At 36.9% G+C, this 72,089-nt stretch overlaps 2 pseudogenes; both read left to right on the top strand.

Annotated features, from left to right (window-relative positions):
* Positions 1–13,205: 13,205 nt before the first annotated feature.
* On the top strand, positions 13,206–68,692 carry LOC149168999 (uncharacterized; annotated as a pseudogene).
* Positions 68,693–70,874: 2,182 nt separating this feature from the next.
* On the top strand, positions 70,875–71,542 carry LOC149168998 (mitochondrial outer membrane protein porin of 36 kDa pseudogene; annotated as a pseudogene).
* The last annotated feature ends 547 nt before the right edge of the window (positions 71,543–72,089 follow it).

Below are 72,089 nucleotides of genomic sequence, written 5' to 3'. Positions count from 1 at the left end.
ATCAAGCCTAGTAATAGGAAACAGGGTTTGTAGCATCCCTTACGTGTGCCTACTCATCCTTGGGAAAACATTCCCATGGACTTTACGGGAGGTTTACCGACAACCAAGAAGGGACATGACTACATGTTGGTGGTAGTTGATGTTGAGGTATAGAAGGTGTCTTTTTAACTCATATTTATCCTACATTAATTATCAATCCAGGTATGATTTTCCATTTCAAGGGTGTACTCAGTCTGAGGCAGTTAATTCAATCCAAGAGTAATGTTTTCCAATTTGCAATACAGTGCTTCAAATGATGCTTGAAATAAAAGCTACTTGCAATTTAAAAGAAACTCAATGCTCTGAAACTAAATCATTCACTTAAGAAATTAACAACAATTATCAGTCAAGGATACAATAGCAATAACTCTTTCCTTTGTCAACTAATGTAAATGAAATCAAACATAAACAAGATCCTCAATATGAGAACTCTGATAGTGATAGCCAATGTTCTTTATAGTTGTTGATCTTACACTCCACTCTAAAACAACTAATTGGAAATAGAAAGAAATTAAATCAACAATGCTGCCAATAGAAATGGAATAAATATGCTGACTGTAATAATGCTAAAAGGCAAAACCAAATACTTGCAGAAAGGAAATGAACAACAATGCTATTTAGTAGAAATGAACAACAATATGTAATGAACAACAAAGTCAGTTTACTGGAATGAACAACGAAGCTTTGTAATTGAAATGAACAACATAAAAATATAGTTTGCAGAAAGTAATAATCTTATTATGATGAAAAGGAACGACAACGCAATTCAGTTACAGTTACAGCAATTCATAAACTCTGGAAACAAACAACAATAAATTAATGCGATTTAAATGAATGAAAATTAAACCAAACCATCACACGACTACGATTGTAAAGTAATGGTACAGATAGCAAGTGGATCCACCAGGGCCAAGCCCTTAGCTACTAGTGAAGCACTGCTGAACTGCTCCAGTATAAATGAATGGAACAACAACCGACTTATGTATTAATCATATGAAAATGTTACAGGTAATCGTACTCTGTTTTAATCAACGAGAGTCAATGATCATAGAAATAAAATAGTGAATTATGAATAATGATAAGTGATCCTCCTAAATATTTACAAGCATTGTCCCTTTTATACTGGATAGGCGGATAAAACAAGGAATAACAAATAGACTGTAAAACAACAATCCCTCAGGATCAAGAGATCCTGAGGGATACGCTCCATCCTCTAACTCCAGTTGATCCCTTTGTCTTCTTGTGCTGATGCTGCGATTTTCCATCCTTATCCTTAACTGTGTGCTCCGATCCTGATCTGCTTGTCTGGATACGACTTCTTGGTGAAGGAACAACAGTTACTCTATTTTGTCTTTTCCTTCAAAATGGTAGTTTTCCATTTCTTCTATTTTCTGCATGGAAAAAGACAATAATTAACTAATTCACAATAATCAATAACTCCCTAGTTTTTGCTATAATTATTTGATATATTATCATCTTAGGAATAAAAGGAGTTATGATAAAAGGAAAGATAAGGAAATAAATGGAAAATTCATACCTTTTCCATAGCTCAACACACCCCCCTGCTTACCCTTTTTCATGGCCTCATGAAAACCATGTAATTGGCATGCAAATTAGTCAAAGAATAGGCTGGAGAGGGATTGTCATGCAATGGTCGAAAACCATGATTTGTAGCTAAAAATTAAAAAATGGGCCCTGTTTTCCCTTCAGGAAACTCATATATGGCCTTGTACCCTTTTGCAGGATACCAGATAATAGGGCTTCAAAACCTACAACCAAGCCAATACGGGCCTTCCCTCAAAATGAGGTTACTATAGGTAACCAGACAGTCTACAGCTAACTTGAAGTTCTTGTAATTGAATGGCTCTCTGTCTTGTATATTCCAATTGGAAGTCTTCCATCTGAATTTAGTTGCTGCCAAGGAATTTTCTTTGATAGAGAGGAAATATTCTACCCCTTGCTGGACAATTTCGTTGTGGATGGGTCCCACTGCTGGTAGTCCAGATACCTCTGCAATCACTATATCTGTCACTGTTATTCACCTTCCTCTTACTATGGAATGATCGTCCAGCAAATTCTGCAAAAATTCGATAGCCATGGCTTCATGGGGCTGCTGTAGTCGTGTAAAGTAGGCGATCCATCCTACTCTTACCAAAATTTCTCATGCAACATTGGAAACTGTTAGTACCTGTGGCTCACTGCGTATTGATCGACCTCCCATTTCATCTAAGTTCTGTACACTGTTAATTTTACACAGCAATACACAGAGATAACAATGGAACAACAAACTGTGCATATCGGATAATATCCCAATACCATTAAAACTTTGCTATTAAGGGATCTAATGCAGTCTAGTACCTCCGAATAGGAAACTGACATGTATGCAGGAGTATTTTGGAAGTCACCTGTGCCCCCCTAAAATGTGATAGGTCGTCCTTGACTGATTTAAATGGAGGAGCAGCGTACTGGATGGTAGTTGTACAGGATAAAAAAGGAAAGGTGTACATATCCATGACAAAATCACAAAAAGTATCGAGTTGCTGAAATCGAGGCTTATGATGAAAATCATGAATAGATATGGAGGTGCTATGGAGTTATGTGAAAAAGGGAAAAGGACAGCTGACGTAGGTAAGATGCTTATGTGATCCTCATCCCACTTAAACTGTTTATGATTGATTTTAAACGATATTCATGCATAAAAGGTTTAAAAAAAGGAATTTGGGAACATAACCTCTTTTGAAATAAATATAAAGAAATAAGAAAAGGGTCTATACTTACTATTGGTGTTGAAAAATATGACTCCAATACCATCAGCAGAGCTCTGTTGCCCACAAGTGTTTATAACCTTGACAAAGTTGCCTGTTCACCCTTGGAACCATAATCCTTTATATATGCCTAGGAAAGTGCTTTGTGATGTCAGAATGGAGGCCATTGTGCTGGCTTGGTAACCAGTTGGATCATAATGCCATTCACCAGGAAGAAGTGAAAGGTGGGTAGGCTGGCTCGTAATGAGACCTCTTGTTCCAAGGACTTTTATATTTTTTCTGTTGTGCCCATTGGATCATATCCCTGGTGTGGTGGCCATAGTGGGAATGTCACTTCATTGCTTTCTTATGATCATGGTAGGTTGGCTCTTGATGAGACCCCCTATCCTCCATCTGACAAATCATAAAATTGTTAGTAATCATATAGATATATATTTTTTCTTTTTCTTTTCTTTTATCTAGAACTTCCTATTTATACATAGAGGATGGCTCAACACTCCTTAAGAGTAGGGATGGTGGAAGGAGTCTGAACATCTCAATAGGGAAAATATGCCCTTATTCTTATTCAATAATAATAATCAAAGAGAATTATGAGAGTTAGGGAAGAACCAACATGATAAAAATAATCAATCAATTTAAGTTTTAGTGAAGATAAAGATAGTTGTGTCCTTTCCTTTTTCTTATTAATACAAAGCAATCTCTTGAGAGATGACAATTTTTCTTTGATTTTCTTATTTCAGTAACTGCTAATTTTTGTGTTCTTGCATGTATTTGTATCTTTGCCTTGAAAGGATCATGAAGAGTGAAGCATTATTCACAAAAAATCTCAATAAAATTTGTTGTTCTTTAAGAGAAACAACGAAAAATGCACTCAAAAAGTGTTGTTCCTTAGATGGAACAACTGCTGTTCCTTAAGAGGAACAACAAAAATAACATCTTCACCCAAAACTACAGTTCCTTTAAGAGGAATGGAAAAAAAAGAAACAAATCACACGCGAAATTGTTATTCCTTAAGCAGATCAGCGAGTAAAACAAGCACAAAATAAAGTGTTGATCCTTCGGCGGAATAGCCAAAAAACACTCCAAACCGAAACTGCGATTCCTTAGAAGGAATGACGCAAATGTAAGTAGGTAGTCTTGCTATTTTTTTAAATGGAACGATTGAAAAAATACACGCGGGTTGTTGTTCCTTAAGAGGAATGGCTTCTGTTCTTTACGAGGAACAACAACCATTCCTTAAATGGGACAACAGAAATACAATCATGCGAAAGCGCTGTTCCTTAAGAGGAATGACTGTTGTTCCTTAAGAAGAACAACATTTGTTCCTTTAAAAGTAACAACAAAAATAAACACGGGGAAGTGTTGTTCCTTTAAGCGGAAGGACTGTTGTTCTTAGGAGGAACAACAGTTGTTCCTTTAAAAGGAACAGCAAAAAATAAACACGCGGAAAAACACGGAAGTGATGTTCCTTAAGAGGAACGGTTGCTGTTCTTTAGGAGGAACAACAACTATTCCTTTAAAGGAACAACAAAAAATAAACACGCAGAAGTGTTGTTCCTTAAGAGGAACGACTGTTGTTCCTTAGGAGGAACAATAGCTGTTCCTTTTAAAAGGAACAATAAAAATGAAAAAAACACGGAAGTGTTGTTCCTTAAGAGGAACGACTGTTGTTCCTTAGGAGGAATAACAACTATTCCTTTAAAATGAACAACAAAAAATAAACACGCGGAAGCGTTGTTCCTTAGGAGGAAAAACAATTGTTTCTTAAGAGGGACAACACGAAAATAAAACCACATGGAAATGTTGTTCCTTAAGAGGAACGACTATTGTTCCTTTGGAGGAACGACTGTTGTTCCTTTGGAGGAACAAAAACTATTCCTTAAAAGGAACATTACGAAAATAAAATAAAAAAATCATATGCTGCTCCCTAAATGGAACAACAGTAAAAATTTGTGCAAAATAAACAATTTATACAAGAAAAATTTGAAAAAAGAAAAGTTTATATACAAAATTTAGAATCAACAGAATTGTTTAGTGAATTTATGCTGAGGATGGGTTATCTTCCTCAGCAAGAATTTGCATAGTTGAATCTTCTCGTAATTGTTGGTAAAAGGATTCTCGACTAAGCAGTTTCTGATACAGTTGCACTCGATGACCTTTTGCTTTGAAAGAGTTTCTAGATCCGTCAATGGTAGTCAATGTAATGGTGCCATTGTCATGCACTTTCTGTATCTCATAAAATCCAAGCCATCGTGTGTGGAGTTTTCCAGGAAAATCTTGAAACCTAGAATCCTATAGGAGTGCCCAATCTCCTTCATTGAATATTTTCTTTTTAATCAGGGCGTCATGCCACTTTTCTCTCTGCTGTTGAATTAATGCAGTGTGTTGAAGAGCTGAGAGCTTGATTTCATCTAACTCATTTATTTGTTGTAGTTTATTATTTTGGGCCTCATTTAAATTCAAACCCACCTCCTGCGCTATTTTTAATGTTTGAATTTCAAATTCGATTGGAAAGATGGGTTCTTTCCCAAATACTAATTGATATGGTGAATACCCGGTGGTGTTTCTCCATGTTGTTCGGTATGCCCACAAGGCTTCCGGCAATCTTGAAGCCCAGTCACATTTGTGTGATGCAATTGTTTTTTTCAATATTGCCTCAATTACCTTATTAGTGCTTTCTACTTGGCCATTCGCCTGTGGGTGGTATGGGGTTGTAATTTTGTGCAAAATGTGGTAATTTTTTAATGTTGCAGCGATTTTATTACCTACAAATTTCCGTCCTCCATCTGTAATTATCTCCCTCGGGAGGCCATATCGTACAAATAATTGAAAAAGAAAATGTATTACAGAATCCTCTGTAGCACTTGGAAATGCCTTTGCTTCAACCCATTTGGTAACATACTCTGTTGCAACTAGTATGTATGTTTTTTGATTTGATGATGGGTTAATAGGACAAATAAAATATAGCACCCATCGCTCAAATGGCTCAATTACTAATTGTGGGTTCAGAGGAATTTCGTCAGATTATCCAGGGTGTCCTGCCCTTTGGCAGCTATCACAGGCTTGAACAAACTTTTTAACATCTTTAAAAATAGTGGGCTAGTAATAGCCTATTTGTAGAACCTTGTGACTGGTCTTGTGGTTTGTGAAATGTTCGCCAGACGGCCCATCGTGGCATGCTTTCAGAATGTCAAATATTTCATCTTCTCGGACGCATCTTTTGATGTGCATATCTGCCCGTGTATGAAATAAGTAGCCCCCAATCCAAGAGAATTGGGTATTGCACTGCACCATCTACTTTCGCTCATTAGGCGTTAAATGCTTAGGTAATTTGCCTACTGCTAAGTAATTTGCAACGTTAGCATACCATGGTGTTCTGACAATAATAGAAAACAAATGTTCATCTAGAAATTGATCTTCGACTGATACTGCGTCTGCTGGCTTTGGCATTCGTGAGAGAAAATCAGCTACAGGGTTCTCTTTTCTAGGTCGATCCTTAATTGTGATTTCAAATTCCTGCAAGAGAATCAACCATCATGTTACTCTACCATTTTTAACTAGTTTATTTGCTAAATATTTTATGGCAGAGTGATCTGTATATAAAACTACAGGATACCCAGTTATATAATGTCTAAACTTATTTATAGCATGTATTATAGCGAAAAATTCTTTTTTAGTCACACTATAGTTTAATTCAGCAGGAGATAGATTCTTGCTAATATAACAAATTTCATATGGCTTTTTATCTTCTTCCCGCCCAAGAACTACTCCAATTGCCGTGTTTGAAGCATCAGATGAAATTTGGAATGGCAAATCCCAATTGGGGCCCCTAAGCACCGAGGCTATCGATATGAGCTTTTTCAGATCCTCAAAAGCACAGTCACACTTGTATGTCAAAATGAAATCAACATTCCTTGTTAGTGCATATAAAGGTGCAGCAATTTGAGAAAAATGTTCTATAAATATTCTATAATAACCAGAAAATCCCAAAAAACTGTGTACCTCTGTTTGTGTGGTAGGAGTAGGTATTAACAAAATTATCTGAATTTTAGCCAAATCTACCTGTATTCCAGCTGCTGAGATATAATGACCTAAGATTAATCCTTCGGTCATCATCATATGACACTTTTCATGGCTCAGGCAAAGCCTGGTGGCAATGCATCTTTGCAGCACTTTTTCCAGTGTTTGTAATGTTGGCTCAAAATCATCCGCATAAGGTGTGAAATCATCCATATATACTTTGAGCCCTTCATTTATTAGATCTGAAAAAATACTGAGGATGGCCCTTTGAAATGTGGCAGGAGCATTGCATAACCCAAATGGTAAGACTCTGTAAGCAAATGTTCCCCAAGGGCAAGTAAAAGTGGTTTTATCTTGATCTTCAGGGGCAATATGAATCTTTCCTGCTAATGTGTTTAATACCTGATCAATGAATGGAAGGGGGAAGTGGTCTTTCTGGGTTGATTTGTTCAACTCTCTGTAGTCTACACATATCCACCACTTTCCATTCTTCTTTGGCCTCACTACTAGTGGAGAGACCCACTTGCTATCAGATATTGGGTAGATAAAGTTTACATCTAAAAGTTTTTGTAATTCAGCTTTCACAATATCATTAAGATGAGGGTTTAATCTTCGTTGGGGTTGACGAACGGGTCTAGCATCCTTTTCTATATAAATTTGGTGCGTACACAACTAGGGATCAATTCCTTTCATGTCTAGGTAATCCCATGCAAAAGCTTCCTTATATTTTCTCAGTAGTTGGACCAACTTTTCTTCTTGTTCAACAGTCAGATTTTTGTTAATGTTCAAAGTTTTTCCTGGTTCAATTTCTATAGTTTTGCTATTGTAAACAAAGGTGGTGGGTATTGATTGATCATGAGTGTCTTTCAGGGGATCTTCTTCTACATCATTATCAAATGCTGCCTCAATCATGTGACATTGTAAATGGGATCTGGTTTCTGGTTGGTTAATGAAGCTGTTAATAATGTCATCCTCTGTTTGGTCTTTAAATTCGAGGGAATCTTCAATGGTTAATGGTGATCTAATATTTTTTGTCAGGTATGATACAGGTTGTTTCTTTGTTTTAATTATTGTGAGGCTTGGTTGGGCTGGAGGGTATAAGGCTAAATTCTTGACATTACTCCCTCTTGCTATAGTCATGTTGCCTTGTCGACAGTCAATGTAAGCATCAACAGTTGCTAGCCAGGGTCTACCTAAAATTAAAGAATTTCCATCTAGTCGGTTTTTGGGATTAATAATCAGAAATTATACAGGGTATTCCCAGGAATATACAGATACCATTACATCATGTAGTGTACCTTCTGGTTTGACTACCGATCGGTCAGCCAACTCCAATAAGGTTGTGGTTGGGTCTAATGATGTAATGCCAAGCTTTTGACAAGTGGTGGTTGTTAAAATGTTGATTGCAGCTCATAAATCAACCAAGGCATTTGGGAAGGAGCATCCATTGATTTGCATCGTGACTATAGGATTCCCTGGGTCCTCATATTTTACAGGTGCTTCTCTTCTTGATAGTAAGTCAGATAGGGTGCCAACTACTTGGATAGTTGGGTTAGTTGTTATTCTCATCTTGGGCTTTTTTATATATAATTCTTTAATGGTTTTTGCGTAAATTGAAAAATCTTGGATAGCTTGGAGGAGTGGAATTTTTATACACAAATTTCTTAGTTCTCCCAGAAGATCAAAAGCAGGATGTTCTATTTGACGCGGTATGATTAATCATTCTGGGAATGGAGGAGAAGAGGTGGTTGCTTGTTGATGTGTTTGTTGTCTAACCACATTCTCTTCTTGTCGTGTTTGTTCTAAAGGTAATGAGTTTTCAACTTGATCATTTTTGTCTCCCTCTGTTTCTATAATGCACCCAGATCTTAATTGAATGTCGTTGCACTCCCTTAACTCGGTTTCTAGTTCTGGTCCTTCAATTATTTGAACAGATTGAATTGGTCTATTGTTGGGGTTTGGGTTGGGATTTACGGTCTTAAGTTGGTCTGGGGATTTTGTTGCAATGTATAAGGTGCTGGAAGTGTAGGTTGAGGGAGAGGAATTGTTCTAGCTCGCTGATTTATCGGTCTTTGCCAATTCGACTGCCAGGTTTGACTTTGCGAGGTGGAGGGTGACCATTGTGTTGGATGTGCATTGTTTTGCCAAAATGGTGGATAGTAAGGAAAGTTCAGCCAGTTGGTTTGATTTGGCCATGATGATATGGGAAATGGATGTTGTGACTAGCTAGGGAAAGGTGACTGATTTTGCCACATTCCATTATATTACTGAGCATTATATTGAGGAGGCTGAAAAGAAGAGGATGGATCAACGGGCATACCTGTTTGTTGTGGTTGCCACTGGCAGCGCTGATTGAGTAATTAAAGTGGTTCTGTTTCTTCTTTTGCTTCCTTGTAAACTGCTTTCAATCCCGAGAGTGAGGGGTAGCTTTCTGTGGAGTGATCTTTCATGTAGATGGTGCAGACTTGGACTGTATCCAACGGGCACTCTTTGTGGCTATGTTTCTTTTTGCATCTGGGGTAGAATATTGCCAAATTTTTCTCTGCTTCTGCTTGCTTTTGTTTAGCTTGCATGATGTCGAACTACATTGACAGAGTCCCTAGAATATCAATTTTGAAATATTCTAGTAGATTGCCGATTTCTTCACGGGTTATACCTCCACTGGGGACCTTACTATCCCTTTTGATCATGTCATGTTCTGTTGGCTTTATTCTTGTGCTACCTCTCGAACTCTTGATACACAAATTAATGATGTCAGCAAAATTTTCCTGATATATGTCACCTTTGCCCATAATGTTTAATGTTTCAACCCATTGTTCTTTCATCCCTTTAATTAATGTAGTTTTTAACACATTGTCAGGTAAGGGTAAAGATGCATAAGGAGATCTCTGGAGATTGTATTGAAAGAGTTCTACATATTCTTCCAGTGTTTCATTAGGTATCGCTATCATTTGAAATATTTCATCCTTTAATTCTCTGGACCTATAGTAATCCTGATATTTCTTTAGAAAAGCATCTTTCATCTGATCCTAGTCATTTATAACACCTCCACCTAACCCCATAAACCATCATAAAGCTGCTCATTTTAATGTGGAGGGAAATAGTTTTAGTTTTTAGGGATCGGTGGTATAGTCATACCCCCAGCATAATACATTGAATTCAAACAAAAATGCATCTAGATCTTCTGATGTTAGGCCATGGAATGTAGGAATATGCTATAGAGGAATGGCCTTCATAGGTGCATTAACTGCAGTGTCCAAAATGGGATATTGCAGTGTGGAGGTTTGAGGTGGTTGCTGGTTTTGGGCCATTTGATCAAATATGTGCTAATATCTTTCTGGGATTTCTAGGGATTTATTCCTAGGCTGACTAGAAGGAGTAGGAATGGCCTTGACAACACTTCCTTGGTCAGGGATAATGAGTGGTCCTTGTTGAACTATTATCTGGGGGGATTTTGACTTTTCAGGTTCTTCTGTTTTGTTTTGGATGACCTTAACAACACTTCCCTTATCTGGGTTGTTAGGTGTTAGAACTATTTCGAGAGGGGATTTTGGCTCTTCTATTCCCCCTGTTTCTCCTCCTCCTTTGTGGAGATTGCTAGAGTTCCCTTCCTGAAAAGAAATTGGGCAAGAATTCTCAATTTCTTGAAAATATTGCTTAGTCTCTTCTGTTTGGTTGTGCACCTTAGCAAATGCTACAGATGGTGAAACTGTGGCCCACAGGGAACCAGTAGGTTGTCTAGAAGCAAATTTTCTGGGGCCCACTGATGGTTGAGATTCAGCTTGCTTAATGATTTCGTCTATGGAGGTTGATCGACCAAGGGTCACCGATCCCTTAGCTTTATCAGGCTTGGGTAGTGGTTTAGGAGTATTTTCAAGTTTTTTTTCTTAGTCATACACACAACTCAAATGTTTATTTCTACCCAAAAAAAAGTTAACAAATCTAATAGAAAGAGGGTGAGGGAGCAAGGCCGTTACATGCTCCGTACGCAGGTTCTTACCTTCCATTTTTAATACCCAATTCTCTCCTAGCAGGCACTCACCAGATGCACACTACTCTCTGAAAAAAAGAAATGGCTACACTCTCCCCGGAAACGGTGCCAAAATGTTGAGGTATAAAAGGTGTCTTTTTAACTCCTATTTATCCTACATTAATTATCAATCTAGCTGCAATTTTCTATTTCAAGAGTGTACTAAGTCTGAGGCGGTCAATTCAATCCAAGAGTAATGTTTTCCAATTTGCAGTACAGTGCTTCAAATACAAGAGTAAATGGATGCTTGAAATAAAACCTACTTGCAATTTAAAAGAAACTCAATGCTTTGAAACTAAATCATTCACTTAAGAAATTAACAACAACTATTAGTCAAGGATGCAGAAGCAACAAACTTGTTCTTTGGACAGGTCTAGATGCACTTTGGGATACCGAGGAGCATAACTTCAGACATGGACACAAGATTTCTCAGTCAAATTTGGACTACATTGTGGGAGAATATGGACACAAAGTTGAAGAGGTCTACAACATTCAATCCACAAACAGATGGGTAGAGATAAGTAGTCAACAAGATTATGATGTAGCTTCTCAGGGGATACAACTAGAAGCATCTGAAGACTTGGGATGAAAATACGGTATATATACAACATTCGTATAACTGAGAAGTCCACACTTCTACAAGAAATTCCCCATTTGATACTTGTTTTGTATATTTTCCACCTTCACCAATGGATATTGCATATGGGAAATAAGGAGGAGTGAGGGAAGAGCTTACAGGAAATGCTTTGAGGGCTGAAAAATTTATAGAAAAGATCAGGAAGATATATCTACAGGTACAGGAAAAATTGTAGAAGTCACAGGAGAAGTATAAGGTCAAGCATGATCAACATAGAACATAGAAACCATTCAAGGTGTTAGTCAAAGTATGACTACAGTTGAACAAGGAGAGGCTGCAGGGACCTAGTATGAAAATCAAGGATCTAAGGTATGGTCCCTTTTGAGATACTGGAAAAGGTGGGTGATATTGTTGATTGACTTAATCTACCACCATATATGCATATTTATTCAATTGTGAATGTAGAGAATTTGAAACTCTATGAGCCTTCCATGCTAGATCCGGAAGAGGAACATGTCCTACCTTTTGCAGAGGATTTCGTACCAAATGCTCAGGAAAAGTTGAGAGAAGATACAATTTTGTAAAATAGGTCTAGAACTACAAGTCAGGGGAAGAATGACCTTAGGTAGATTGGGTTGAAGGGATAACTTCCAAGTAAAGCTAAATGGTACATCAGAGAGAAGGTGGAGGAAAAATTACGTCACCTCATTTAGTAAAAGATTTTGGGGACCAAAAGCCTCCTAAAATGGGGAGGTGTGATCTGAATTGGATCATTATATTTCGTTTCATCCATATTGATGCATTTGGAGGGGGGAAAGTGGAGGAATAAGCTCATGAGACCATCTTTATCGGTGGGACCCAGTTTCACGAAATGGGATTTGAAACCTTTTGGGAGCATTTTGAGGCATCAACGAAATTTTTTTGGGGTAAAAATTTGTCGCTTTGGTGTGGTATCTTTTAATTCTATTCTACAAATAGAGACCTTTCCAACAATGTAAGAAGCGTGTCAATCAGAGTCCGTATTTAAAATTTATGCCACTCAGAATTTGACCTTCGTGTTTTGACACTTATAGTTTTGGAGGATGTCATGTTAGCCCCCGTTATTTATGGAAAAGGGACTAGCCATGTGTTTTTGATGTAAAAGAATCTAGAAGATTCTACTTTGTAACTCTAGTTAAGAGTTGATGTAGTCAAAATTAACCACTAGTAGGCTATCGAGTTGTGTTATAACCAAGCCACTAGGAGGAAGAGGAATTCCATTCTCTCAAGAGAATTTTGTTCCATAGCTGAACAAAGATAGCCATGAGAGATTGGAGGTAGAGCACTTAGAGAGGATTTGTGCACTATAGTATTGCATGGGCCACAAACATTATTTTTTTGTACCTGCAACCATATTTCCAGACAGAGAAAGAGAGCGAAGCGACCTCACCTTCCAATTGGGTTTTCTCCCAAAAGGGTTTCCCAGAGATAATATCTTGTGTCTCGTGTTTATGTGTGTGCTTATTTTGTCGGTCTCTACTTTTCTGCATAATTTCCATTCGCATGCATGCACTAATTACAATTAGATCCATAGATCTTAAAGTTTAATAAACTGTAATAGTGAAAAATTTCTATAGTTTTAATATAATATTATTAGATTTTTTGTGATGAAATGTCTGGTGGAATATCCATAACAGTTTACAGATCATTTGGTATCATAGTAGGTTTATTTTGTTTTTGTGGAGATTGCCAGGATCTAGATTGGTGGGGCAAAAAATCTCGTAAAAGCCTAATCATGGGCGACGAATCTGTAAATGAACCTCGTGATCTTGCAGAGGTGAGGTTTTCACAGCTTGAACAAAAAGTTGCGGATATAAACTGCAATGTAAACTTCCTCATAGTGGCCCTAATAAATAAGATGGGGATATGTGGAGAAGATGGGGGTTCAAATGCAGAGGAAAAATCACAAGGGGTATTGGGAGATTGGGAAGACACAGAGAACTAGACAAAGAAAGAGCCCAGAAAATATCAACCCAATACAAGTGTCATGAATCAATCCTTGTTCAAAAGGGAAGAAAAAGTCAATATCAAGCCTTAGTATGGCAAGATCAATGCTCTGAATTTGAACCATTAGTTACAACAACTAGAAATTTATTTCATTGTTCATCCGATCGAGGAAGGGCAAAAGATCTCATTAGAGGGCCATGTAATGACTTGGTGGGAGAGCCACATGAAAACCCTGAGGTTGGAGGGAGAACCTCCAGTGACTAAGTGGGAGTATTTCAAAACCCTCATTAAGTTAAACTTTTATCCCATTGGATATGAGGAGGACCAGTGGATTCGATGGCATTACTTCAGGAAAAGGTTGGGAAAAATTGTGTAGGAGTACACCACAGAATTCATAAATATGGCTATAATGTTGGGTATCTCTCCAAAGAACCTAGATGTACTCCTCAAGTATTTAGGTGGTTTGCGTTGTCATCTACGTGAGAAAGTAATTTTTTTCAAGTCCAAATCAATGGATGAGACTTGTGTACAGGCATAGTACCTAGAGAAAATAGGTCTAAAAAGAGCGCAATCAAGTGGATCGAAGCAAAAGGAGCAACAAGAAGATTCTAAGGAGGAGAAGAAAAAGAAAAAAGGGGGAAAAGATAACACAACCAAAACACACCAGTGAAAACATCCTAGCAACCATTGTAATATTGATGGCCATTGTTATGAAACCAGCTCACAAATAGATAGAAAAGATAGATCAACAACTTCAAAATCAACCTCTTCAAGGGGTTCACCTCCTTTACATTACACAAATGAACAATTCTTGGATGATACAAATGACAAGACCTCATTTATTTATATAGGAGTCTAAGGGGTCCTAATATAATTAGAGTCGACATAACAATAATATTGTAGGGGCACAACAATAAAAATAGTGGGCTTACACTAGTAGTATAGGGACCTAACATGCCCCTCTCCTTCAAAAAGTGTTGTTCTCAATGCTTGAGTAGTTCTGGATGCTTCTGGATAAAATTCTCATCCTCCCATGTGGAATATTCAACGGGTAAGTTCTTCCACTTGATGAGATACTCTGAAATTGATCGATTTTGTCGCTATCGATTTCTTGTTTTTTTTATTTCTTTGGGTTCCAATATGATTTTTCATTCCTCGTCAAGTTCTGGCCATATTGTTTGAATTGGGATCTTCTCACCTATAACCTTATTTAATCATGAAACATGGAAAACTGGGTGCACTCGAGAAGATGCAGGAAGCTCCAATTTGTATGCCATAGTACCAATATTTTGTAGCACCTTGTACGAACCATAATACTTTGGTGATAATTTATTATCCTTCTTAGCTTGCTTGAGGGACATTTATTTGTATGGTTGTAGTCGTAGAAATACCCAGTCACCTACATCAAAACTTCTTTCGCTGCGATATTGATTTGCATGTTGTTTCATTCTATTTTGCACCAAAGTGAGGTTATCCTTTAAGAGTTTAAGAACTTGTTGTTGATGCTCGATGTGATCCTCCATTTCTTGAACCTTACAATTTTATTTTAAATATGGTGTGATGGACGGTGGATGATATCCATAAAGTGCCATAAATGGGGTCATTTTTTCTATAGTGTGGAAGGAAGTGTTATACCACCATTCAACTAGAGGAAACCACTTGACCCATTGTGTCTATTTATCAGATAAAAAGCAACAAAGATATCCTTCCAAACATTTGTTCACTACCACAGTTTTCCCATCAGATTCAGGATGATAAGATGAGTTATGAGCTAACTGAGTACCCAAATATTCCACCTCTTGTACTCCAAAGAAACAATTGGAGATTTTTGCATATATTTGTTTCTCCTCCAATAGTTTGAGCACCCTGTCAACATGTTGAACATGATCCTTCCAAGACTTGATGTAGATTAGTATATTATCAAAAAATACTAACACAAATTTTCTAAGTAAGGGTTTGAAATTGGAATTCATCAAACCTTGAAATGTAGAAGGTGCATTGGTAAGGCCAAAAGGCATGAACAAAAATTCATAATGACCCTCATGAGTTATAAATATTGTTTTTGGAATTTCTTCAATATTCATTCTAATTTGATGATATCCTGAATGAATATCCAACTTGGTTAAGTAAATTTCTTCATGTAATTCATCCAATAATTCATCATTGACAGGAATGGGAAATTTATATTTAATAGTAAGCTTGTTGAGCTCCCTATAATCTGGACACATGCACCATGATCCATCCTTCTTATGTACCAATACCACTGGAGCAGAGAAAGAACTTTGACTAGGTTGAATTATACCAACCTCTAGCATTTCATCAACCATACATTCAATTTGACTCTTTTGAGCATATGGATATCTATAAGGCCTAATGGTTAGATGAACACTTCATGAAATCAAATGAATAGCATGATCATGATCATGAATAGGTGGGGGGCCTTTGGGAGTCTCAAATACCTTGGAATGATTTTCTAGAACTTTTTGGAGATATGGAGAAATACATGATTTCGATGTGGGTACCTCTAGTGAACATAATTGTGCAATTTCGCCCCATTATTCTTTCTTTAGAGGCCTTTTCATCTGGTTAGATCTAATTATCTTTGCCAGATTCCCTGTGATACCCCTTAATTCAACCTCCTTTCCTTCCCAAAAAAATTCAAGAAAAGTTCTTGAAAATTAAAAGCTATCGTACCCAAAGATTGTAGCCATTGAAATCCTAGTACAACATCCACGCCACCCATTGGAATGGAAATAATTTGACTATTCAAGACATATTATCCCTTGGATAGCTTGATATTATGGCACTTTCAAGAGCAATTTATGGTTCCTCCATTTGCAACCATTACTTGACACTCTGGTGATGGATATAGTAATCAATTCAATTCCTTGGCTATCTTACAATGAATAAAATTATGGGTAGTACCCGAATCAATCAACATTGTTACATTTTTCTTCTTGATATGCCCTTATATCTTGGGAGTTTGAGGAGTGGTAATTCCTATCAATGAATTACAAGATATGTTTAGATTCATTTCTTCTTTCTCTGGAATTTGTTCCTGGTGTATATCCTCTTCTTTTGACGTTTTTTGTTCCTTTTCTTGCTCCTATTCCCCATATATGAAAATTAATTTCTTCTTAGCACACTTATGAGCTTTAGTGTATTTTCTATCACAATTGTAACAAAGCCCTTTTGCTCTTTTTTCTTCCAATTGTTGTGGTCTCAAGCTTGTAGGTGGTGAAAGGCTAGGAGCAACAACACTTCCATCTTTATAGTTATGAGTGGTAGGCATCTTGTTTCCATAACTTTTCTTTCAATCTTTCTTGCCAACCTGTATGCCTTCTCCAATGAATCATGTTCCCAAAGGCGAACCTCATGTTGAATGTTATCCTTTAAAGTCCCTATGAAGACATCAATCCTCTGCTTCTCTGGAATATCATTTAACCTTATATTCAATTTTTGGAATTCCTCAATGTGCTCTGCCATTTGGATAAATAAGGTGTTCCTCTTTGTATCCTCATAATGTGATATCATTTCCTCTAGGAAAATTGACCAAGTGACAAATGGTTTATGATAAAAAAGCCCTTTATACCATAAAAATTTATTTGGTTCTAAATATAAATATGCAATATGTACTTTTTGTAACAGTTGCACATCATGTAGATCAAAATATTTCTCCATCTATAGTATCCCTGTTATGGGATCCTTGCCATAAAACTTCCTCATATTTATCTTTGAAAATGGTGGGTCTTCAATCCAATATAAGATTCTATGAAATCATGATTAACATTTATTTTTTTCTCATCATGAGTTTCCTCTACTACCTTTTCGTCATTAGGAGGCCTTTCTTGTAGTAGCTTTGTCCCACCTTCCTTCAAACCTTCCATGTATTTCTTCAAATATTCCATGCTTTTCTTCAAATATGTTTTCCTACCATAGATATTAGCTTCCATGGCACATATAAAACTATTTATCTTAGCTTCAATCGCATTCTTCAAATCCTCCATCTAATTTTGCTTATTAGGTGTTTTTATTTTCTTGATTTGAGTCATTTTTTTTCTTGCTTTTAGCAGCTCGATATTGAATCTGTTGTATCTTTGAAATTTTGGATCTTCAAGATGTGAAATTGTGACCTACAATAGCCCTCTGCGTCCTATTTCCAATGCCACCAATCTAATCAAAATTGGATTTTGCAATAAATAGTTATGCCAATCTCCCACGATGACTTGCTTATATACTTTTTCAGGAGAGAAAACTTATCCGAAGTGCCAAGTGTTACTATTTCGACCGTAGGGCCTGAAAACAATACACAGAAAAGTAAAGTCCATCCTAATTTTGTAAATTCTTACGAAATTTCAATCTGATCCTTAGAGAGAAATTTATGACAATTTTCCCAGGGTCACCTGGTTGGTATGTAATTCGGGAGCCTACAGAAATCCTAAATTTCTTAGATCATATATCCGACAATATAGTGAAACAAGATCTGAAATTAGGGCTCGAGCTTCACCACAATGTTGACTCAAATGATTTTTAATTTCAAAGTTTGAACCTTTGTAAAAAAACAATTATAACGAAAATTCCACGATGACCTGTTTGAGATGGAATTCTAGAGCTTGAAAAAAACCTAACTTCCTCAGATCATTTCTTGGAAACTATAGTGAGACAAGATCTGAAATTTGGACCCGAGGTTCAGAATGATTTCGTCTGACATGGGTTTTTATTTTAGCTTCGAAAACTTCATAGAAAAAAATTATATAAAAAATTCCATGCTAGCATGTTTGGAGCAGTGATACCCTAGAATCCAAATCTTTGATACCAAATGTTATGAAACCAGCTCACAAAAAGATAGAAAAGATAGATCAACGACTTCAAAATCAGCCTCTTCGAGGGGGAAACCTCCTTTACATTACAAAAATGAACAATTCTTGGATGATACAAATGGAAAGACCTCCTTTCTTTATATAAGAGTCTAAGGGATCCCAATATAATTAGAGCCTACATGACAATAATATTGTAGGGGCACAACAATAACAATAGTGGGCTTCTATGTGGGCATAATAATAACATGGGGACTATATGGGCACAATAATACAATAAGGGGGTTGCACTAATAACAATAAGGGGTTACACTAGTAGTATAGGGACCTAACAACCATATAGAGGAGAAGTGTTGGAAGTTGAATCTAGAGCTAAACCCGAAGAAAAATAAGAAAGATAAAAAGAAGAAGAATCTAATGGCCACTGATTCAAGTAACCAAGTTGAAAGCAACGTGAACATGGATGAGAAGATTGACTATACATCAATGCAGAAGGAGGTGAATCAGAGTAGCCTTCAGCAACAGGAAGTGAAATAAATGACCAAACTCTTCCATATAAAGATATAGGTCAAGAGACAAATATTGATGCTTTGTTTGACTCATGATCACAGGAAAATCCATTGTAGCAGAGCTGGTGTAGAATTTGGGGTTGGAAGTTTGTGATCATCCAAACCCATATCCACTAGGATTGGTAACTAAGGATGCAAAGATGAAGGTAACAAAAGAATGAAAAATTAGATTTGCTATTAGTGCTAATTTTATTGATGAAGTAGATATCGATGTTGTTCCCCTTGATGCATGTGGAGTTGTGTTTGGGAGTCCATACATGTACAAGTGTGCTGCAATATTCATGGGGATAGCTAACTTGTACTAGCTGATCAAGGATGGAAAATCATTCATCATCAACATGCACAAAGGCAAGTCGAAAAATTCACTGGTAAGTGCCAACCAAGCCAATAAATTGACCAGTTCTAGAAAGAAGTATGTTTTATTGTTTTTAACAGAAAATAAATTCGAAGAGGAGTCAATAAGAGGCAAAGCATCTCTAGAGGGGTGTACTAAGAAACATAAACAACAATTGGAGGAGTTGCTACAGGTATACAAGGATGTGTTCCGAGAGCCTAAAGGGTTACCACCTTAGAGAGAAGTGGAGCACGAGATACAACTATTGTCAGACTCCCCATTACCAAATATTGGGTTGTATAGGAAGTATGTTATAGAAGCAAGTGAGGTGAAGAGACAGTTGCAACAACTGCTAGAACAGGGTGTTATTCGACCGAGTACATCACCATGTGGGTCACCCATCATGATTGTGCTAAAGAAGGATGAGACTTGGTGGATGTGTATACATTATAGGGTGTTGAATAAAATCAAGCTCAAGAACATATACCACTTACCTAGGATAGATAATATACTAGATCGGTTGCAATAAGAAAAATATTTCACCAAGTTGGACTTGAAGTTTGGATATCACCAGGTTTGAGTCAAAGAAGAAGATACATGGATGACCGCCTTCAAAACCAAGAAAGGTTTGTATGAGTGGTTAGTTATGCCATTTTGCCTATGTAATGCACTAGCTACATTTATGAGATTAATGAATGATATACTACACCTTTTATTGATTCATTAGTTATTGTCTATCTGGATGATATACTAGTATATAGTTCTACCTGGGAGGAGCATATTTCACATTTGATGCAAGTGTTGGAAACATTGACGAAGCACCAACTGCTATCAAATATAAAGAAGTGTGAGTTTGCGTAGTAGTCTTTGGTGTATTCGGAGTATGTGATCAGTGGAGGATAGCTGAAGATAGATCCTTCCAAGAAGGAGGCCATCATGAAATGGTTGATGCCTACTAATGTTGTTGAGGTCATGAGTTTCATTGGGGTGGCACAATACCTGAGGAAATTCATAGCCTCATTTTCTATGATAACAGCATGGCTCCACGCCATAACAACAAGTGGTAAGAGTTTCCAGTGGGGAAAAGGTCAGCAGAAAGCTTTCAAGGATCTAAATAAGAAGATCAGCCAAGTGCCATTTATGGCATTACCAAACTTGGAGTGGCCCTTTGAGGTGGAGACAGATGCAAGTGGGTATGTTATGGGAGTTGTCTTGATGCAAGTAGGAATGCTCGTTTGCTACCATTCTGAAGTATTTCATGGGGAAGTTATTAACTAATGTACCAATGATAAGGAGTCATATGCCATGGTGCAAGCTATGAAGAAGTGGAAGCACTATTTGATAGGAAAGGAGACAATAATTCACACAGATCACCAGTCATTATAATACTTGCAGGCCTAGAGTAAGCTACAATAGACCAAGAATTACAAGTGGATGGGATTTCTTATAGAAGTTTAATTTGGTGATCAAGTATAAGAAAGGAAACACAAACAATTTGGCCAATATTCTTTCAAGGCCACGCACATCAAAGAGTATAGATTTGGGGACTCTTATGCACATGGATCCATTCAGCCATGATGAATATAGAGAGGCATATTCAGAAGATGAGGACTTCAAGGAGTTCTATCAATAGTTGCAGATTTATAGTCATGTGCACGATGGTGACAACACCATTGACTACCATATCCAGGATGGGTTAATCTGTAGGTTGGATAAGCTATGTGTTCCTAAAGGTGAGTGGTTGTAGTTGATTAGAGAGGCTCACACCTCCAAGGTTGCAGGTCACTTTGGTGTAGGGAAGACCGAGGCTAACTTGCAAAGGTATGCGTATTAGTCCAAGATGTAAGAGCAGGTAGCTAGTTTCATAAGAGGATGCATGGTTTGTTGTACCAGCAAGACTAGCAACAGGAAATAGGTTTGTATCATCCCTTTCATGTACCTACTCATCCTCTGGAAATCATTTCCATGGACTTTGTGGGAGGTTTAATGACAATTGGGAAGGGACATGACTACTTGTTTGTGGTAGTTGACAGGTTTAGCAGACGTGTGTTCTAATGCCCTGTAAAAAGACCATTAGTAGACAAGAAGCAACAAAATTGTTCTTTGGATAGGTGTGTGTGCACTTTTGGATACCAAGGAGCATAATTTCAGACAAGGACACAAGATTTCTCAGTGCATTTTGGACTACATTGTTGGAGAATATGGACACAAAGTTGAAGAGATCTACAACATTCCATCCACAAACAGATGGGTAGACAAAAGTAGTCAATATTACTTTGGTGCAACTTCTGAGGGGATACAACTAGAAGTATCTGAAGATCTAGGATGAAAATATGGTATATATACAACATTCTTATAACAGATCAGTCCACACTTCTATAGTAAAGTCCCCATTTGAAACTTGCTTTGGATATTTTCCAACTTCGCCTTTGGATATTGCATATGGGAAAGAAGGAGGAGAGAGGGAAGATATTATAGGAGATGATGAGAACTGAAAAATTTAAAGAGAAGATCAGGAAGATCCATCTACAGGTACAGGAAACACTGCAGAAGTCATAGGAGAAGTATAAGGCCATGCATGATCAACACATAACATAAAAATCATTCAAGGTGGGAGACATAGTATATTGGCTAGGGTTGAACAAGGAGAGGTTGTAAGGGCCTGGTAAGAAAATGAAGGCTCTAAGATATGGTCCCTTTGAGATATTGGAAAAGGTAGGTGATATTTCTGATCGACTCAGTCTACCACCATATATGCGCATTTATTCAGTTGTGAATGTAGAGAATTTGAAACTCTATGAGACTTCCATGCTAGATCTGGAAGAGGAATAAGTCCTACCTTCTATGGAGGATTTGGCACCAGACGGCCAGGTAGAGTTGACAAAAGATACAATTTTCCATAATAGGTCCATAACCACAAGAAAGGGGTAGTATGACCTTTGGTAGATTGGGTTGAAGGGAACACTTCCAAGCAAAGCTAAATGGTACACCAGAGAGAAGGTGGAGGAAAAATTTCCTCATCTCATTTAGTAAAATCTTTTGGCAATCAAAAGCCTCCCAAAATGGGGAGGTGTGATCTGAATTGGATAATTATATTGTTTTTCATCCATCTTCATTCATTTGGAGTGTAAAAAGTGGAGAAATCATCTCATGAGATCGTTTTAACCAGCGGGACCCAGTTTGGCGAAACAAGGTTTGAAACCTTCCGGGAGAATTTTGAGGCATCAAATGATGTATTTTTGGGGTACAATTTCTCTGCCAGTGAGAAACACCTTTTCATTCTATTCTACACACAAATTCCTTTCCAACGATGCAATAAGTGTGTCAATCAGAGTCTATATGCAAAACTTATGCCACTTAGAAGTTGACCTTCCTATTTTCACACCTATAGTTTGGGAGGATGCTGCGTCAGCCCCCATTATTTATGGAAAAGGGGATATCCCCGTGTTTGTGATGCAAAATACTCTAGAAGATTCTATTTTGTAACTCTAGTTAAGAGTTGATGTAGTCAAAATTAAGCACTAGTAGGCTATTGGGTTGTGTTATAATCCGACCACTAGGAGGAAGAGGCATTCCATTATTTTGAGAGAATTTTGTTCCAAAGCTAAGCAAATATAGCCAGGAGAGATAGGAGATAGAGCACACATATAGGATATATGCAGTGTAGTAGCTGAAAGGCCACAAGAATTACTTCTTTGTACCTACAACCATATTTCCTGACAGTGAAAGAGAGCGAAGTGGCCTCACCTTCCAGCTGGGTTTTCTGCTGAAAGGGTTTTCCAGAGAGAATATTTTTTGTCTTGTGTGTGTGTGTGTGTTCTTATTTTGTTCTTCTCTACTTTTCTTCATAATTTCCATTCACATTCATGCACTAATTACAGTTAAATCCACAAATATTAAAGTTTAATAAATTGTAATAATGTATAATTTTCAGAGTGTTAATATAATATTATTAGATCTATTGTGACGAACTGTCTAGTGGAATATCCACAGAAATTTACGGATCAACCATCTCCTTCTTTACGTCTTCCCTCCTCTTCTCTCCCTCTTCTCTCCCTCTCTCTCCCTCTCTCTACCTCTCTCCTTTGTCATTCCCTCTTCTTCATGTCCTTTATCTGCCCCTCCAACTCCAAATCTCTCTCTCTCTCTCTATCCTATTCACTATCTCCATCCCTCTCTCCTTCTCTTCCTCTTACCCCCTCCCTACTCCATCTCTCTCTCTCTCTCCATTGATAAGATGGAGAGTTTTCACTTTATGTAATCCTATATGTAATGTCTAAAGTACTCTACATTTTAATTTTTTATTGTGAAATGAGTTATGGTTTTTTTCATGTGGTATTAATAAGCCATGTTATTGGTCCATTGTATTGTAACAAAACCTATTTACAAGTTGACAACATCCATGGTAAAGTGGGGGTGGATATCCATGGTTGAGAAACTTGTTATATTCTAAGTTTATTGTAAGTGTTAATTTTTTATGCGCTTATTAATTAAATTTAATTATGGTTATGGAATCATTATCCATCCCTACTAAAGCAAGGCTCTAACTTATACTCAAGTAAATAACATATCTACCATCAATTACTTCCCACCATAATTTAAGCAAGTCTTAGCATAAAAAACTGGATTGGAATAAGATGTAAAATATATAATTACAGGGGTTACTTCCCACCATTATTTATGTTTCCATCAACACTTGTGTAGGAGTAATGTTGTAAATGTGTAGACTTACTAGTGGTTACTACCCCCCAAAATTTATGCAAGTTTTTTTGCATGGGAAAGAAATTTACTTACCAATGTAACTTATGATTATTTATGAAATTTTTTCCATAGCATAATTTCTAACTTGGTTTGGAGGGCTAAGTTTCCCTGCAAAACAAAATTACAATCTAATAAATTGATTGTTTTTTGGGTTGAGAGATGCTCTGCAACCAATTAATGAGAGAGATGTTATGTGAGTTAATGAGAGGGATGTTATCACGTAACGTTACATTATTATTTTTTAAATATATGTTAGTCGATTCATGAAAAATAAAGAATATGAGGGAGATATTGTCATGTCACCTTACATAATTTTTTTTATAGATATATGACAGATAATTAATGAAAAATAAAGAATAATATTGAATATGTTTCTCGATTAAACTTTTTAACAAAAAGCACATACAATTCAAGAAAACTTCAATTAAAATTAATAAGGTTTATTTATACCCAAAATTAATAATCGGGTTTTGAAATAATACAAAATATAATATATTTATATGGTAATGTTGATGATAATTAATGTCCATTAAGACTGATATGGTTTATCAGACCTTAAGAGAGTAAGGGATTACTTGGAATTCCTTCGCATTTTATTTCAATGCTAAAAAAACATTAAGAGAAGCATTTGAATATCACAATAGTTTTGCTTACTTAAAACTAGATCTAATGTGAGTATAAGATGAATAATCTGGGAGAAAGTGATTTTCATCATCAACCCTTTTAATGTCACCAAGGTGACAAACTCTTGGGAATTGACTGGTAGTGAATTTCATTGAATTTTTTCTTATACAAAGAGATACTTTTGTTTTTCGATATTGCGGTTGATCAAATCTTTGTAATATCGTAGTTTCATTTTTCCTATTGTAGCGTGAAATTTTTATCATTTAAGGTTTTCTATAGTTTAAAATTTCGGCTTGCACAAGTCAATTTTTTTAATTTACTTTAAATAAAATTCCAAAATTTGACAAATTATGTCATTTTCATAGTATGGTTAAGAAAAAAGAAACTTAAACAAGAACATCACCAAAAATCAAATATCCATGGTCCATAATCGTTTTGGGCGGATGGTGGGGGTAGTTTTGAAATACTTTCAAGTTGGTAAACCACAAGTGATACATGGCATGTGATGAAGGATTCCCCCACCACCACCCCACATCCCCTACTGTTTACCTAAACAAATTGGTGGGGATGATGTGGTACCAATGGACTATATGTGACAGGTGAATCTAAAACCAATTGGTAGGGTGTCTAACAGACAGCTAGTCGTCATGTTTACATGTCACTCACATAAGCATCACATCATTTGATATTTGAAAAATAAGTGATAACATGTTTCTCATGTGGGTTTTCCCAATTGAAAGTTGTAATGTGTCCAACAGAGGTTGGCTTGAGTGTAAAAGGGAAAAAGTGACATTTTTTCTTATTCATGCCCATCAAAGGAAAAAAGAGAACCTGGATTATCAATATATGCGTACCAATGATCATTGTAGAACTGACTAAAAGGTTTCAATCTTTTCCTCCTAGTCCTCTTTCTTTTAAAATGAAAATTAAAAAAGTTAACCTATAACCTACTTAGGGTAACCAACCGGCGAATTTAAACGAATTTCCTAGAATTTACCTAGATGGAGACATACATGACACATAATCTAAATTATACTCATATGAATTAAGAGAGTGGGCATACCAATGATTCACAGTCCAGTAAGATATTTCTTTAGTCTAGTAATTGTATTTGGCCTGGTTTACAGTTCCCCAAAGTTATCCTTTCCCTAAGTTTTTAACTTGGTGTGTTAATAATTAAGTCTCAAGAAAACAAGATATTATTTCCAAAAATGGTGTGATTATTTTCTATATAACCTCCCATTGATTCAAGAAATGCTCAGGCTAGTTATGCTTAATGAAACTCAATCACTACACGAAGATACTCCCAGTGTCACACTAGATGAAATTTCAATAGAAAAGTGCCCACGAAATTTTCATGTAATTTCCATGTCTTAATTTGTAAACCAATAAAAATCCTTCAAATTTAAAAGGATATACATGTAAATATTTTGGAGGAAAAAGAAGAAAACTACTTATTTTAATTGTATTTTTGGCTTATCTCCTTATATTTTTACTCAAATTTCAAGTTTAGACACTCGTTGGATGCATAATTAAATTCCACATCCAAATAGTGTCTATTATGCATACTTATGAGAATACCAACATTGCTAAAAATTGAATATACATTAAAAATTATGTTCCAAAAAAGTGTGTTTCTATAAAAGTGTCAAACACACTTTTTTAATGTATCTTCAATTTTTATAAATGTGTGTATTCTCAGAAGTATACATAATGGGTACCCGTTGTATGTGGAATTTAATTCTACATCCAACGAGTGCCTACACTTGAAATTTGAGTAAACCTATAAGGACATAAAACAAAAATACAATAATAGTAATAATAAAATCTTCTTTTCCCTCCAAAATTTCTAACTATTATTTTATTTTTCCCATAGGAAAGAACTGAGTTGATCAACCCTGAAGGGGATCAAGCCCCGCGGCCTACTGGTTGAGCCTAACCCCAAGGGCGTTGAGGAGAATTGACCCTGTGACCTCTCAATTGGCGAGGTACTTTAACAATGGGGATTCGATCGGTTGAGCTAATCCTTGGGGCTAACTATTATTTTATTATTTAACTATTATTTTATTATTTTTCTTTAGGAGGCCACTTTTAGGTTGAAGTTTCCTCTAATCATTATTGTGAATGAATTTAAAGGACAAAACAACTCTTCTTGATTCATAGGTACCACTGAATTCTTCTTTACCTAAAATTGCAACTCCCATATCCTTCTAGCATTTTCCCTATATTGTCTAGGAAAATTATATCTATGATGTGTTGTTTACTAGGGTATGATCATGATCAATCTGTTGATGAAACTATCCTAGGGTTCTTAGCATCTATCTACCGTGTCAAAAAATCCTTTATTAAGTTCATCTTCAGTCAATATCTTGTAGATGCCATTAATGTTTAGTTGTTTCAATATATTCTCACCAAGTATTTTAGGTATCATTCCTTTTTAATCTATTTGTTTCTGTATTTGCAAGTTTAGAAATTTTCCAGTTTGCATTTAAAGCTTCAAGATGGAGGAGGAAACCTAAGTGTTGTTATCTACTAGACTCCTACAATTAGAAAACAACCTCACAATTTAGGGTTCTCTTATTATATCAATAAATTGATGTTAATTGTCTATTTAGTGACATTTGCAGAATCTTCTCCTAGAGTTTTTCCTAAGATGAAGAAAATTCTCCAGCTCAGTCTAGGAACTAGGTTGGATATTCATATTTATTTAAGGATTTCATAGAAATAAAGGTATATGGTTGTGGTCTTCCACCATACCAACTCCCAACATTTTTAACCATGGGGATTTTTCTCTAGAATACATCAAATAGATTCTAAGTTCAGATCACCTACAATTTATTTCGAGGAAGCATCAAGTCTATGGTTAAATTGAAGAAATAGGTTGGCCCATTCCTGGTTAACAGTAGTGTTTCTCTCTAGGAGGTGGAGGAATTGATAATACAAATGGTTTTTTCTCAAATAGAGGTTTGGCCTTACGATCTATATAAAATTATGTCAAATGTAAGAACTAAACAATGTTCTACACATTATGTACATGTTTCCAAACTAGATATTGAAAGATTGGCCAAGAAGGACACTTGGGTAATGGAACCAACTCAAAGTATAGAGAAAATTGCAAAATTTGAGTAGTCATCTCAATCCTTTATTCTATAAACATCTCAATCAAAGGACAAAAATATGAAAATCTATAGAGAAAGCCTTCAAACAATTTATGAGATAGAGGAAGAAGATCAATTATTTGGAAAAAGGAAAATGATAGAAGAAGAAGGAGAAATAGAAGTATCAGTATAGAATGTAGAGGAAGCAACATCAAGGGAGCCTGATTTCAATTGGGAACTTCTACCAATAGCATCCATCAGTCAAGAACATTAGGCAAGAATGTCACCTTTAGCTTCAAGAAGGCAAGACAATCTACATTCATAGTAACTTCATGGAAACCGAGAATAAGGATGTTAAACTTAACAAGATTCATACTTCGATCTTTGGGGAGAAGGATTAGATTCATCTCAGACCAGGTTACTATTTGCCTCTGATTATGAAAAGGAATATTTATATATGGCTTTATTAGAACAAAAATCTCTAGTAGTCACAATGGTATAAGATTATAAAGAAGCAAAACTTACAATAGCTCTAAAGAAGATACACTTGGTGGATCAAAAGGAGATGTACAAAAACAATGTTAGATGATATTCAGAAGCCTTACAATCACTGCATTGAATGTATGTAAGGTTTATAATATGATATCAAAGGTGACTAATAAATTGATGCAATTAATCATCAAGTCGGTGGTAAAACCAAAATATACAACCTCAATACAAGCCCTAATTAAATAATGAGACAAAGATATTTAAGCCTTGAGGAGGCTGAAAATTTCCAACATAGAGCATGTGCAAACATCTGAGTCAGAGTCACTACTGAAAGAAAAAGAGTAGGTATTTCCAATTATCATTGAGTTAAATAAGAGGGTAGGTAATTATGAGAAAAAAATTGAAAAATTATGAAAGTAAAAATGTTAACATATTTGTCTAACATCCTCTTTAGCACCATCAACCCTTGTAGACTCATTTAAAAAAATAATGAAGCAATTTCTACTTTGAACTTAAAGGATATGGAAATTTAAAATATTAGAATAATATTAGCCTAAAATGAATAAATAGATATTTTGAAGGAACAGATAGTTGATAGGAATGCTACCATAAACATTGATGAAGATTTAAAAGCCTGACTCCAACAAGAAAATAAACAATTGTAGAATCAACTAGTGGGAACAAGAGCCTTGATTGAAGCAAGGTATATTATATGGGTAGAGCTTGTTATTGAAATTTGAGGCGTGTGGCATTCTTTTAGAGTGATGGGGGATGAATCATATTTGGTTTATATTATAGATTAAGCTATCTAGTAGGCCCAAAATGAATTGGGAATAAAACCACAAATAACTAAAAGGATTGTTAAATTTCTCAATTTCAAGACTTGGGAACAAATGCATGTTTTGGAAGTTCAAGACATAACTTAAATTGTAATGTAAAGCAAGAGAGTCTTGACTAAAATCATTTTTCTTTAGAAAACCCAGGATAAATGAAGAATAGTAAAAAAAAATGTAGATGCACTTACTATTAAATTTAGTGCTCTGGTGAAAATGGGTGTTCCATCCTACTAGGATGGCATGTGAATGAGAATATAATATATTTGGATGAAATAGAGAAATGTTGTTGAGGGAAAGGAATAAAGTGGATAAATTTTCACACATGGCAGTAACTTTGAAAGGGAAATGATTTTTAGCTCCTTGTCAAGTGAAAAATATTTTTCCAGTTGTTCCTAATTACTAGAAATATCTGAGCAGAGACATTGCCTATAGGAAATTGTCAATGTTTCATTGTCCAGTTGGAGTAGGGTGGGATAATTTGGCCAATTTTTCTTCACGAGGCTTCAAATATTACAACAATATGATACAATTGAATCGAAGCATCATTAGTAGATAATTAATATGATTTTTTGAAACAATTTCTTATTTTATAAAGTAGCTCCTAAAAATTTTCATCAGAGATGAACATCTTTTGTAATAATTTTGTATAAATGGAAGAAGAAAACTTTGAATGAGGGTTGGATTTTGGAGAGATTGAATTGTATTATATTTTTTTTAAAGTACATGGAGAATATTTTTAATGATCGGTCATAATATATTCTCTTTTAAGCTATTTGCAGTTTGTGCTTTAGATCTATGTTAATTTGTTTTTATGTAAATCACAATCTTTGCATCTATATGGTAGTTCAAATTTATATGAATTACTCTTTGAGGGGATAAAGTTGAATATCAAGTTTCCCTTAGATAAATTGCAACAACTTATTAAGTAAAGGGGTTTATGCTAGACTCAATCTGTTTCTATTATACCTCTTCTTGGTGACCTTGTATGTTGAGCATTTCATGTGTTTATTTTTTATTCAAGTGTATGACTATTGAAATATGTTTTAGTACATCTTCCTAATTGAGATATTGGAGCATTAGTTCAATGTTTAAAAATTTTCAATTTATATCTCTCATTTTACAACTCATCCATTTTATATTCATAATTGTTTGTTGTTGTTGGAAAGCAACATATTGATTGGTCTATTTAATTTTTTGTTTCATATTTTTTGAAGTAAATATGATATCTATTAATTAAATCATCTATAAAAACAAAATTTGGTGCCTTGCCATAGTTCCCTGGCTAGGAATTGTCTTAAGGAGTTACATCATTTCCTTCTAACTCTTTATCACCCCATAATTTCTCCTTAAATTTCGAAGTAATAACATTTTTAATATTATTCTTATTCTACCAAATTACCTCCTCCTTTATCTGAATTGTCTAGCCAAGACCGGGCATCCTTGTGTCATCCCCACTTGACCAAAATGTGGTATTTTGGCTAGAGCTAGAAGCAATTGTAGGAAACCTCCATTTAACTCACTAGTAGAAAATGATGAAAGTAGTGACTAGGTGACTAAAAACGCTAGTCACTGCAATTATTTCAAGTGAATTACTACAACATTTGAGCAATTTTAAGTGACCGAACTAAAAATGACTAAATTAAATGACTAATTTAGTTTAGGGATAAAATATACGACTACATAATAAGTGACCAAACTAAAAGTGACTAACTGAAATGACTAATTTAGTCTAGTACTAAAATATATGACTAGAAAATAAGCGAAAAAAATTAATAATGATTAATGCTGGGTTGTGTTATATTCTTTCCACAACTAACCCACATAGTTAACCGGGGGGTTAGAGGGGGGGGGAGCCCCCCTTTGTTGTGCCAATTGGGTAGTGGGGGTTCACAAGGGGTTTAAGGTGTACCCGTAACCCCACTTTTTGGGGTCTGGGGTAGCACGTCGGAAAATTTTGGTTTTGGACCCTATGTTTGGTTGGGCGGACCCACCTATGGTTGTGTGCATGATTTCCACACATGTTTTTTGGACGTGATGGTTTTCAGTCCATGGTATTGGATGCAATGGTTTTCGGTCCATGGTATTGGATGCTTCGGCATGTATAAATATGTATTATAACATTGAAAGGAACATAATGAAAAATACATATGGTAGTCCTGGTTTTGGGATCGAGGAGAAAATCTCTGTGTATATGTGTTTTATGTGCCATGCTCTCGCATTGTTTATTTTCTGTGTTTTAGAATTTGTATGCAGGTAATTTCTGTACGGGGTTAAAACCTACATTTGGTATCAGAGCTATTTTGGCTTCAAGGGGATGCCTTTGTTGTTGAGGGGTTTCACTCAGGCCTGTGGTAGACCTTCTTCAGTGGGAGATCTGCGAGATCGATTCTGGTGGTGAAAGAAGATGGTGAGAAGTGGAAAGAGAGAGATCGAGAATTTTAATGGTCAGAGTTTTGAGTTGTGGAAACTCAAGATGGAGGATCTATTGGTGGATAAATATCAGTGGATCGCAGTAGATTTGAGTACTAAACCAATGGGAGTGTCCGATGAAGAATGGAAGAAGTTGGATTGGAAGGCAAAGAGCACAATACAATTGTGTGTCTGAGATTCAGTATTGTTGAATGTATCAGGGGAAGCTATGGTGAAGGCCTTGTGGGACAAGTTAGGGACTTTGTACCAATATAAGTCTCTAGTGAATAAATTGTTTCTGTGGAAAAAGTTGTATAACTTGAGGATGAAAGATGGAGACTCAGTGACAGAGCATATGAACGCATTTAATACTGTGGTAAGTCAGTTAGCTTCTGTTGATATTAAAATTTCAGATGAAGATAAGTGCATTAGTTTGTTGTGTTCTCTACCAGATTCGTTGGAAAGTCTGGTTATTGCAATAGGTAGCAATGCAACTACCTTGCAGTTTGATGAAATAGTCTCAACATTGCTGACAGAGGAGATGAGATGGAAAAATATGGAAAGCCAGAATGGTGATTCCTTGTCTGTACAAGGACGGTCCCAGAATAGAAACAAAAATAAGTCATCGAGTGGGAGATCTAAATCTAGAGGGAGATCTAAATCTCCAGGAAAACCTGTAAAGGTGGTGTGCTAGAAATGAAGAAAGGAAGGGCACTACAAAACCGACTATAAATCTAAAGCTCCTGATAAAGGAAAGGGATCTGATGATGCTCCTTCTGCAGAGGTGAAAACTACCTCAGATGAAGGTGGGGATGTGTACTTGGCTTCTTCAAGTACACATGTAGATCATGAGGCATGGTTAATTGACTTAGGTGCATCCTTTCACTTCATTCCCCATAGAGGGTGGTTCTGCGAGTATGAGAAATACGATGGTGGTGATGTCTTCTTAGGGGATGATAGGAAGGCTAGAATCATTGGTCGTAAAAAAGTAAAGTTGAAACTACAAGGTGGAAGGGTTAGAACACTTTCAGGTGTTCTACATATTCCTGAAATCTGATTTCTGCAAGCAAGTTGGATGATACAGGTGTAAAAATAGTGTTCGAGAAGGATACTTGCAAAATGGTTCAGGGAGCACTGGTATTGATGCGGGGAGTTCGAATTGGAACTCTGTACAAGCTGCAAGGTAGCACTGTTATTGATGGGTGCAATAATTCTGTGGTTCCTTAAAGTGGAGCAGAAAAACTAGTGGTCTCTGGAGAGAAGACCATGTTGTGGCATCAAAGGCTTGGACATATTGGAGAGAAGGGCCTTCGATTACTTCATGGTAAAGGTATGGTAGAAGGTATGAGTAATAGCTCTTTGGACTTTGATTTTTGTGAAAATTGTGTATATGGGAAGAAGAATCAGGTGAGTTTCCCCTCTCGTGGTAAGAGGGCAAAACAAATATTAAAGCTTGTGCATAGTGATGTGTTTGGACCTGTGAAGGTTCCATCACTGGGTAAGACTGTGTACTATGTATCATTTATAATGACTTCTCAAGGAATACATGGATATATTTCCTTAAGAAGAAATCCGAAGTCTTTGACAGGTTTAAATAATTTAAGGCTCTGGTGGAAAACCAAACAGAGAATAAGATAAAGGTGTTGAGGACAGATAACGGTGGAGAGTTTTGCAGTAAGGAATTTGAAGAATTCTGTAAGAAGTGTGGTATAGCATAGCAGAAGACTACTCCATATACACCTCAGCAAAATGGAGTTCTAGAAAGAATGAACAAGACATTGATGGAAAGGGCAAGAAGCATGCTCAGTGGTGCCAAGTTAGGACAAGAATTCTAGGTAGAGGCAATGGATACTGCATGTTACCTGGTCAACAGGTCACCTTCATCAGTGTTGGAGGATAAGACTCCACAAGAGGTATGGACTAGTAAGAAACCCTCTCTTTCACATCTAAGGGTATTTGGATGTGATGCATATATACATGTTCCAAAGGAGAAACGAGCTAAGTTGGATAGTAAATCTGAAAAGTGCATATTTATTGGGTATAAGGATGGTTTAAAGGGTTATAAGCTTTGGAACCTAGTAACAAGGAAGGTTGTGTACAGCCGAGATGTGGTGTTCAGAGAGGTGAAGGATGTTATTAAACATGAAGTCCAACCAAAGGAACCTGAGAAGATAGAGTATGAGCTAAAGGAGGAAGAAGCAGATTCTATAGTAGAGGACGAATCAGAAGATGAAGAGCCACAAACTCCAGTTGTGAGAAGATCAGTTCGAGAAAGAAGGCAGCCAGAGAGGTATAGTCCATTTGCTTTCTGTTCAAATCTTGCTTTGTCTGTTACTGATGATGATCCTAGAACTATGAAGGAAGCAGTGGATTCAGAGGATTGAAAACTCTAGAAAGAGGCCATGGTTGATGAAATTGCATCTTTGCACAAAAATGAGGCTTGGGATCTATTGGAGTTGCCAGCTGGAAGGAAACCCATTGGAAGAAAATGGGTGTTCAAGAAGAAGAAAAATGTAGAAGGAAAAGTGGAGAAATACAAAGCTCAGTTGGTAGCAAAAGGTTATTCCCAGGTGCCAGGAATTGATTTTGGTGATATTTTTTCTCTTGTTTCCAAGGTAAATTCTATTAGGTTACTTTCATTTGTTGCTTCTACTTTTGATTTTGAGGTAGAACAGATGGATCTGAAGACAACGTTTCTTCATGGGGATCTAGAAGAGGAAATCTACATGAAGCAACCTGAAGACTTTGCGGTGAAGGGTAAGAAAGAACTGGTATGCAAGCTAAAGAAGTCTCTGTATGGGTTAAAATAGTCACCAGGGATGTGGTATCATAAATTTGATACATTTATACAGGGACTTGGCTTCACCAAAAGCAAAGCAGATCATTGTGTGTATTTTAAATTAATTGGTGACTGTGTTATTTATCTAGTCTTGTATGAATAAGCTGTTTCTGCGGAAAAGGTTGTATAACCTAAGGATGAAAGATGGAGACTCAGTGAAAGAGCATATGAATGCATTTAATACTGTGGTAAGTCAGTTAGCTTCTGTTGATATTAAAATTTCAGATGAAGATAAGTGCATCAGCTTGTTGTGTTCTCTACCAGATTTGTTGGATAGTCTGGATATTACAATAGGTAGCAATGCAACTACCTTGCAGTTTGATGAAATAGTCTCAGCCTTGCTGACATAGGAGATGAGACGGAAAAATATGGAGAGTCAGAATGGTGATTCCTTGTCTGTACAAGGACGGTCCCAGAATAGAAACAAAAATAAGTCATCGAGTGGGAGATCTAAATCTCTAGGAAAACCTGTAAAGGTGGTGTGCTGGAAATGCAGAATGGAAGGGCACTACAAAAGGGACTATGAATCTAAAGCTCCTGATAAAGGAAAGGGATCTGATGATGCTCCTTCTGCAGAGGTGAAAACTACCTCAGATGAAGGTGGGGATGTGTACTTGGTTTCTTCAAGTACACATGTAGATCATGAGGCATGGTTAATTGACTTAGGTTCATCCTTTCACTTCATTCCCCATAGAGGGTTGTTCTGCGAGTATTATAAATACGATGGTGGTGATGTCTTCTTAGGGGATGATAGGAAGGCTAGAATCATTGGTCGCAGAAAAGTAAAGTTGAAGCTACAAGGTGGAAGGGTTAGAACACTTTCAGGTGTTCTGTATATTCCTGCAATGGCCAGAAATCTGATTTCTGCAAGCAAGTTGGATGATGCAGGTGTAAAAATAGTGTTCGAGAAAGATACTTGCAAAATGGTTCAGGGAGCACTACTATTGATGCGGGGAGTTCGAATTGGAACTCTGTACAAGCTGCAAGGTAGCATTGTTATTGATGGGTGCATTAGTTTTGTGGTTCCTTAAAGTGGAGCAGAAAATCTAGTGGTCTCTGAAGAGAAGACCATGTTGTGGCATCAAAGGCTTGGACATATTGGAGAGAAGGGCTTTCAAATACTTCATGGTAAAGGTATGGTAGAAGGTATGAGTAATAACTCTCTGGAATTTGATTTTTGTGAAAATTGTGTATATGGGAAGAAGAATAGGGTGAGTTTACCCTCTGGTGGTAAGAGGGTGAAACAAATATTAGAGCTTGTGCACAGTGATGTGTTTGGACCTATGAAGGTTCCATCACTGGGTAAGACTGTGTACTATGTATCATTTATAGATGGCTTCTCAAGGAATACATGGATATATTTCTTTAAGAAGAAATCTGAAGTCTTTGACAGGTTTAAATAATTTAAGGCTCTGGTGGAAAACCAAACAGAGAAGAAGATAAAGGTGCTGAGGACAGATAACGGTGGAGAGTTTTTCAGTAAAGGAATTTGAAGAATTCTGTAAGAAGTGTGGTATAGCACAGCAGAAGACTACTCCATTTACACCTCAACAAAATGGAGTTGCAGAAAGAATGAATAAGACATTGATGGAAAGGGCAAGAAGCATGCTCAATGGTGCCAAGTTAGGACAAGAATTCTAGGCAGAGGCAATGGATACTACATGTTACCTGGTCAACAGGTCACCTTCATCAGTGTTGGAGGATAAGACTCCACAAGAGGTATGGACTAGTAAGAAATCCTCTCTTTCACATCTAAGGGTATTTGGATGTGATGCATATGTACATGTTCCAAAGGAGAAATGAGCCAAGTTGAATAGTAAATCTGAAAAGTGCATATTTATTTGGTATAAGGATGGTTTAAAGGGTTATAAGCTTTGGAACCCAGTAACAAGGAAGGTTGTGTACAGCCGAGATGTGGTGTTCAAAGAGGTGAAAGATGTTATTAAACATGAAGTCCAACCAAAGGAACCTAAGAAGATAGAGTTTGAGCTAAAGGAGGAAGAAGCAGACTCTATAGTAGAGGACGAATCAGAAGATGAAGAGCCACAAACTCCAGTTGTGAGAAGATCAGTTCGAGAAAGAAGGCAGCCGGAAAGGTATAGTCCATTTGCTTTCTATTCAAATCTTGCTTTGTCTGTTACTGATGATGATCCCAGAACTATGAAGGAAGCAGTGGATTTAGAGGATGGAAAACTCTAGAAAGAGGCCATGGTTGATGAAATGGCATCTTTGCACAAAAATGAGGCTTGGGATCTGGTGGAGTTGCCAGCTGGAAGGAAACCCATTGGAAGCAAATGGGTGTTCAAGAAGAAGAAAAATGTAGAAGGAAAAGTGGAGAAATACAAAGCTCAGTTGGTAGCAAAAGGTTATTCCCAGGTGCCAGGAATCGATTTTGGTGATATTTTTTCTCCTGTTTCCAAGGTAAATTGTATTAGGTTACTTTTATTTGTTGCTTCTACTTTTGATTTTGAGGTAGAACAGATGGATGTGAAGACAACATTTCTTCATGGGGATCTGGAAGAGGAAATCTACATGAAGCAACCTGAAGACTTTGCGGTGAAGGGTAAGAAAGAACTGGTATGCAAGCTAAAGAAGTCTCTGTATGGGTTAAAATAGTCACCAAGGATGTGGTATCATAAATTTGATACATTTATACGGGGACTTGGCTTCACCAAAAGCAAAGCAGATCATTGTGTGTATTTTAAATTAATTGGTGACCGTGTTATTTATCTAGTCTTGTATGAATAAGCTGTTTCTGCGGAAAAGGTTGTATAACCTGAGGATGAAAGATGGAGACTCGGTGACAGATCATATGAACACATTTAATACTGTGGTAAATCAATTAGCTTCTGTTGATGTTAAAATTTGAGATGAAGATAAGTGCATTAGCTTGTTGTGTTCTCTACCAGATTCGTTGGATAGTCTGGTTATTGCAATAGGTAGCAATGCAACTACCTTGTAGTTTGATGAAATAGTCTCAGCCTTGCTGACATAGGAGATGAGACGGAAAAATATGGAGAGCCAGAATGGTGATTCCTTGTCTGTACAAGGACGGTCCCAGAATAGAAACAAAAATAAGTCATCAAGTGGGAGATATAAATCTAGAGGGATATCTAAATCTCCAGGAAAACCTGTAAAGGTGGTGTGTTGGAAATGCGGAAAGGAAGGGCACTACAAAAGGGACTATAAATCTAAAGCTCCTGATAAAGGAAAGGGATCTGATGATGCTCCTTCTGCATAGGTGAAAACTACCTCAGATGAAGGTGGGGATGTGTACTTGGCTTCTTCAAGTACACATGTAGATCATGAGGCATGGTTAATTGACTTAGGTGCATCCTTTCACTTCGTTCCCCATAGAGGGTGGTTCTGCGAGTATGAGAAATACGATGGTGGTGATGTTTTCTTAGGGGATGATAGGAAGGCTACAATAATTGGTCGAAGAAAAGTAAAGTTGAAGCTACAAGGTGGAAGGGTTAGAACAATTTCAGGTGTTCTGCGTATTCCTGCAATGGCCAGAAATCTGATTTCTGCAAGCAAGTTGGATGATGCAGGTGTAAAAATAGTGTTCGAGAAGGATAATTGCAAAATAGTTCAGGAAGCACTGGTATTGATGTGGGGAGTTCGAATTGGAACTCTGTACAAGCTGCAAGGTAGCACTGTTATTGATGGGTGCAATAGTTCTGTGGTTCCTTAAAGTGGAGCAGAAAATCTAGTGGTCTCTGGAGAGAAGACCATGTTGTGGCATCAAAGGCTTGGACATATTGGAGAGAAGGGCCTTTGAATGCTTCATGGTAAAGGTATGGTAGAAGGTATGAGTAATAGCTCTCTGGACTTTGATTTTTGTGAAAATTGTGTATATGGGAAGAAGAATCGGGTGAGTTTACCCTCTGGTGGTAAGAGGGCGAAACAAATATTAGAGCTTGTGCACAGTGATGTGTTTGGACCTGTGAAGGTTCCATCACTGGGTAAGACTGTGTACTATGTATCATTTATAGATGGCTTCTCAAGGAATACATGGATATATTTCCTTAAGAAGAAATCTGAAGTCTTTGATAGGTTTAAATAATTTAAGGCTTTGGTGGAAAACCAAACAGAGAAGAAGATAAAGGTGCTGAGGACAGATAAAGATGGAGAGTTTTGCAGTAAGGAATTTGAAGAATTCTGTAAGAAGTGTGGTATAGCACGGCAAAAGACTACTCCATATACACCTCAGCAAAATGGAGTTGCAGAAAGAATGAACAAGACATTGATGGAAAGGGCAAGAAGCATGCTCAGTGGTGCCAAGTTAGGACAGGAATTCTAGGCAGAGGCAATGGATACTACATGTTACCTGGTCAACAGGTCACCTTCATCAGTGTTGGAGGATAAGACTCCACAAGAGGTATGGAATAGTAAGAAACCCTCTCTTTCACATCTAAGCGTATTTGGATGTGATGCATATGTACATGTTCCAAAGGAGAAACGAGCCAAGCTGGATAGTAAATCTGAAAAGTGCATATTTATTGGGTATAAGGATGGTTTAAAGGGTTATAAGCTTTGGAACCCAGTAACAAGGAAGGTTGTGTACAGCCGAGATGTGGTGTTCAGAGAGGTGAAAGATGTTATTAAACATGAATTCCAACCAAAGGAACCTGAGAAGATAGAGTTTGAGCTAAAGGAGGAAGAAGCAGACTCTATAGTAGAGGACGAATCAGAAGATGAAGAGCCACAAACTCCAGTTGTGAGAAGATTAGTTCGAGAAAGAAGGCAGCGAGAAAGGTATAGTCCATTTTCTTTCTGTTCAAATCTTGCTTTGTCTGTTACTGATGATGATCCCAGAACTATGAAGGAAGCAGTGGATTCAGAGGATGGAAAACTCTAGAAAGAGGCCATGGTTGATGAAATGGCATCTTTGCACAAAAATGAGGCTTGGGATCTAGTAGAGTTGCTAGCTGGAAGGAAACCCATTGGAAGCAAATGGGTGTTCAAGAAGAAGACAAATGTAGAAGGAAAAGTGGAGAAATACAAAGCTCAGTTGGTAGCAAAAGGTTATTCCCAGGTGCCAGGAATTTATTTTGGTGATATTTTTTCTCCTGTTTCCAAGGTAAATTGTATTAGGTTACTTTTATTTGTTGCTTTTAATTTTTATTTTGAGGTAGAACAAATGGATGTGAAGACAACATTTCTTCATGGGGATTTGGAAGAGGAAATCTACATGAAGCAACCTGAAGACTTTGTGGTGAAGGGTAAGAAAGAATTGGTATGCAAGCTAAAGAAGTCTCTGTATGGGTTAAAATAGTCACCAAGGATGTGGTATCAGAAATTTGATACATTTATACGGGGACTTGGCTTCACCAAAAGCAAAGCAGATCATTGTGTGTATTTTAAATTAATTGGTGACCGTGTTATTTATCTGGTCTTGTATGTGGATGATATGTTGCTGGTTGGAAATGACAAATAAATTATCCAGGATTTGAATACCCAATTGCCCTCCAAATTTTACATGAAAGATCTTGGTGCTACAAACTATATTTTAGGCGTGGAAATTAAAAGAGATCAGGCAAAGAGGAAGCTCTGGTTAAACCAGAGGAAGTATGTCAAGACAATACTGCAAAGGTTTAATATGCAGGATAGTAAATCGGTGAAGGTTCCTATTCATGTAGGTGTAAGGTTATCTGCTAGATAGTGTCCCAAGACACAAGAAGAGGAAGAGGACATGTCCCGTGTTCCATATGCAAGTGCAGTCGGTAGCCTGATGTATGAAATGGTGTGTACTATACCAGACATTGCACATGTAGTGGGAGTATTGAGCAGGTTTATGTCAAAACCAGGAAAGGAGCATTGGACAATAGTGAAGCGGGTTTTCAGGTATTTTCATGGCACTAGTGATTATGGTTTGTGATACCAAGGAAGACCAGGATTGGATAGAGTGTTGGATATTCGTGGCTTTGTTGATGCAGACTGGAGTAGAGATCTGGATCAGAGAAGATCTACAAGTGGGTATGTGGTTAACCTATTTGGAGGTGCAGTCAGTTGGATGAGTAAGAAACAATCTGTAGTGGCACTATCAACTACAGTGGCAGAATACATGGCAACCACTCATGCAAGCAAGGAAGCAGTTTGGTTGCAGATATTGTGTTGAAGTATGGGGTTAGTACAAGGAGCTATAAGGATAGACTGTGACATCCAAAGTGAAATTTTCTTGGCAAAGAACCCCACATATCATTCAAAGACAAAGCACATTGATGTTCAATATCACTTTGTGAGGGATATGATAGAAGAAGAAAAGGTGTTGCTGGTAAAGGTGGACACTTTGAAGAATACTGCAGATGCACTAACAAAATATGTGAGCTCTAAGAAGTTCTCTTGGTGTAGAGAGAAAATGGGTGTTTCGGGGCTGGAAAAATTACTAAGCTCTCTTGTGGCCCCCTGTGGAAAGAAAACAACAAGTGGGAGAATGTTGAGTTGTATTATATTCTTTCCACGACTAGCCTACGTAGTTAACTCGGAGGTTAGAGGGGGGGAGGAGCCCCCCTTCGTTGCGCCAATTATGTAGCGGGGGGGGGGGGGGGGGGGGGGTCACAGGGGGTTTGAGGTGTAACCGTAACCCCACTTTATGGGGTCTGTGGCAGCACCCCGGAAAATTTTGGTTTAGGTTGGGCGGACCCACCTATGGTTTTGTGCATGATTTTCGCACATGTTTTTTTGGACGAGATGGTTTGCGGTCCATGGTATTGGATGCTTCGGCATGTATAAATATGTATTATAACATTGAAAGGAACATAATGAAAAATAAAGCTGGTTGTCCTAGTTTTGGGATTGAGGGGAAAATCTCTGTGTATATGTGTTTTATGTGTTATGCTCTCGCATTGTTTATTTTCTGTGTTTTAGAATTCATATGCAGGTAATTTCTGTACGGGGTTAAAACCTACATTTGGTATCAGAGTTGTTTTGGCTTCAAAGGGACACATTTGTTGGTGAAGGGTTTCGCTTGGGCCTGTGGTAGATCCTCTATTTAACTCACTAGTAGAAAATTACGAAAGTAGTGACTAGGTGACTAAAAACGTTAGTCACTACAATTATTTCAAGTGAATACCACAAAATTTGAGCAATTTTAAGTGACTGAACTAAAAATGACTAAATTAAACGACTAATTTAGTTTAGGGATAAAATATACGACTACATAATAAGTGACCAAACTAAAAGTGACTAACTGAAATGACTAATTAGTCTAGTACTAAAATATATGACTAGGAAATAAGTGAAAAAAATAATAATGATTAACGTAAATGACTACTATAGTCTAAGAATAAAAATATGACCAAATAATAAGTAAAACAAGTATATGAATTAGTCATTTATGTTCATAATTTTTAATTGTGTCACTTCGAAAATGGAAAATTACAATTTTGATATTGAAGTGTTTCATTTCACTACAGGGATTTCTGAATGCATCTGTAGTGTTAAAATTTAGAGACAAAGGGGTCTCTGAATACTTCTATAGTGTTAAAATTATGAATACCCATTTTTCTCTAAATTTTAACACTGCAGATGGATTCAGATATTTTCAACATTAGTTTGACCTTCCTTCACAGTCGAGGCAAGGCTCTCCTTCACCAATTCATCCAAGGAGGGAAAGGCCAATTCCACTTGAGATGAAGGACAAGCAAAAAAACAAATCCGAGAAAGTCATAGCTTCTAAAACTTATAAAAACCCAAGAAAGTCTTAACGCATTGCATGCTTTTCTCTAATCTCTAGGATGAAAAGGAAACCAAACTCAAAGATAGAGAACCTAAAGAAGAGTTTTGTAACCCCTCACAAATGGCCTCGAGCACTAGGCTGGCCGAAACTAGAGGACCCAAATAATGCGCAATCGGAGTAGGGGTTAGGGCCTTTGAATCGCTAGATGACTTCCCTGTCAAATTATTAAACTTTCTTTCTAAAGACCTGGTAGGCCTAAAAACCGAGGCATAGTGACCTTTCGATCTAACTTCCAAATTTGAATGGATAAAATCCTTACACTAGCCAATTTTTTTTTTTAAATCCCCTCCTCTAATGCATAATCCACCAACTCCTCCTCCTTCATGTGGGTCGGATAGTAAGAAACCAACATCTCATCTAAGAAAACATATTTGATGAGTAGTTTTCTATCTGCAAAGGGTTTATCGCAATGATGATCTTTGCACTTAAAAAATATACATCATCTGAATAAAAATCTCATGGTTATCATTTAATCTTATTTTGCATTTTGATAAGGATATCAGAGCCCGACATTGTCTAGAACCCATTTACTCTTCGTCAAAACTACTCCTCACTCTTGTCAAAAACTCCACACCCCTTTCTCCACCTGTAATTTTTCCATGGGCCTATAGGGTTTCTCCATAATTATTGAATTCATCTCCCATGGTAGAGATGTTGTGATGTCCTCTTTAACATTTTGATTCCATAAAAAGAATTTAAAAAAATATAACTATAACTATAATTAATAATTAAACCGATCTAGATCCATCTTAACTCTAGATCTACCAAGCACCAAGACGGAGGAATCAAATCTCTCTTAAGGTACAAACCTCTCTTTTAGAGTGAAAAGAGATTTGATCTCTCTCGATCTGAAGTTAAAATGGATCTATATTGGACATATACAATGAAAAAAATAAAAAAATTTGAGGAAACAAAATAGCTTGCAAATTCAACTACCTTTCTTTTTGAAAAATATTAAAACATTTATAACCTTTGATAACTTAAAAAAAAAAATCAAAATATTTATTATATTCAAATAATATTTTTTTTACATTATGGTAAAAGTTTTGGGGCCTTCTCATTTGGAATTTCATTTTCCCACTCAAATTTAAGAGGGTATGGCCAAGGAGGATTAGCGGGAAAACCAGGTCGATGACATTATGTTAACAGAAAAATAGAGCATATTTCTAGGAGGGGAGCGTTAATGCTCTCTCCTCTATATAGATAGTGCATTGGATAGTCCGAATTAGGAAAAGATGATGAAGCGATGAGAATTGACTAAATAAATGTGATGGAATCTACTGCGTAATTTATTTTATGGTTGGGGTAAATGAACAAGAGAGGTGATGTGATCAACTCAATAAGACCTGAGCTGGTCCTTCTTAGAACACTACCAAAGCATAGGCTATGGGCATACTCAAGAAAAAAATGTGCACGGAGTTTCCAAGAAGGAAAGATACAATGCCTAGGTTGAGATCAAAACTCAATGTCAACAAATTGGGTTTCTATATAGTTTTAATGATATACTGTTATGAACCAGCTCAAGAAAAAGATAGAAAAGATAGATCAACGCCTTAAAATTCAGCCTCTTCGAGGGGGAAACCTCCTTTACATTACATAAATGAACAATTCTTCGATGATTCAAATGACAAAACCTCCTTTCTATATATAGGAGTCTAAGGAGTCACAAAATAATCCAGCCGACCTAAAAATAATAATATAAAGCCACAAAAATAACAATAAAGGGATTTTATGGGGCACAGTAATAACAATATGGGGACAATAGGGGCACAACAATATTAATAAGGGGTATAACTACAATAATAATGGGGTAATCACTAGTATTATAGGGACCCAACATGCCCCTCGCCTTCAAAAAAGTGTTGTCCTCAACTCTTGAGTAGTTCTGGATACTTCTGCATAAAATTCTCATCCTCCCATGTGGAATCTTCAGCAGATAAGTTCTTCCACTTGATAAGATACTCTGAAATTGATCGATTTCGTAGCTGTCGAGTTCTTGTTTCTATGACTGCTTCCGGTTCCAATATAATTTTTCCTTCCTCGTCAAGTTTTGGCAATATTGTTTGAACTGGGAGCTTGTCGCCTATAACCTTCTTTAAACATGAAACATGGAAAACTGGGTGCAATCGAGAGGCTGCAGGAAGCTCCAATTTGTATGCCATAGTACCGATCTTTTGAAACACCTTGTACGGACCATAATAATTTGGTGATAATTTATTATCCTTCTTAGCTTGCTTGAGGGACATTTGCTTATATGGTTGTAGCCGTAGGAATACCCAATCACCTACATCAAAACTTCTTTCACTGCGATGTTGATTTGCCTGTTATTTCATTCTATTCTCTGCCAACACGAGGTTATCCTTTAAGAGTTGGAGGACTTGTTGTTGATGTTCGATGTGATGTTCCACTGCCTGAACCTTATAATTTTCTCTTAAATATAATGTGATGGATGGTGGTTGATACCCATAAAGTGCCATAAATGGGGTCATTTTTGTTGTTGTGTGGAAGGAAGTGTTATACCACCATTCAGCTAGAGGCAACCATTTGACCCAGTGTGTTTGTTTATTAGATACAAAGCAACAAAGATATCCTTCCAAACATTTGTTTACTATCTCAATTTGCCCATCAGATTGAGGATGACAAGATGAGCTATGAGCTAATTGAGTACCAAGACAAGAAAATAATTCTGTCCAAAAATTTCCAGTGAAAATGGGATCTCTATCACTTACAATAATATTTGGGTTGCCATGTAGCTTTTGAATTGTTTCCATAAATGCAGTAGAAACTATACTAGCTTTAAATGGATGTGATAATGCACAAAAGTGTGCATACTTGGTAAGTCTGTCAACTACCACCATGATGACACTTTTTCCCTCATACTTGGGTAAACCTGTGATAAAATCCATTGAAACCTCCTCCCAACGTTGGCTTGGAATGGATAAAGGTTGTAATAGACCCGGTGTCTTAATTGTTTCCACTTTATTTTGTTGGCAAACCAAACATTCCGCCACAAACTTTTGAATATATGATTTAAGGCCATCCCAAAAAATTCCTTTTTAACCCTGTGGTAAGTTTTTAGAAATCCTAAGTGCCCTCCTAAGGGAGAAGTGTGCAATTCCATAAGAATCTTTTGTTTTAGCTGGGAATTCTTACAGAGGTATAAGCAATCTTTGTACCATAACGAATCATTTTTCCAGCTAAATGTATCATACTTACTGGAATCTTGTTGTAGCTTTCGAATAAGTGCCCACACTTCTTCGTCATTCTTCCATTCCTCCCTTGCTTCGTTTATCCAATCTGGTTGGACAATAGAATTGGCGCACAACAATGCTTCCACATCCTCATCCTTTCTTGAGAGTGCATCTGCCACCACATTTTGCTTCCCTTTTTTGTAGATGATTTCAAAGTCATAACCCAACATCTTTGTTACCCCTTTTGTTGCTCTTCAGAGGATAATCTTTGCTCTAAAAAGTATTTAAGCCTATCATGATCCATTTTTACCTTGAAGTGTCTTCCCATTAGGTAGGGTCGCCATTTCTTAAGTGCATGGAGTATTGCCAACATTTCCTTCTCATAAATAGCTTTGCTTAAAAACTTTCCCTTGATTGGACAACTTTCAAAAGCAATGGATCTTTCATCTTGCATTAGAATAGCACCAATTCTGTTTCCTGAAGCATCACATTCCATAATAAAGGTTTTTGTGAAGTCTGGTGTAGCTAAGACCGGTGCTTGGCACATTGCCTCTTTAAGATGTTCAAAGGCCTTTGTTGCTTCCGGAGTCCATGAAAACACATCTTTCTTCAATAATTTGTTAGAGTTGCTGCTATTCTCCCATAATTCTTAACAAACTTGCGATAATACCCTGTCAACCCAAGAAATCCTCGCAGATGCTTTATGGATGTGGGGATTTTCCATTCCTTAATGCCTTTAATTTTGCTAGGGTCTACCTTAACTCCTTCATGAGATACAATATGACCCAAATATTCCACCTCCTGGACTCCAAAGAAACATTTGGATCTTTTTGCATATAATTGTTTCTCCTCCAATAGGTGTAGCACCTTGTCAACATGTTCAACATGATCCTTCCAAGACTTGCTATAGATTAATATATCATCAAAAAATACCAACACAAATTTTCTAAGGAATGGTTTGAAGAATTCATCAAACCTTGAAATGTTGAAGGTGCATTGGTAAGGCCAAAAGGCATGACCAAAAATTCATAATGACCCTCATGAGTTCTAAATGCTGTTTTCAGAATGTCTTCAATATTCATTCTGATTTGATGATATCCTGAACGAAGATCCAACTTGGTGAAGTAAATTGATCCATGCAATTCATCCAGTAATTCATCAATGACAGGAATGGGGAACTTATCTTTAATAGGGAGCTTGTTGAGCTCCCTATAATCCGGACACATGCACCATGATCCATCCTTCTTGTGCACCAATACTACTAGAGCAGAGAAAGAACTTTGACTCGGTTGAATTATACCAGCCTCTAGCATTTCTGCAACCATACGTTCAATTTCACTCTTTTGGACATAGGGATATCTGTACGGCCTGATGTTTGGAGGAACACTTCCTGGAATCAGATGAATAGCATGATCATGATCACGCATAGGTGGGAGACCTTTGGGAGTCTCAAATACCTTGGAATGATTGTCTAGGACTTTTTGGAGATCTGGAGAAATAGATGATTCTGATGTGGAAACATCTAGCGAACATAATTGTGCAATTACACCTCTTTGCTCCTTTTTTAGAAGCTTTGTCATACCATTAGAGCTGATTATCTTTCCTGGTTTCCCTGCAATACCCCTTAATTCAACTTCCTTTCCTTCCGCAGAAAATTTGATGAAAAGTTCTTGAAAATTAAAAGCTATTGTACCCAAGGATTGTAGCCATTGGACTCCTAGTACAACATCAACACCTCCCATTGGAATGGAAATCATTGGGCTAGTTAATACATATTCTCCCATGGATAGCTTGATATTATGGCACTTTCCAGAGCAATTTATTGTTCCTCCATGTGCAATCATCACTTGACACTCTGGTGTTGGATATAGGAAGCAATTCAGTTCTTTTTCTACCCTACAATGAATAAAATTGTGGGTGCTTCCTGAATCAATCAACACTATTACCTTTTTCTTCTTGATTTGTCCTTCTATCTTGATGGTTTGAGGAGTGGTAATTCCCACCAATGCATTACAAGATATGGTCGTATTTATTTGTTCTTCATCTAGGCTTTGTTCCTGGAGTATATCCTCTTCCTTTGACCTTTCTTGCTCCTTTTCTTCTTCTTCTTCACAATCTATGTAGAATAATTTCTTCTCTGCACACTTATGACCTTTAGTGTATTTGCTATCACAACTGTAACAAAGCCCTTTTGCCCTTTTTTCTTCCAATTGTTGTGGTGTAAACCTTATAGGTTGTGGAAGACTAGGGGCAACAACACTTCCGTCTTTATAGTTGTGAGTGGTATGCTTCCTGGTTGCCATAATTTTGCTTTCCATTTTTCTTGCTAACCTGAATGCCTTCTCTAATGAATCAGGTTCCCAAAGGCGAACATCATGTTGGATATTATCCTTTAAAGACCCTATGAACACATCAATCCTATGCTCCTCTGGAATATCTTTTACCCTTATGTTCAATTTTTGGAACTCCTCAATGTGCTCCATTATTGAACCCTTTTGTTTGAGACTTATCAATTGGGTAAAAAAAATGTTGCTTTTCATATCCTCATAATGTGCTATCAATTCTTCCGTAAAAATGCCCAAGTGATAAATTGTTTACGAGAGCAAAGCCATTGATACCATACAAACTGATTTGGTTCCAAATATAAAGTTGCCATACGTACCTTTTGTGTGTTTTGCACATTATTGAGATCGAAAAATTGCTCCATTTGTAATATCCATGTTGCGGGATCCTTGCCATCAAACTTTTTCATATCGATTTTTGGAATATGGTGGGTCTTCGATCCAAAATTAGAGTCTATGATATCATGATTAACATTTCTTTTGTTCGCATCATGAGTTTCCTTTACTACCTTTTCACCATTAGTAAGTATTTCTTGTAGAAAATTTGTCAAATTGTCTTCATATCTGTCATGCCTGTCTTCAAGTTTGTGTTCAAATCTATCTTCAATTTTTCCATGTCTGTCTTCAAATCTGTCTTCCAATCATCCATCTTAGCTTCCACGCCCTTTATCTTAGATTCCATGCCATTTATCTTAGCTTCTGTTAGCTTTTGTGAGCGTGACATTTGTTGCACTTGTTCTTGTAATTTTGATATATCATGTAGCATTTCTTCCTCTTCTTAATGAGTCATGCTAGAGCTTTCAGGTTCCTTACTAGGTGTTTGCATTTTCTTTCCTCGGGGCATCAGTTACCGATAATAATTCTTTATTATGCCCTTTGATTTCCTTCAAACCCAGCTTACGCAAAATTTAAAAAAATAAACTACACACCTTTTTTCACTTTGTAGAAGCCTGTTATTGAATCTAATATATTTCTGTAATTCCAGATCCTCCAATTTTGAAATTATGACCTACAGTAGCCTTCTGCGTCCTCTTTCCAATTCCACAAGTCTGACCCAAATTTGATTCTCCAAAGAAGAGTTATGTGAAATCTCCCACAATGACTTGATTATAGACTAGTTCAGTAGAGCGAACTTGTATGACATGCCACGAGTCACTGTTTCGACCTTTGGATCTGAAAAATGCATACAAGAAGCTATAGTCCGTCCTCTTTCTGTAAATTCTTACGAAATTTCAATCCGATCCCCAGAGAGAAAGTTATGACGATTTTCCCTAGGTCACCTGTTTGGAATGTAATTCAGGAGTTTGCAAAAAGACCAACTTCTTCAGATCATATCTCCGCAAATATAGTGCGAAAAGCTCTGAAATTCGGGCCCGAGGTTTAGCGCGATTTCTTCTCAAATGATTTTTTTTTGCAACTTCTGAAACGTTGCAGAAAAAAAGTTATAGCGAAAATGCCACGATGACCTGTTTGGAGCAACGAAACCCTAGAATCCAAAGCTCTGATACCAAATGTTATGAAACCAGCTCAAGAAAAATATAGAAAAGATAGATCAACGCCTTAAAATTCAGCCTCTTCGAGGGGGAAACCTACTTTACATTACATAAATTAACAATTCTTCGATGATTCGAATGAAAAAACCTCCTTTCTATATATAGGAGTCTAAGGAGTCACAAAATAATCCAGCCGACCTAACAATAATAATATAAAGCCACAAAAATGACAATAGAGGGATTCTATGGGGCACAGTAATAACAATATGGGGGCAATAGGGGCACAACAATATTAATAATGGGTATAACTACAATAGTAATGGGGTAATCACTAGTATTATAGGGACCCAACATATACACAATGGTAAACCATATAACAAGGAAGGGCATCAAATACGAAGGGGATCTACAGGGAAAGACAATGTCTAGCTAGTGTTACTTATGATATAATGATAAATGATTCATGTCCTCAAGGGGCTTCAACCTTCATGTAGTCCAGCAGAGTGTTATTCTAACAAGAATGTTTTAGGGATTTGTGGGGCTGAATACATTTCAGAAATTGATGGGATCAAACTAGCTAAAAGGCCCACTTCTACAAGCTCAGTGGCAGTGGGTGATGGAAGTTCAATCAATTTGGGAGGATGTAATTTGCAGCTCCAAAATTTTAGGTGTACTAGGAAAGGATGTAATAGACTGGAGAAAATAAGTCAACAAAAAATGAACCTGAAGTGAATGGCATAAAACAAGAAGAAACTAAAAGACATCTCATTAGAAGGTCACCACTTGTTATAACCATACATTTAAAGAGAGTTTCCCAAGACATTCAAGGGTGATTAATAAAGTTAAGTGGTTGTGTTACCTTTCAAGCAAGGCTTGACCTCAGGTAATTTCTAACCCTTCGAAGTATGATTATTATATTTTTCTTTATTTCATGATTTCTGAGACACATTCATCCCTTTCATTGTTATTTATTTTCTTATTCATTTATTTCCTTAACCATAGGGAATTAAATTTGGTTACATGTTAACTTTAGGAGTGTATGGTATCTCATTAAATGCTAACTTGTCATATTTAACATCATTTCAGAATGTTGGAAATCCACTACCCATTGGAAATCCATTTCCCATTGTCTTTTAAATTGTTTGTAACTTTCAAATATGATTACTTCCTTCCACAGAAGGAATTTTAATTTTAATTATCATAGTGTATTCATATATACAATTTGTTGTCAACGTAAAGGATCCTACAGTTGCAGAAATTCTTATTTATGAATGTAATTGATAGCATGAAACAATAGGAAGCTTTTGGGTGAAAAGACAAAATTAAAGTGATATGAGAGGTTCAACTATGTTTGCCTAATATTTCCAATGTGAAGAAGACATAATTTGTTTTAACTATTTTTTTGGGGCCATAGGAAAATATTGAGTAATCTTATTAGAGGGATAACAAAAAAACATGAGCATAATACCATGACTGGTATCTCCATAATCCATCCTTATTAGGTCAAAGTCTGAAGAGACTTAGAGGTACAATTATGAAAAAGGTTGGTTTGTTGTGAAGTCAATGTGGAGCCAAAAAAAAAAAAAAGTACATGAAGCTATTGGTGTTCTAGGGGCTACGGTGTGTCTCTATCAACAGTTATAACCAATAAACATCAATACCATAGTGCAACAGAAACATCAACATAAACCACACATTTTCTCTTTGTAGCATTCAAAAAAAATATTTAAGGTCTTCACGGTAGCTTAGCTTAGACACAGTCAGAATCCTAAAACCATGATTGATAAAAACAAAAATTTTGTTTACATTGAGATTCTTTGATCCCCCAAGTGTCTTCTTGCAGCTCCAAGCCACCCTTGGATAACTTATCAGCTTCCTTGTTATTTTCCCTGTATACACAAATGAAAGTGAGGTGAATAAAAAAAGATTGCAATTTCTTGATGTCTTGAAAGTTTGAAAGAGGGGTTATAATAATAATTTTCTTAGCTCAACATCACCTTTCATCCATTAGAACATGAGGAGGGAATCCCCTAGGACTTGTAATTGAGAGATTCCTTTTTCAAGAGCAAGTAGTAGAACCAATTTAGGGGCACTGATTCCACTATGGTTGTTCGAATAATGTCCAATACCGGATTTGAAGCTGAGGAAGTGATTTTGTGTGAGGTAGATTAAGCTCTCTACTCTTCTTCTAGGTGGATATTTTTGGGAGGCTCCATCAAGAAATACCCATGAAATTTGAGTGTTTATTTTCATATCAGAGGTCTGAGGATGATGAGGGGTGGAGGAATATTGGGGAAAATTTCTTAAGATATTCAGACTTTGGAAAGTGCACTTGAAGGGTAGAGTGTCTTTGTTCTCAATTTTTATTTTTATTTTCATTTCTTTCTAGCCAGACAACCTAGGCCAAGGTGATAGGAAAGCCTTTGTAAACTTTGAAAATATGGTTGAATGCCTTGGAATTATCCGTTCATGGGTTATTCATTTGGGTTTAATAGAACATAACCCTATCATCTTACATTTGTGACCTTACGGTGAATGGCAAGGTCTTCCCTTCAATTTTAATCACCATTGGTTAAAAGTCTCTAGATTGATACAATGGTTCAAAAACTTTTGGCGCAAGGCTTTGATCCTTCGATCACCTCTCCCCTCAAATTTATTGGGCATAAGCTCTAGACACTCAAGGAGATTGTTTGTAACTAGGTTTAGATTCAGAAAAAAAGAGTCATATAAAAGAAATTGAAGAGATCGATTTGAAACTCAACATTATGGCATATCCATCCCATAAATATTATTTCTCAGTAGCTCAACACTTATAGGATACTTCTCTGGAAGGGCATAAAAGGGAAATTCTTAATTTCTAGGAGGAGGAATGGTAGCTGAAGATTCAGGCCATTTGGATCATTGGGGGAGACAAGAATACAAAATTCATTCATAATTATGCCTCTAAGAGAAGGCGAGAACACCATATGGGAAATTATGGATATCAATGGAAAATGTTTATCATCCTTGAAGGAAATACAGGTGTAGGCTATGAGGTATTTTTGGGCACAATATCCTGAGTGCCCTCCTAAGGGGGAGGTGTGCAATTCCAAAAGAATATTTTGTTTGAGTTGGGAATTCTTATAGAGATATAAATGATCTTTGTAACATAATGAATCAATTTTCCAAATAAATGTATCAGATGTATTGGGATCTTGTTGCAACTTTTAAATGAGTGTCCACGCCTCTTCGTCATTCTTTCATTCATCCCTTGATTCAATTATCCAATTAGTCCAGATAATAGAAATGAAACAGAGAAATACTTCAAATCCTCATCCTTTCTCAAGAGTGAATTTGCAACAACATTTTGCTTCCCATTTTTGTAGATGATTTTAAAGTCATAACCCAACATATTTATAACACACTCCTCCCACATCTACCCAAGCAACCAGCCAGTCAGGGTAAACATGCGATGAGAGGCCACTATGATATGAATTGACCTCATAAGTCACATTAAGGAAGTGGAACTACCAAAAGCACACCACACAGACATTCAACATCAGCATTAGGATCCTCAGGAACCAATCCAACCTTTCTGCCAACCAGCCCCTAGGTCCCACTAAGATTTTGGACATCTTTACCTCTTGACGCTCTCATGTTATGCGCATACCAGCATCTAGGGACCTCTGGATGATCTCAAAGGCCTGTAAGCCAGCATCTAGGTACTTTGTGTGTCAGTGATGTGCCAATGCCCCTGGGATTTGAGCCACTTTTTGAGGCCCAAAGCCCATGTCACTACCCAAAATTGAATCATATCTTCAGAACAACAAAATAACAAGGAAATGGCAGTATAAATGCAATCAATTAAATGAGACCTTGACTGGACCCCTACTAGCCATGATAGTTATTTCATCAAACATACCACAGATATGTAATCTACAAGTATAAATATAGATCTGAGCATAGGGTTCTCATACTTAACTAAGAATCGATAAGAGACATTGATGCTTCAACATATTAGCTGCCATTTCATCCATTAGGTCATAGATACATTGATAATTCATTTACAAGTAAAAACATCATGAGATCCACACATAGCCACTATCATAAAACACATATATAACCAACATAACAGTAGTGGAAATACCAATGAAATCACAACCATATAAACCACATACAATCTAGTATAATACTCATAGAAATACAAGGAGAAATAACCTCATATTTATGAAGAAAAATCCAAACCTGGGATGGGACTTCCATGTTCCACCCGACCGTAAAATGGCTCAACCAAATCTCTCTTCAGCCATTCACCCCCGTGCCATATTCCAAGCAAGAATGTGGGATATCATAGATCATATCAATCCAAAACCATATAAGGCTTCCAGAGGCCATCCACCTCAACCCATCAAATAGTGATTCCACCTCACGTTTAGACATCACAAAACCATCATCATATTGCTATTTATCCAAGCCTTCCAGGGCTCTAGAGCGTTTTTCCAACCAAGGCTCCAAGACTAGTAACTCAACCCACGGCTTTTACTGGGCTCCAAAGCGTTTTTCAAACCAAGGCTCCAGGACTAGTAACTCAACCCACTAAGGGCTCCAGAATGTTTGTCCAGCCAAGGCTACGTGACTAATAACTCAACCTAAGTTGTTATAGGGCTCTAGGGCGTTTGTCCAACCAAGGCTCTAGGACTAATAACTCAACCCAAGCTAAGGAAACATGAGAACCAACCAAAACAAAACAATGAAAATAAACCGACAATATCCATGGCTATCCATGAAATGGAAGGCTAGGAAATCCATTGTCAATCTCGACCATCCTCCATGCCCATGACAAATCACAATTAACAATCCACATGTATATGCCATGCATGCCAAAACTAGTGAGGAAAACATACATGCAACTTGGTACCTGCAAACAAAATCCAATGTAGCTTCTAATCTTGATGTCCTCTTGTGCTTTCATGCTCTTCCTTTTCCATCTTTCTCCAAAAATTCAAGTATGCCACACCCTCGAAAAGTGCTCCAAGAAAAATCTAAGTCTCCAAGAATATGAGAGAGAGAGTAATGAGAGAGATCTCCAAAACTGAACTAACAAAAGGTTACCAATTGATCCTCATAAGACTTTTTATGAATGAGGCCTCTATTTTCTTCATTTTCCATTGTTTTCCTTCATTTTACTCCTCACATGAAACCTATGACCTTTCACCTCTCTTTTCTCCTAATTTCCATCATGTTCATAAATAAATGTGTTAGAAATGCCATTTTTCCTTTCCAAAGCCTTAGCCATTTCCTTAGCCATTAATAACCAAATGAACACCCACACTAGGATGTCTTGCCCAACATTCATCCTGTAATAAGTGTCCCACCAATCGTGGTTATTTTTTTTCGTTTATTAACTTTTATTTCATGTAATTTTCACCAGGGCTATTATAGAACCCTCCCCCTTGGGGGAACACCGTCCTCGGTTTTCAACAACACCTATAACCACAAACTATTGTAAGGAAAATATATTGTCGATGGATTTTTAAAACTTAGCTTGATGTAGTATTTACAATGATCAACCTGCTGAGAAACAAACCAACATGAAAACATAACAAGCATAACATCATAATGAAATGACACCCGTACCACTTATTGTAGCTTTATAACATATCTCATAGCGGTATTTACATCCATATAGATATGTACATATATGAAAATCACCAAACCTATACCAAAACATATACCAAGACATATACCAAAGCACCATACCAAAACACCATGCCAAAAATTCTTTGCCTCAAGTGGCAAACAAGGAAGGATACATAGCTTGCATCTAAGACGCCATCTCCCATTTAGATTCATCGGGCCCAAAGTGCTTCCATTGCAATTTAATTTACTCGATTTCTTAGTTCCAGAGCATGAGCACCTTTTTTTGCAATATACACTGAGGATCCGGCTGGAATTCTCCATCTAGTTCCACGTGCAATACAAATCAGTCAATCACAGGATCAACATCTTTAACATACTTCTTAAGCAATGTCATATGGAAAACATCATGGACATTCATTGTTGGAGGTAATGCAAGTTGATATTCTACTGGCCCAATCCTCTCAATGATACTAAAGGGTCCACAAAACCGTGGTGCCATCTTGGCACTTGATCCAATCCATAAGGAGCTCTTCTTTGGTTTGATGCCCAAGTACACATGTTCCATGCCTACCAACATGTCTGGTCCAATCAACCTATTAACTAGATCACTCCAACTAACAGGAGTATTGCAACTCCTCCCATACAATGCCCCAAATAGACTCATGTTCAAAGATTCCTAATACCCATTGTTGTAAGCGAAATCTACCAGTGGAAGGTACTGGTGGGCCCCAGTATTGTAGCAATAATGCTACAACTCCTAGAACTCCCTTCTTTAATTTTATCAACCCGGTAGTTTGTAACAAACTTGGAAGCGACGGTGCTGTATGCACAAGTAATAGCTCTTGTCGCAGCTGTCACTTGGTCAGCTAGCACAAGTCCGCTATGGCTCAAGCCAACTTCTATATGTTCTCAGAAGAAGCTTTCTAAATGATGAACAAAGACTATCTGAAAGGAAATTAACCTACTTTGCAAGAATGAACTGAAAGCCAACAAAACATGGAAACCCTAGTAAACCCTAATCTGACTAGTCTAATCTCTATGATGCAATGGTGGGAGTGCAAACTTTTAGAAATGATGCCATTACTTCTAGTGATATGAGATGCATGAATTTAAACTACTTCTACTGAAAAAAACATTGTTTTTGTATTTTTGCTTAAGTGGTTGGAGTTATTATGATTTTGTTTCTTATTAGGGTTTGACTGTGCAGGGGTAGTTCGAAGGGAAAGAAAGCTTGGGAAAGGTCAGGAGGGCTAGGAAAGGTTCCAGGGGATCCAAAACATCATTCCACAGAAGTCCACAACGTTGAGGTGCTCAACAACCGAGTTTGCAGGCTTCTACAGGATGTCTGCAGGGGATCCTACAGGATGTTCAGAGATTTCTACAGGATGTTCTGAAATGGGATTTTGGAGCATGGGTGAATGAGGGAAGATGCATGAGTGGATATGGAGGTAGGATAGGGGTCTGAAGTGGCCTAGGAACTGATGGATGGAGCTAAGGAATGGTGAGGATGGTTCAATTTGTTCAAGGGAGAGTGAAGCAATGTTGCACAAAAATTAGGGTTTTGGGAGCGAATGGCAAACGTGAAGCAAGGGTTCTAAGTAGAGGGTGGAGTGGATGGTGCTGATGGAGAATAAGTAGATGAAGGAGTGGTACAGGTGCTCTGCAAGTCGTTTTTCCAATCTGAACCAACAAAGACTTATGAATTCAAAGACCTAATTACGTTGACCTAATTTGCTAGCTGTTAGTAAAGAGAATGAACAGAAGTGTGACCTGCAATGAAACCATGTATTTTAACTCATGCAAATAAGCAAATGAAAGTTTGAACTTGTAACCAACTTCTACACATGAAAATCAAACACTAGTGATTGCATGGCAAAGAAAAATTAGTGTTTTTGTGGGCAGCAAAGTCATCCTGGTCACAGCTCCTGATCCCACTAAGGGAGAGGTGAAACCACAAATGTTTGTTGGCCCTTTTCTTGAAGCTTTTTCTGTTAACAACCTATCAACTAGATTTGAGCATGAAAATCTATTTTACACATAAAAAACAAACTAAATAACAACACAAGAGTTAGATCTAAATAGCAGATTTTATTCTAAGAATGCAGCAAAAACACATAAAGATAATCAAAGGAGGTATTGGGTGCTTGAGATGGGCCCAACCCCAAGAGCTACAGCCTCCTAAGAGAGATTTAGAGCTGGTGCAAAGCTGGATTCATCTTTATTGATCAAGAAATGAAGAGTTACATCAAAACTGTCCACAAGAAGGACTTGAACATGAGATGAAAGCAAAGCTAATCTATTGCATAAAAATCAAACTACAAACTAGCTAACTAATGGCTAAAACAAAATGATTAACTGGCTAACCAAATTGACTAACTACTAGCTAACCCCAAAATGACTAACTGAAATGAGGTCTTAAGCCCTCTTATTTATACAATTTGAGGACCCAACAGTCCTCCTAAAATTTAGGGACTTGGCTGCCCAAGACTTGGAGTTAACAGCAGTCCTACTTGACTTGCTTGGCTGCCCTTGTGCTGATTGATTCGGTGGCCCTTGAACTCCAAGTTGATGGTGGAGAATTCGAGGTAAGGGCCCATAAATGAAGGGGCACCTTCCTACAAATCCTCTAGCTTGTTCTCCCACGAATTTGGCTGCCAAGTGCTCATTAAGACCTTCAATTTTGTCTCCAAGTTGACCAAAAAGGCTACACAAAGCACCCATTAGACTTGTTGGCATAATGACTAACCAAATTCACTCTATTAACATAAAAATAATCAAAAACATGCAATAAACAAATGAGAATGGTGGACTAATCCAAATTAGGAGGTTGAATGAGCCCAAATATTTGTCCATTTTTGGGGCTAATCAGGTACTCTTCCCACTTTCCCTAAGTATGCATCACATCCTCAACATGTCCTCTAATATCTTGTCGACCCTCCATTTTTTTCCATCGGTCTCTGGATGATAAGTTGTACTGAAGGCCAACTCTATGCGGAAACCTGCAAATAACACCTTCCAAAATATGGAAGTGAACTTCACATCCCTGTCTGAGATAATCTTCTTTAGAACACCATGCAATCTAACCACATCTCTGATGAATACCTGTGCTACATCACTAGTTGAGAATGTAAACTTCACTGGAATGAAGTGTGCAACCTTTGTCAACCTGTGATGAAGTCCATGGAAATGACCTCCCATTTTCACTCTGGAATCACAATCTGTTGTAGGAGTCCACCTGGATGTTTACACTCTACCTTCACATATTTACAATCAAAACACATAGCTACAAACTCTGCTACATCCCTCTTCAAGTTCGGCCAATAATAAAATCTCTTCACTGCGGTGAGTGTCTTCTGATAACCGGGTGACTTGAATATGGTTTCACATAAAACTCCCTCAAGAGCACCTTATTGAGCTCACTGCTGGACGACACATATATCCTATCTCTGAATCTAACCAATCTGTATGTTGTAAGGTAATAGTCCACATCCTGTGCACCTGTACCTGTACATGTACCTATACTTGTACCTATACTATCACCTGTACCTGCACCTGTACCACCATATGTACATGTACTTGTACTCTACTACAACATGTACATAATATCGATATATTCGACATCCTGCTACCCTACCTTCAATATCCTATCATGTAAATCTGTCCCATATGAGCTCATAGATGCTGAATGATTTACCTGTATCTGCCTTCTAAGAGCATCTACCACTCTGTTCTCTTTGCCTTTGATGTGCGTGATCTCAAAATTGAACTCACCGATTGTAGCCAACCACCGAGCCTGCCTACCATTTAGATTTGGTTGGTATAATAGGTACCACAAACCATTGCGATCACTCATCAATGTATAATCTGCCCAGAAGATTGTGCCTCCACATCTTCAACGCATGTATGATCACTACCAGTTCAATATCATGTGTGGGGTATTTCTGTTCATTCTCATTCAGTTTTTGTGACTCATATCATACCACCTGTCTGTCCTGCATAAGGACTCCACCATGTCCTTTCTTGCAAGAATTTGTGCATACTACAAATTCTTTGTCTGTATCTGCAATCTTTAACACTGGTGCATGTGTCAACAACTGCTTAAGCTTCTCAAAGCTAGCCTCACACTCCTTTGTCCACTCAAACATCTTACCTTTCCTCTACAATGATGTGATAGGATAAGTAATCTGTGAGAATTTCCCGATGAACCTCCTATAATAGCCTACCAACCCCATGAAAGATCTCACCTCATCCACATTCTTAGGAGCTACCCACTCAATGATGTCCCCTATATTTTCTGGATCTACTGCAATTCCCTCCTTGGAGACAACATGTCCCAAGTAGTGTACCCTAGTCTGAAAGAAACTACTTGTTGAGCTAGCATACAATTGATGCTCTCTCAACAACCTCAACGCAACTGCTAAAAGCTCGACATGATATTCCTCATTTTTAGAATATACCAATATGTCATCAACGAACACAATAACAAACTTATGCAAATACGGACGCAACACACTATTCATGAAGCACATGAATGTAGTTGGAGGATTAGTTAAGCCAAATGGAACTACAACAAAGTCATAATGCCCATACTTGGTTCGGAAAGTTGTCTTGTAAATGTCCTCCTCTTTGATGTGTACCTGGTGATATCCAAATCTCAAATCAATCTTCAAGAACATTGTTTCTCCCTTCAACTGATCGAACAAGTCATTAATCCTCGATAACAGATACCTGTTCTTAATGGTCACTTTATTAAACTTCCTGTAGTTAATGCATAATCTAAGAGTACCATCTTTCTTCTTCACAAACAATACTGGTGCACCCCATGGTGATACACTTGGCCTAGTGTACCCGTTATCCAACATTTCCTTCAGCTATAGCTTCATATCCATCAACTCAGGTGTGATCATTCTGTAAGGTGCTTATGATGCTGGAGCTGCCCCTAGCACTAACTCAATAAAAAATTCTACCTCCATGTGAGGTGGAAACTCTGTATTGTCTTCAGGAAATACATCCTTGAATTGTTGTAAAACTGGGTACCTTCTCAATGCATTTGCATCCTCAACTTCCTTACCCTTGTCACTAGAAATGTGCACTACAAATAACATGCACCCTTTCCTATGGTTGCGCTTTTCTTGCATAGATGTTACCATCCTAACTGATGTGGCTTTATTCTTACTCTGTAAGACTCTTGGTTCCCTAGTGTCATCCAAGCACTCAATGACTTTTTCATAACAATCCACCTTGGTTATATGAATATACAACCAATCCATGCTTTGTATGATCCCAATGTTAATACATTCAAATGTGTTGTGGTAGGCATACCATTCAAATCAAATGCGCAAGCTCTTACCCAGTAGTGAACTCGCTACTTTGTACATGTAGCCAATTGCACTAACCAATATTTTGCATGAAATTCCTTACCCAAACCACACTTATCCACCAAGTCAAGACTAACATAGCTATAAATAGATACAAGTTCAATCAAAATAGAAATAACTTGATCACAAGCTTACCATCCATCTCAATGATATATGTCTGATGGTCTGCTTGTTTGTTATCCAATGCTGCATAAATACGAGGAACGCTCTGAACAAGATCCCCAATGGTATGTGTGTCATATGCACTATATATATGATTCTTACCACCATGATACTATGGAGAATCCCTCCTGTGATGATCTCCTCCATAAGTCCAACATCGCACAGGATCCTTATTCTGCTCCTCAGATTGATGTCCATGTCCTCTATCTGATGCATTGAACCTCTTAGGTGGTGAAACATTCTGTTTATTACCTAAATCCTGTGGTCTTACTCGCTTCTTGTCCCTTTTTTCTTTGTTATTAGCATTTCCCTTCCAGTCTGGCTTAGTCTAAGATCTGCACTTCAATTGTTCATATTAATGCTTTAGTTTTCGAATGGCCTCCTCCAATGATACAGACTCATCGAACTCAATCCTATCTTTGAATTCCATTAGTAACCCACTGGTGAATCTCTAAATCTTGGCCTTCTCCTTGAGGTAAGGCACATACCTTAGTAGCTCCAAGAATCTGCTAGTGTACTCACCATTTGTCATAGACCCCATCTTTAGCTCATAAAATTCTTTTGCCCTGTCATCAAAGTATCTCTATAAAAAATGCTCCTTCTTGAATAGCCGCTCAAACTCACTTCAAGTCAAATCTTCCCCATGTATACCTATGACATTCTGCATATATTCCCACCAAATGTCCATTTTGCTTTTGAGATTGAATGTAGCTACTGTGGCTTTCATGAACTTTGAATAGTCATGCAACTTGAAGAACTTCTTCATACCAAGAAACCATGCCTCTTCATCCTACGAATTCTTCATCTCTCCATCAAATGTAGGTGGCTTTACTTTCTTAAACTCATCTAGAAAGTATCCCCTATCAATCCTCCTGTACGGATGATAACGATACCAATCATCTTGCCTGTCAGAACCAAAACTAGAATGGTACCTGAGTCTATCCCTTCTTGCATATGGAGTGTCCAACAATCTGACATCTCTAACTGTGTCATTTCTATCTGACATGTGACCAACATGTGACCTATTTCCATATGCCCCATTAGTTTTTTCCCCCTGCTCATGGCTAATCCAAAGTGGTCCTTGTCACCGTAAATATAACAAACTCTGAAGTATCACTGCATTTACTTTTGTTAGCTTATCTTGTGCATGTATGATTATGTCATTTTTTGCCTTACAACTCTTTAGTTATTCCTTTAATCTTTTTAGTGTACTTCTGAATAGGAAGAAGATCCCAACACAATACTACTCTTTTGATTCATAGGGAGAGTCTTTGTAGTCTGCCATCTTACTAGCCATTTCATACTTCTTCCTACAAGGTATATCATGTTAGCTAAACCAAATCACAGTAAACCAACATACCTTAGTATAGCTCGGGGAGGATACATTGTCTGCAAGATCATCATATCAACGTGATACATGTATAACATAATCATGACAACATATAGCACATAAGAATATAACCATGCAACCATCATTCTAGATAGGGTCCAGTCATCAACTCATGACCTTATCATAATGCCTACCGTGACCTCATGCATGACAAAAACCATTACATCATTGTACACTTAACCACATGCAAACATTAACATGCATAATCAATGCGTAACCAACCATACATATTCATAAACACATGTAATCAAGCATAAACGAACAATACTTGTAACCAAACCTACAAGCATGATACATGTAACCAAACATACAAGAATGTAACCCAACATACAAGAATGTAACCAAGAGACATAACAACATGTAACCAATCATACACTCACGAAGATGCACTCCACAATAACAACATCAACTTCCACTTGACGATATCACTACAACCATGCTCAAAATTTATGAAAATGCAACAATCACATGGAATGCAAGTGTAAGAGCCACACATGCAACTGCCATGGTTGCATGACCAACACACAACCCATGTAGTCTGAGGGGTGAACCATGCTTTGATACCACTCTGTAACACCCTCCTCCCACATCTACCCAAGCAACCAGACATCTGGGGTAAACATGCGACAAGAAGCCACTATTATATGATTCAACCTCCTAAGTCACGTTAAGGAAGTGGAACCGATGGAAACACACCATACAAACATTCAACATCAGCATTAGGATCCTCAAGAACTAATCCAACCTTTCTGCCAACCAACCCCTCTGTCTCACTGAGACTTTAGACAACTTGACCTCTGGACGTTCTCATTATTTTGGCATGCCAGCATCTAGGGGCCTCTGGACACTCTCACAGGCCTGCAAGCCATCATCCAGGGACTATTTTTGTCAGCGGTGTGTCAGCATCCCCAGGCTTTGAGCCACTTTTTCAGGCCCAGAGCCCAGGTCACTGCCCAAAATTGAATCATATCTTTATAACAATAAAATAACAAGGAAATGATAGTATAAATGCAATCACTTGAATGAGACCTTGACTGGACCCCTACTAACCTCGACAGGCATTTCATCAAACATATCATGAATATGTAATCTACAGATATAAAAAAACATATATGATCATATGGGTCTCATCCTTAGTTGAGAATCACTAAGAGACATTTATGCCTCAACATATTAACTACCATTTCATCCATTATTTCATAGATACATTTTTCATTCATTTACAAGTAAAAACATGATGAGATCCATACATAGCTACTACCATAAAACACATATATAACCAACATAATAGCATCATAAATACCAATGAAATAACAACCATATAAACCACATATAATCTAGTATAATACTCATAGAAATATAAGGAGAAATAACCTCATATTGATGAAGCAAAATCCAAACCCGGGATGGGACTTCCACGTTCCACCCAACCATAGAATGGCTTAGCCAAATCTCTCTTCAGCCATTCATCCTCGTGCCATATTCCAAGCATGAATGTGGGATATCATAAATCACAGCAATCCAAAACCATCTAGGGCTTCCAGAGGCCATCCACCTCAACCCATCAAATAGTGATTCCACCTCACATTCGGACATCGCAAAACCATCATCAGATTTCTATTTGTCCAAGCCTTCCAGGGCTCTAGAGTGTTTTTCCAACTAAGGCTCCAAGGCTAGTAACTTAACCCATAACCTTTATCGGGCTCCAAAGCATTTTTCCAACCAAGGCTCCAAGGCTAGTAACGCAACCCACCAAGGGTTCTAGAGTGTTTGTCCAACCAAGGCTACGTGACTAATAACTCAACCCAAGTTGTTACAAGACTCCATATCATTTTTCCAACCAAGGCTCCAGGACTAATAACTCAACCCAAGCTAAGGAAACATGAGAACCAACCAAAACAAAACAATGAAAATAAACCCATAATATCCATGGTTATCCAGGAAATGTAAGGCTAGAAAATACACTGTCAATTTCATCCATCCTTCATGCCCATGACAAATCACAATCAACAAACCACATCTATATGCCGTGCATGCAAACACTAGTGAGAAAAACATACATGCAACTCTGTACCTGCAAGAAAAATCCAATGTAGCTTCTAATCTTGATGTCCTCTTGTGCTTTCATGTTCTTCCTTTTCCTTCTTGCTCCAAAAATCCAAGTATGCCACACCCTCAAGGAGTGCTCCAAGAAAAATCTAAGTCTCCAAGAATATTAGAGAGAGCTCCAAAATTAAACTAACAAAAGGTACCAACTAATATTCATAAGCCTTTTTATGAATGAGGCCTCTATTTTCTTCATTTTCCATTATTTTTGTTCATTTTCCTCCTCACATGAAACCTGTGACATTTCACCTCCCTTTTCTCCTAATTTCCATAATTTTCATAAATAAATGTGCCAAAAATGCCAATTTTCATTTCCAAAGCATTAGCCATTGCCTTTAAATTTCCTTAGCCATTAATAACCAAATGAACACCCACACTAGGATGTCTTTCCCAGCATTCAACTTGGAATAAGTGTCCCATCAACTGTGGTTATTGTTTTGCCTTTACTAAATTTTATTACACGAAATTTTCACAAGGGTTGTTACAATCTTTGTGACCCATTTTTGTTTCTCTTCTAAAGATAATGTTTGTTCCAAAAAATATTTCAGATTATCGTGATCCGTTTTTACCTTGAAGTGTCTTCCCATTAGGTAAGGTCACTATTTTTAAGGTGTTCATTTGCCAAATCAATTTGGATTGGAGTTTTAAATTTGTTGAATATGTAAGCGGATTGGAATTTCTCTTTAGTGGAAGACTACCTTCGAGATTGGATTATATATAACATGGAGTTTGGTCCTCTTCCATTATATATAATGTGGAGTATTTGGAGGAGTCACAATTCTTTAATATTTGAGAACATTAATCCTAATATTAGGAGTTAATGCATTAGGATTGTAGCATTTTACATAGAAGCATGGTTTGGAGGCAAATTATCATTGGTGAGACATATCACTCCTTTGTCTTTCTCATATAATATTTTGTGTGGGTTTTTTGATGGAGCCGCAAAGGAGGTGATGTGTGGATGTAGTGCATACATATCCTTTTTACTAGGTACAATGTATCATTTTAGTTGGAATGGCGGCAAGGGGTCTAATACCCACACAAAAGTTCTTTCTCTTTGTGGATTATTATATTGTGCTTGAAGGTTTGATATTGAGATGCTGGAGGTATTCAGTGACTCCTAGATGGGGGTGGATTCAACAACAAAAAATACATCTTTCAATCTTCCTATTTTATGCAGCTGGATGAGGAGGATATGGGTGATTATTGAACAATTCAAGGAGGTGAATTTTTCTCATACACACCGGGAATTCAACATTGTTGTTGACAAGCTGTCAAAACATGGTCTCAAGCTGCCATTTGGTGAGATATACTATACATACTTTGTAAACAACAATATACAACGAAGAGGTTAATTCTCCTATATATGATTCATTCGGTGCTTCACATTCGATGATTTCATTCTAGAGGTGGTTTTTGTTGACATGGTTTATGATGTCATTTTTTTGCACTTCTTTACATCTGGCAGGATGGTCTTTCAGGGACATTGACACAGGGATGTTGATGATCTCTCTTGGATCAGTTTTATGCTTTGGGGCTTCTAGTTTTGATGGATATATTTATCTTCTGGATAATGTACATGTTTTTATGTTAGGTTTGCAACTCATAATATCTTAGCATATCTAATTTCAGATACTATCTTTATAACTCTCCGATCTTAGATCAGATGTTTTGACGATTTTTGTAGATTTTTGAAATGTAACTATTCTCTAAGACATATATTGATACTTATATGGTGACATATTGACTTATGGACTATGTAAACAATGAGTTATTGCATCGAGAGATGCTCTCCAACCTAGTATGATAGAGATGTTGTAATGTAATGTTTAACATTTTGACTAAGTCAAATTACATAAAAATTAAAATTAAATAAATTAAATAAAATTAAGTCATTAATGTAATGTAATGTAAATAAAAATAAAATAACCCTATAAAAATAAAATAAAAATGGCCCATGGTATTACTCCATGGTATTGACCCATGGTATGGTATTCATGTGGAATATAGCTTATTTAAAGGGGGGAAATTAAACCAACCTAGATCCATGTTAACTCCAGACTTACCAAGGGCTGAGAGGGATCAAATCTATTGATTTGTAAACCTGTTTTAGAGTGAAAAGAGATTTTATCTCACTCGTGGCTTGGTAGATTGGAAGTTAAAATGGATATAAAAAATACTATTGGTTATTCATAGTTGAATTTTTTTATATAAAAAATACACTAACAATGTCCTTACCCCTAGGTCTAAACCCGCATCGTTAATACACCAAAATAAATTCTACTTGTTATACCTAGTTTAACAACGACGATAGGAGTGGCCTTGGAATTCAAATTATCCTTTGTTGTGGTTTAAACTAAAGTCCTTGTGGACTGTATAGGAATCTCAAACACATTGCATTGAATATATTGATTGTATGGACTATCGAAGCACTATCCAAGCCTCACAAGGTAGGAACTCTGAGCACGAGAGTATGGGGTTAGAAACCTAGAATGTGGGATTTCATCTGAAGCAGGTACAAAAACTCTTTTAACCCCAATATTTTGCTTGTATTGAAGTTTATCTCTTATCAGCAACAACCTCCATGGGAAAGAAGATAGAAAGAAGCTTCATTTCACAATAACCCTAATCCTTCATTTAAATGGAAGTTTCATTACACAATAACCCTAATCTATCATCTAAAATGGAAGCTTCATTGCACAATAACCCTAATCATTCATCTAAAATGGAAGCTCCATTACACAGTAACCTCGATCCTTTATCCTTTTATTCTTCCTTATGGAATTCCATGGTGCCTCCTTCCATGAAGCCCTAGTTTCACTCGCCATCACCACCTTGAGCCCCCAAAGAGCCCAGTTCGGACCCCTCTTAGTATCCCTGAAAGAAGCTGATTGAAATGGTTGTGAGAAGCAATCTAAAGAATCTTCCCCGAATGGGCATTGAAAATGCATTGAACGAGTTACAACTTGGTGTTTCAGTCTAGTTTATGGAGGATGTGCTCAAATTGTCCTATGGGGCCGACATAGATGCCATAATTTTTTTCTTTGGGCCACCTTGAAACTTGGCAGGAAACACAACCCCCTCATATTTAATTTTCTTGTTGATTTTCTTGGCAAAGAAAAATTGTTTGAGGCGATGTAGGATTGCATCAAGGTAACGAATAATGATTAGATCATGTCCATGGAAACATTCTCCTCTCTGTTTTGGAATTATGTGCAGGCTAGTAAGGTTGAGGAGGTGAAGATAATGTTCAAGGTGACGAAGCATCTAAAGCTAAATTCGAGAGAGCTAGAGAATCTGTGAGTACATGAAACAATGGAAGGAGATAATTGAAACATGTATACAAATTCCCATCAGGAACATATGAGAGAGAAGATTCTCGTTGTAATGAGAAGCCTAGAGGCAGAATATGGGGAAAATATAAGTATTATTCCTCCTGCTCTACAAAGGGGCTCCACATTGGCTACAACAACCCAAAAATGTAGAATTAAAGGTGACCATTTGGTGTCAACTATGAGACACGATAGGTTGCATGCATATGTCCAGCAACAACCTCTAGAATTAGAGAGTCCATGGGAGAATATACACCATGCAGAGAACGTTCATCTTAGAATTGGCTGTTTATCAGAACATATTGATATATCATAGAATATTGACATTCATGAACAAATTTCGTGGAGAGGACGTTCTTCATTTCAGAATTGATGGAAATGAATATGATGAGAGCGAGGAATATCTCACAACATTTACATTTCTAGAGAAGACTATTGTTATTCAATACATAATGGATCATCGGAAAACAAACCAGGGTCTCGTTATTTCATTCATCATCAAATTATATGGAATTCTAGATTCACATGGCGTCAGATCAAACAAAATATGGAGGAATCTTTGTATAACTACCATTTTAGATTTGAAATTATCATGATTAACAGATGGCAGACTAACGATACAAAGGGAGGAGTAACTAGTGAGGAAAGTGATGTAACTAGTGAAGAAAGTGAAAGTATTGAGGGAGTAATTAGTACTGACACAAAGGAAGTCTTCATGTAGCGATGGATGGGTTTCCATCCATAGTGATCAGCGAAGAAAGTGAAAGTAGTGATGTAGTCATGCAGTATGGATTCCGACAGGATGTCATTGCACTAAATTGTCTTCTCAGTGTGTTGTGCAGGCACAAGCAGGTGAAAGCGGTGGTGGAATTCCTCGATAGAATGAAGGTGAGGATCACCCCGGATGTTGACACATATGCATTGCTAATGGAGATGGGATATCGTAGGTGATGTGACTAATTCTAGAATCATCTTTGGAGAAATGGTCAGCCGCATCGGATGGCTATCGAACAACATATTGGGTTATAATGCCTTCTTGAGAATTTTGGTCAATGACTCTTGATTTGAAGAGGCATCCAGGTATATGGCCACGATGAGTAATAGAAAATGTTTTCTCGATTTTTCCTTCTTTCAAAATACACTGCAAATCCCTTACCAGCATAAGAACATGAAAGATTCTTATGGACTTTAGGATTTTATGAGGAAAAATGGTATTGTCCCTTATTTTCCCACTTATAATACAATTATTGGTGTGTATTGCAGTGAAATCCTGATCTAAGTAGATTTTGTTGATGGTCTGTTGGATGAGATGGTTTTTAATGGCGACTTTCCTTATTTTGAGACTTACAATACCATTTTTTAAGGTCTTTATCACTTCCTGCAAGGTGGGGGAGGCATCAAGCATTTTTTGAGAAATGACTAAGAATGGATTTTTTCCTCTCTATGATAATTATGTTATGGCAATAAAAATGTATCTTGAAGCAGATGATCCAGAGATGGTTGTGACAATGTGCAAACATGTTATATAGAAGGCCATTTTCACAAAATTAAATTGTGATGCTATATTATTTTATTAGTTTTGTGATCCAGGAAGAGCATTAGAAACAGTCAAGTATTCTATGGAGGCAATTTCCATAGGAGAGAAATTACCTATTGAAACTATGATAAAGTTGAAGAAGGAATTGAGTCAAGTAGGTAAGCAAGATGCATATGCACAACTTGAAAAAAAAATGAAAAGTATTTAAAGTCAGACCAAGTAATCACTATTTAAATTTTCCAAGTCAATCCCCTTGAGGGGGGATTTTCCTTCCTTCAGGTTATGCAACTGTTTATAATGTTGGTTTCCATTTCTTGTTGTGATGATGTGGTTATCATTGAATTTCAAAAACTACTAAGGCGGTATAGATGATGCTCAACAATGGAATAAGTTGCTCTCGGTTTTTCCTTAAGACTGGTTCCTTTTTTAGCAGTTATTTGTCGTATACAATGTTTAACTCTGTGTCTTAGGGCATCATTTATCTCGATTAAAAAACATCTTGGACTTTTTTGCAATTCATTTTCTCCTTTTTCTTCTTTTCCATTTTATTGATTTCAATTTGTAACTTTTGTATGTTGAACTATAGATTAGGAGGAGGTTAATTTCTTGAGGAAGAGTAAAGATATTCTGGTTGTTTTATGTGTGCAAGTGTGTCTTGAAGTTTCTAGTGATGGATGCATCTCCTCCTACTGTTGCTCCAACCATTGCCTTAATGAGAATATTTTTGGAGAAAAAATGTATTTTATATCTTGGTTCTATCTTTAAGTATCCAACTTCCCACGTGAGAGGTTTTGACACACACTTGTGAAAATCTCCTCCAATAGTATCATAATATAGGCTATAGCTCTTTCTTGGATTCCACAATTTCATTGTTTGTATCCATTTGTGGATTTTGGGCTTGAATATAATTCCTGAGCTCAAAGCCACAACTATTCATTATAGGCTCTTCCTTTAGCTTGTTTTCCCTAACATATTTGTATTGCCTTTTCTATAGGGTTCATTCTTTTTGTGTTGATAATTCCAATAGAATTTTCTATAGAGGTGAAAGAATAGATTCACCAGGAATTTGATATGATACCACAATCTACTTCAAATGTTCTTTACAAGGTAGTCAAAAGCACACTTTATGAAAAAATACTCTCAGAATGAGATTCATTTCGCAAGACTAATAAAATGAAAATAGGAAGGGATGTATCATTTCACATTAATTAATATTCTCCTTTCTTCCATAGGAAACTTTCCTCTTGGTCTTGATTCACAATCACAGATCCTTTGAGAGAGGTGAGATAAGAGTTTTGATGGCTACCTCCATCCACTCCTAGATAAAAGTATTTCAAATTATCATCTTGGAATTGAATTCCTCTTCTTTCTCATTAGCTAGTTCCACTTGAGCCTTCCTGTAGTTCTCATCTTTGGTATCACTGTTTATTTCCAATTGAAATCTTGTTTATAAATAAAGAGCAAGGAGTGAAATTTTCGCCTTCAAAATCTTTTGTTTCTATAAATATTTATGTTGTTTGGAGTATTTATTAATTTGCTTTTGTTTTTCAATTTTGGAACCTCAGTGGTATTGAATCCACTATGTGCATTGTTTAGTTTGAGGACTTAAGTGATACAATTTCTTTTGCAGCCATTTGTAGATGCAGAGGGTGCTAATCAACATGCTATGATTGAACTTCTAAAAGAACATGGTGCATAATCTTTGGTAAGTTTTTTGATGCAGTGCAAAAAAAATTAAGTACATATTTATTGTTGACAACTTGACCCTTGATATGTGTTATGATTCTCAGTTAAGGTCTTCCATCCTCTCTCTTTCTCTTTGCTATCATTAGAATCAATTTATTATATTTGACATCTGAAGGAAAACTTGCCCAAGATTAGTTTGAAATTATAAAAGGAGTGTAGCATTAGAAGATTAACCTATATTCATAAATCTGACCAACATGAAATTTTTCTGGGGGGCTTTGATCCTTTCCTAGAAAGCAATATTTGGAATTGATCAAGTGTCAAACTACGACATAAATTATGTTGGGACACCTTTGTAAAACTTAAAAATATATATGTTAAATATTGGATATATGTGCTTTAGCCATTTCATTATTATTTTATCTTGTTATGAAATTAAACATTGATGCCTAATAAATTAATATTGTAAACATCTAAGGTGTCTTTCATTTCAATTTTTAGAATTCACTTGTTGCCTTGCAACAAAATTTATTATAGTTTTTTCACACTATCTCATCCCAATTTACTGAAAAATGGTCACTGACTGAAAAATGGTCACTTATATGCACATTCTTCATGCTTTATAGTGATAAAAGTACTTTTGTAATTTTTTTGTGACACAAATTACACTTTAACTTTTCTTACATTATATATTGTAAATTTGACAGGTTGAGCTTCAATATCTACATGATTATGCAGGGGTCAGTACAAGCATTGGACTAACACCATCTCCAATAACACATTTCTCAGGAGTAATTGGAAACGATAATCTTTCTATATGGGGTGAAGTTGTTTTTTACATTGCATCAGGAAACTTCTTGAAATATGATGCAGGGTTGAGTATTTCAAAGCTTTATTTTGTTTCTTCTTTGACCTTGTAAGACTTGGTCCTTGCCATTCTTGTAAATTGAAATAGTGAATTTTAGTGGGTTTTTTGTTACAATATAGGGGCAATTGCAAATTTTTTTATGAATCATTACATAGAAAGTTTTATGGTGTCATACTAAAAGTGACCCATGCTTTGCATAGCTGGTAAGGTGATACCTTGAAGTAATCTTACTTGCACACTATGATTCTTATAACAAAGACCATTGTTGGAGAAGAAATATCACATAAATTTTCAAGGAACGAGAATATGTTCACCATAGGCACTCAACAAGGTTTAGACCCACTAACAATAGTTAAGGGGTGCCTCAATTATTATGGAATGGAAGTTGCACTACTTCAACATGAGTGGAGGCCTAAAAAATTTGTTACTCTTTCTGGTGAGGTTGACACCAAAGCCCTTCACAACCATGCGAAGATGGGGTTATCTCTAGTTTTGAAGCCTTGAAGAAGTTAGATGTTGTAAATTTTTTAAGGCATATGTTCTTGAAAATGGGTGTTTCCAAGCATGGTTGGCTGGAATTTCAATCTGGTTGAAAAGTTGTGAAACATTTTTGGTTTTAGGTAATGGTAAGATTATTAAATGAGCTCTTCAATATTTGATATGGGCGGGATTTTGTTAAGACGCTTCATTTCATATTGTTTCATCATTTGGATGAGTTCTTAGACCTTCCCACTTTGATTGAACTGATAATTTGAGGGTGTGTTGGCCTACCCAAATTTGCCTTTGACATCATTTCAATGCTTGTGTTTTCTATTGAGGCACAAAGCAGCACAACGCCTTGATTCAATTAACAATGTAGTTTTGTGAAGTCAGATGTTGTAAATGTTTTAAGGTATATTCTATTGAAAATGGGTGTTTCCAAACATGGTTGGTTGGAGCTTCAATTTGGTTGAAAATTTGTGAAACAGTTTTGGTTTTAGTTAATGGTAAGATTATTAACTAAGCACTTCAATATTTTATATGGGTGGGGTTTTATTTAGGCCCTTCATTT

Source organism: Pinus tabuliformis, chromosome 4_2 (assembly GCF_031772625.1).
Source record: "Pinus tabuliformis cultivar Carrire ecotype Pingquan chromosome 4_2, CPIR1, whole genome shotgun sequence".
Classification (NCBI taxonomy): domain Eukaryota; kingdom Viridiplantae; phylum Streptophyta; class Pinopsida; order Pinales; family Pinaceae; genus Pinus; species Pinus tabuliformis.
Note: the sequence above shows the minus strand (reverse complement) of the source record. Positions and strands in the feature narration are given on the sequence as shown.